At 40.4% G+C, this 68,508-nt stretch overlaps 1 protein-coding gene across 1 annotated transcript; it reads left to right on the forward strand.

Annotated features, from left to right (window-relative positions):
• The first annotated feature begins 6,254 nt into the window (after window positions 1-6,254).
• Window positions 6,255-21,096, forward strand: TMEM47 (transmembrane protein 47). Its single transcript, XM_009708790.1, has 4 exons — window positions 6,255-6,422; window positions 7,715-7,883; window positions 13,088-13,228; window positions 20,466-21,096. Exons 1-4 carry the CDS (start codon window positions 6,255-6,257, stop codon window positions 20,642-20,644), a joined length of 657 nt encoding a protein of 218 aa, XP_009707092.1. The 3' UTR covers window positions 20,645-21,096.
• Window positions 21,097-68,508: the final 47,412 nt, after the last annotated feature.

Below are 68,508 nucleotides of genomic sequence, written 5' to 3' on the forward strand. Positions count from 1 at the left end.
GGTGGTCTGGGGTGCAGGAGAGGTGTGGGGTTGGCTTCTGTGAGCGAAAGGGCTGATTTGATTTCGTATCTGCCTTTGTGTTTTCACAAAAGACACCGAGTTTGGACTAGTTCTGATTATTTTTCCCTGTGGCAGTTGTTCTCAAACAGTGAGAAGCTGTTGGGGATCAAGTATCTTATAGTTCACTCCCCACCCCAAACCCCCGAAGTCACTGGTCTTGGAAAGTTGGGGCTTCCTAAAGCACACCCGATTGTTACTTTGTCCCGGGTGGGGACGCCTGGACTCTGGCTCGCTCTCCATCCCCCGGCTGTGCTTGTGTGTGTCATAGCAGGTACTCATCTTCCCAGCCTCTTTCATACTCCTCTGCCTTCTTGCCACACTCCCTGTTTTGATTTCTTGATGCTCGTTTGTTCTTCAGCTTTCTAGGTCTTTGGTCATAGATTATTTTTTTTTTTAAAATGTCATTTCACTATTGCTTGGAGTACTTGAAAAATGGGTTGTGAATGATATAAACAAGCCGCCTGTTGAATATTTTTCAGTAAATTCTTTTGTAGTACCATAATTGTTTCGAGTTTCATGGATTGTTTTATTTACTTTATGCCTGAATAGCAACTTCTGGAGTCCCAATGGAAACACTGACAAATGAAGTCAGCCCCTTCCCCCTCCGCCCCATTTTCATCCCTGTCCCTGTCCTCCCCACACACACGCCTGCATTGTTAAATCATCCGTTTGGATCGCTGTGCTCTTCGGTTGGGTGAATCGTATGGGGGCAAGATGTTTGTTTTGGGAAAGAAAGGAAGGGGCTGACTGTGTGTTCTAGATGCTTTCCTTTTTCTTCGCTTCCCTGAAATCCTTGTATAGGTTCTGGGAAATAACTGATCTCTGCTTGGGTAGAAATTGCACAGGTTCCTTTGCTGCTGTGCTTTGTTTTTATTTTTTTTTTTTTTGTCCCTTCTGTCATTTTGTGGAGTAATATTTGAGGATTTGAATGTTGTTTGGGGTTTTGTTTTAAATCACGTAATGCCAAAATGAATTGTAAAGAAATGTCGGTTTCAGTCAGTTACCAGGGTATCTACACAAACTTTGGAGAGCTTTCTTTTCTTTCCCCAGTATAAATGGAAATTTATGTAGGAATGCCAGCTTCTACGTGTCGCCTTAGCAACGTGAATCCTTTGCCCCTTCTCCCTGTCTCCTGAAATAGTATCCCCTTGATTGCAGAAGGACTTTTCAGATGGTTTGAATGAGAACCTGCTTCAAATCCCCCCCCCTCCCCACCTCTGCACACAATTTATTGGGCTCCCCCCTCAAACCCATCTCCCTACCACGCATGCGTGTGTACACGCGCGCACACACACACACGCACAAAGTGGGACATGAAGAAAAGCAGGACAGGTTATGGAACAGCATGGAAGGACACCTCTCTCTCTCGCTGCCGTATTGGTCACCTCTCTGTTTATGGGAAGGTGGGAGATGAATGGGTGAGGATGGATAGGAATGAAATGTAGTTTCGTTGGATGCTGTGCGTTGAAAATTTGTCCTCCCCTCGTGCTTTCTTCTCTCCTGTGCAAAAATTCCTGCCTGTCCAGTTTTATTCAAGTTCCTTGAATGAGCTTTACTCATTTTCCTCGGATACTTTCCAGTCTAGTGGAGCCAGGTTTCACAAGCTACTGGGGAAGAAGTGAATGATTGTTTTATTTGAGGTGACTGGAATAAACCCTTCACTTTCCTGATGTTTGGCAGACACAATGCTGCGCTCTGAGGAGAGCTGAAACACAAGAAACTGTACTGTTCTCCCCTTGCGTTCTGCTAGTGCGTTACGGTTCCCATTAAAGTCAGTAGGAAGGCTCCCCGTAAGTTCCCCAAGTTGAATTGGGCTCATATTTGAGACCATTTTGTGTGTTTGCCTTAATATTTTAAATGCACTTTCGTCCTGCATCGAGAATCTAGCAAGCGGCGTATTTTGGAGATAGTGGAGAGCCCCCACAGGGAAAGCTTTCAGCTTGCTGCCGGTGCAAGCAGCTTTGTAGCTAGCTAGCTGTGAAAAGCGGTAGTACACACAGGGAAAAGGCATCTTCGCCCATGGTTTTAAGAGATTTACTTCGTCATCCCTTGAAGGAGAGCACCTCAAGCGGCACCATCAAGGGCAAGCTCATGCTAGAAGCTGTTAAAGCATATTCGAGGTTTAATTAAAAACCTTTGTTGTAATTAGATGTAGGACCCCTGACTGCTATCAAAAGGGCAGCTTAGTGGAGAGCAGAAGGAAATGTACAGAGGATGATTACATTGGCTGTTGTAGCAGGGAATAATCTCTCGGTTTTCCTTGAGCGTTGCCGGTGCTTGGAATACATGTTCTTGCAGTCATTCATTCACAGTTTTGAGGGCGCTTTTTTTTTTTATAGCTTGCAAGCAATCCTTTGCTCTCATACTGCTTTTAAAGTTGCGTAAGTGCTTCACAATATTGATGGTTCAAGTATATAAAATAGTGAGTCAAATTAATTTCCAGAAGACGGAAGGTTATAAAATATCTCATCTTAATTTACTTTTCCTCTTTTTGAGTCTTTAGGGTCTATGTAAATCACCTGTTCAATTTTTCTCCTGTAATTGCAGGAGCTAGAAATGTATTCTTGTATATCCCTTGTCTCCCTCTTCCCTTGATGAAATTCTAAAATTCCCACTGCTAGCAACTTCAGGAGCTGAAAAACTAACCAACTTACCAGTATGGAAAGCTTCCTGATAAAATCTTGAGATCCAGCAATGCTGCTTTACAGTTTCACCAGCTGTCTGGGCATAAGATTATTTTCTGTGATCAAAGCTTAACTTGGCTAATGCACAAGTCTTGAAGTCAGCTGTATTTTAAACTCATGTGCTAAACTAAAAAAAAAAACAAACCCGAACTTACAGGGTTTGGGATGTTCCTTTGGTGTCTTTAAACAAAATTTTTTTAGACCTCATTTGAAGTGGATTATGTCTGATTTGTAATGGTTCATTGACAGATTTATCAAGAGTTAAGTTATGTATGAATATTTATTTCTATCACAGCATCTGCCTAGAATTAAATAAGTTTTACATACAACTGCCTGGTGTGTCTGTACCCATACAGGTAGTTGTCATCTTCCTGCAGAATTAATAACAATAAATTTGAATTTTTGCAATAGGCTGCAGCCATTATAGTTCTTTAAATCAAAGATACACAAATATGATGTGGAAGTCATAAATGGTTCCATAGAATCTGAGCTGCAGGTAAACACTGTGCATTTTTGGCTTCAATACATGTATACACCATTCATAGAAAACAATAGCTCCTTTGCAGCGTCTCAGTTTATTGTGAAATAGCATATATAGAAATACATTTGAATGGTTTCATACTGATTAATTGTATTCATTCTGGTGAATAGGGGTATATGGCTTTGGTACTTAACAACCGGTATATTTGTTTATGCAACATTCAGTTTTCTTTAAGAATAGTATACACTTTAAGAACTGTCCATGAATGTTTGAAAGACAAAACATTCTCAAGAAAACAAGCGCAACAAGGTCTCTCTATGTGTTTAAAGCCTAAAGGTAAGCTTAACTTACAGCATAGTGCAGTAAAACAACTTAAGTCTAGTTTTATGCTTATAATTCTGTTCAAGTTTGTTCTTAAAATAAAAGAAGTGTCAGAGGCTGCTCATTTGGTAGCACTTGAAGGGATTTAACCTTAATTATACATTAGATGCAGATATCTGAATTGACATGGCTCAGTAGTCTTGGATGGTGTCTGCTTGTTTTGAATCTAAGGAGTTGTTCCAAGGGGAAACTGCTAGCTCGAAAGCAGCTTCCTCATTAGAAGATCTGGATCATTGCTCAGAGTTGATGTTGACACATATTTGTAAAAAGCTCAGCAAGGCTGATAGTTTGCTATAAAATAACATAAGAAGCACAAATGTGGTTTTACTAGGTCTGAAGAAAGTAGCTCATACAATGTAAGGAAGAATTAATAAAACATTCCTTCTGGTTTGGAAAACTGTAGTCTGTCATTTTGCATATTACTCTCTTTAATAATCATCCCCAACACTTTATCTGAGAGTAGGTATAAAATCAAAAGCCATAGTACTTCAAACTCAGCATCTAAGACCCTGAGCAAGCTCATCTAACTTTGAAGTTGAATCTGACTTGGAGATTGGCCCTGCTTCCCATGGGGAGCTGGGCTAGATGACCTCCAGAGGTCCTTCGCAACCTAAATTACTCTGTGATTCTATAATGACTGATAATCTGTTTATGCCTGATGTCTACCTGGCTCCTTCCGTGTGTTCAGAATGCCTTGACTTTGTTAGCTATCCCTCAAGTAGCCCCAGATAGAATATTCTAAGTTATGCTCCTTCTTTTACAAGTGGACCGGCTATTTTAGCCTCAGACTTCCCAAGGCCATGCTCTGTGGGAGCAGCAGGTCTAAGACTCCTGTTCAGTAGTCTGGACCTTCTAGTGTGATGGAGGCTACCATTTCAGCCAGCCTTTTCCAACCAGCTAAGAGACGTGGTTACAGCACGTCTGTAATACATGAAGTTTGTGTGAGTTTATCTGATCAGATCAAGAACACTATACACCTTATCACTGATATTACTCTTTAAAAAAAAAAAAAAAAGGAACATTTCTAGCTTTAGTGGGTTATTATTACTGCTGTTGTTCATTGCAATTTTAAAATAAGGAATGTATCCCATTGCTTTAAGTCTTGTTTATTAAATAAAGAGGGCTTGCACCAAGAAGTTAAAAGATGTTCCTTGTGTTAGGGATAATAGAAGTGGTTTAAATATTTGATGAGATTTTATATTTAGGATCACGTAGAGTAACCTTGCCTCTGTTACTGATTTGTGGCCAAAGATGACCACGTGAGATTCAAGGTAACAAGCAGGAGATGGGGTAAAGTCAATACAGCTGTATTGCTTTATGTGTTTTTACTTCGTCCAGTTCTGCGATGCAAAGACCATCGTTTTGATGGGAAGTACTCCTTTGAACTGTTTTAAATGCTCATTGTTTTTCTCAAGGAACAATGGAATGAGTTTTGGAAATTGCAAAAGATTGCCAGTTTGCTTGAAGAACATCGGTAACTGTGGGAAATAATTACGTTCCTGTTCCAGTGTGAAGCGTACTTCTTCCTTTTTTCAGATTGCTAAAATGTAGTAGTATATGTAGAAGAGGTCAGAAAAGGTGAGCTTTTCTTGAAAAGCTTGTATAGCACATCTCCCACACCTCTCCTAATGACATAATTCTAAGATTTCCAGCTTTTTGTGAGGTTCTTGGAGTGGTAGGTGTATGTGTTTTGGTTTTGTTTTTTTTTTTTTATTGAATGAATGAATATCCAATAATTAAAATAGCATAGTAGTGAGCTAATCTCAGAAGAATGCCATGTATCCAATGGAAGAAATGCCTGAGTGCATGCTGTACTATTCTGTGAATGAATTATAGATTACATGATTTTCTGTAATGCTGTGCTTGTCTTGAAGTCCTCTGTTGGCAAAAGTGATGTGCAATGCATGTTGCCTTTAAATAATAAAATAAAGATCTATATAATGGCACCACTTAACTCTTTATTTGAAGATACAATGCATTTAAAGGATTTTACTCCATGATTTTAGAAATAAAGGCAGGTCACAGCTCAGAGAGCAGCTGTACAAACCCCCCACAAAGTGTTTATATTGTGTATAAGTAAGGAATGTAAGCTTCAATCTTCAGGAGAGATGCGCGTCAGTGGGCAGATGAGCAAGCACCTGCTGTGTTTCGAGTTGCTTGTACATCTGAACCCCCCCCCAGGCATTAGACCGACTTGTCTTGCCAAATCTGTCTCCTTTGTACGACAACAGAGTTGCTTACCATATTTTTATTACTTTTGTTGTTCAGTCTGATCTCCTGGAGAGAGGGGAGATAAAGCTTGCCGTGGTGTTGAAGCACCCAGAAAGTTTTTGAGTCCAGCAGTCTTGGGGCCACACGTAGTCTGATGAACACGGCGGCTGAAACGGAGACATCGGACAGATTAATGCAGTCTGATTTTACACAAAGGTGCTGTAAAGACCATCCTGAGGAGCTGAGACCGTTTCTGCTTTGTGTATTGCTCGCTTCTCTGGGAACCAAACTGTCCCCTGCATGCTCGGTGGCACGTTGGGGTGGCAGGCAGGGGAGCTCAGCTTGCCGCTGAGAGGTGAGCGGAGCCTCCACAACGGCTGCCTCCTCATTCCCCCCACCTAGCAGGCCCGTCCTTCCCAGGCTGAGGAGGGCAGGCGATGGAGTTCCCGCTGCCGGGAGTGGGCCGTTACCTTGCCTGGAACGCAGCCGGCCTCTTCCCCTCTGTTCATGGTTTTCTCGCTGTGGAGAAAAGGAAGACTGTAGGGAGGAGCGCACGCGAGAGCGACCCAACTCTGTCGGTGACCGCTGAGGAGGTTTTCCCTCAGGTGAGAGCGCCCTGCGTCTGGGCGGCCTTGCGGTAACGCTCAGCGTTTTTCTGCGTGGGTGGAAGGGTGCATAAACAGCACTGGGAGGTTGGAAGGGACCGGTTCAGTAAGAGACACTCACAGCAAGACTCGGATTTGGATTCCCTCGTACCTGTTTGTTCACAGACCCCGTGGATCTCACACTTACCTTTTTCCAGCTTGGGTCTAGTAGGTGGAAGAGGAGAGCAGCTTCAGTCTACCCTAATGGGTAAGAAATTCTTCTGGGAAAGGGGGGCAGAGGTTCAAGTCTGGAGCCGGAGCTGGGAAGCAAAGACCTTGCGGTTTCTGAGGAGGCCTCTAGCCCCTGGCCGATTGCAGCTGAGGAGGCACCTGCCCTCCCTCCTTCGTTAGCCGTTAGCGTTCTGCGGCTCGGCAAGACGTGGGCGTACCTGGGTTTGCCCCACCGGTTTTTTGGACACGTCTCTGTGCTTGTTCTCTTTTTCTGTGCCTGGCTCTAAACGACTCTCCGCTCGGTATCAGGAGTGCTAAATCACCCTACAAGTGTCTTGTGCAGGACATGGAAGGTGACTGATTCCTTATGTGAAGCCTCTGAATTATCCCTTGGAGGCACTTCGGGATTTTGGCACCCAGCGTAAAATGCTCAAATTTCTGTTTGGGTGTTGTCAAAATCCTGGGGAATTAGAGCTATGAGAAAGCCTTGCTGTTAAGCCCACCTGTGTTGTGCAAGACTTGGGTTAGCGAGGGCTTTGCCCCATGTGCTGCTGTGTGTGGATGAAGACCAATTTCTCAGGGAATGGCTCAGTACCTAAATCGCTTGTTGAAGAAGCAGCGCAAAATAGTTTTGTTTCTTCCAAACAGCTTCTTTCTGACACATCTGTGACCTCGTGAAGTTATTTCATGTGTTCAAATTCATGGCTTTCAGAAGAAAGCCTTGGTGTAGGGTGGTAGAGTTCTGACGTAAGGAAACTATGCATTCAGCCGCGGCTGGCGGGTTCCCACAGCTCGGGTAACACTTTTTAAGTGTCTAAGTGACTTGCGGATCCACACACCCAAGTCATTTTCATACTTTAGAAGAACCTTATTCTCAATCCATAAAATAAAAAGACAATGTAAAAGCCAGAGTATGTCTGTGCAGCAGCTAGCAGTAATAAGCATACTATGCAAACTGACAAGGAGCAGAAAATATTTATTTATTGTGATTTTTGTACAAGGCTCCACTGGGGAAAGCTGTGGCTCAAGCAACTTACTCGAGGTTTGGTATGGATCCTGCTGGAAAGCGCTTCTCTCTGCAGTGTGCAGAAGCGTACGCTACGGAGTCTGAAAAGGTGGCACTTGTGGTGCGGAGGAGCATGGAGCGAGTGACTGACGGACCCCTGGGCTTCCCAGCTTTAGCCAATATCCCCTTCATCGAGAGCAGAATTCATCTGAGCAACTCCTTAAAACCCATCAGTTTTGGCCCAGGTGAGGTTCCAACGGACTGACTTCTCCGTGGAATCATTTTATGTGAGAACTTAATGACCGCTGCAGTACTTACTTTTATCTCAGTATTTCCACTGATTTCAATGGAGCTTGGCCTTCCACAGAAGTCTGTGGATCTGATGGTGCTGAAGAAGGAGGAAATCTCACTGATCATGCGACGAATGTACTTTCAGAAACTAGGTTCTACCTTTGTGTTTCTATGTAATTACACTTTTTAAACTTGTGTTGGCTATTTGATGGCTAAGTTGATGAGTGTTTATAAACTTAGAAATAGTTTTGAATATGAAGCAATTAGGAATATCTCTAGCTATCATATTTATCTTAGTCAATTGTTATGACATTCAGTGGGTTATATTTATTTTCTTATGCGTGGGTGCCTCAACTTTCTATGCTTTACTTGACACGTTCTTTCAAATTTATTGTTCTTGAATGCAAATGCCATATTACAATTTCTAAGAATATTTATTGGCTGAAGGCAGGTATGTGATAAGTGGAAGCTTTGCAATGAATCGGAAAAACTTACCTAAGAGTGTCATTGTGTTTTGTTTCTCACCAAGGTTTTGTTTAGTGCTACAAGAAGGTCAGTCATTACCTTCATCATCTTACAGCTGCATGCATTTTCTTACTTCAGCATCTATGAGGAGAGGACTCTGTGGAGAACCATTGTATGAAAGAAAGGAATGCTTGATTGTTTCTTAAGAGGTGAATTCAGTTCACTTGCATTATCTGACAGAGCCCTGTACACAAATGTTTCACATATTCCACAGTATGTTTTTGTGTCCACTCTTTTACTGTAGAATACCATGTAGATAAAATATTTTAATTTGGGGGGAACTTGCTGAAAGCATGAAATCTATGATGATGCTAGCCTTTTGCATTGCTCTTTCTTGTGTTAAAAAATGACCTACTTATTAAAATAAACATTTCAGAACTTTGAGATGTTTTCTCCTTGTTTTATGGCTTTTCCTGATTTTATCCTAGTACTGCAGTATTATCTGCTCTATTTCTTGGGCAAAATAAAGCTGCTCTTAATTAAAAATGAATATAGAGCTTAAAGCCTTAGGTCATTTCATTTGGGGGCAAGAAGGGAGGACAGTCACACATTTCAGTGTGCAGTTAATGCTGTGCTTCCATATCATTAAGAAGGGCAGAATTTCCAAAGGGCAATGAGACCAAGCTGTCCTTATGAAGAGGCACTGATTTATGTACGAGGAATTAACTGAAAAGAAACATTATCATCATGGTTTGGGGGTTTGTTTTTGTTTTCTTTTTTTTCCCTGAAGATGGTAATTTTAATGAGTTTTATGTCTTCTGTGTTTTGAAAATGTGTTAAGTACCTAGGTTCATATTTATATATATTTCCAAATATTGAAATCCACATCCCTAAACTAATAGGCAGATAATTATAATAAAAATTATGCAAACGCTATCAACACTGTCAGAACTGCAGTATACATTTCCCATGGTTATAGACATTGTGATGCTTCTTGTGCAGTACAAAAACATGTTTGGATTTTCAAACCTTAAACGTCTCACTTAATGTATACTTTTTTTCCTAAGAAATCTGTCTTGAGTTACTTAACGATTGTCAAAAATATGTTCATTCTAGTTGCTTGGAAGGGATAGGTGATATTATCAATATAATTCTTAATATATTGCTAAAATGATAAAACACTGGAAAAAAAAATCTAAAGTCATGCTTTCTGCTGACTCTGCAGTTATAAACCAACAAAGCAACTTAATTTGGGCATGACTGTGAGATGACAGTACTTTTTGAAGTCTGAAACTTTATTAAGATTTGTGGGAGTGTGATTTTACTAGTTCCTAACATTTTTCTTAGGTAGTGGATGGGTAGTGTAAATAAACTGTAGTGATGTACAGTGAAAACTGCTGATGTGCATTCTTAAAGTGTAACCAAATTGTGTTTTGAATCCAAGAAACTAATAATTACTGTCTATAAGGTTCTGTTTTGCTCATGTTTATGCATGTTGCGCTCTCTGTGAGAACAAGCAGTCTCACTGAACTGCTGAGCCTCCTGAACGGAGTGTAGTAACTTGCAAGATTGGTGTATGCCTAGAAATGGTGCAAGCATATTTTGGATGCTCTAAAGTAGGCTTATGATGTTTATGCTCTGTGTACCAGTAACACTATGTACAGAGCAATCTGCTGTTCCCGTTTTGATGCTATGTGGTATAAATCACTCCTGGGTAGTCGAAGGAACACTACAGATTTTTATTGTAGAAAACTGTGTTTGCTGTATGTGGTTACCTCGCTGTAGCTGTCTAACGTACAGAGTGTTCTTCCTTCAGAGGCAGTGATTCAGTTTTCTTTGGGTGTCTCTTTTCTTTTATATAAAGTCCAGTGACCTGGATTTTTTCATAAAAAATAATTGCTGTGAAGTGGAAGGCCCATGCAGAAGATTTTACTCCCTTAATCCAGCATAAGCTTTATTTTGTCACCAGATCAAATGGCTTTCAGAATTGAAAGTTAAGGTTTTTCTAAGATGACAAGGAGATTTAAACGTAGTTTCCATGGTAGGCAATGTAGGAAAATTCAGTCCAGTATTCTTTGTGCACTCATGTCTGACCTTCATGATGTTCTTCAACCAGAATCCCTCTCGGCTGCAGCTCAAGGCAACGGCTGGTAGCATTGGGTGTATGGAGCTAAAATAAAGAGACAATTCCAGACGTTGTGGCCCAGAGCACAACGTTCAATACCTGATCCTCAGCTAGTAGTGAGCAACATTAAGATCCTTGGGTTTTGTCCTACTGTCAACATCACTGAGTAGGTTCCTTTACTCATGAAATTAATTTTGTTTAACTAAGTCAGTTCTTTTTTAGTTGGGAGTGTAGGTGTCTTCCAACACTCATTTGTCCTTTTACCTCCCACATCAGTACTATAGTAAGGTAGTTTGTTTATTTTTAAACCTTTCCAAAATCCATAAATATATCTGTCCTGGCAGTTAAACTATATTCTAACCCCACGCTTATCTTATATTTACTTTAGTTATTTTCACTCATTTGGTGGTCTTGCCAGCGTGGTTTTGGAAAGCAATAGGATACTCAACTTTTTTTTCCATTTAGTTGCTACTCCCGTGTTGCACACCTTTCGTTTGCATTAGACTTTGGCATCTGATCAACGTGAAGATAACATTTAATATTTTATAATTTGTAGCGGCTTTCAAAAATCTTAGTTTCTGAGTTTTCCCATCTGGCACTTTGATTTATTTCATCAATTTTGTATGACTTTTAACTTTGGGGCGATACAGATTTATGTGCCTAGTCTTTGTATCTGTGTAATTTTCTAGTGCAAGGATTCCTTTCATGTTGTTCCAAAGTGGTCCATTCCGTTTATTTATTTCTGTATTTTATATCTGTAATGCACTCTGATATTGGAAGAATACTTTCTAAATCATCAGTACACTAACCACTTCGTTTTTCTGAAGGATCATGTCAACTTTAAAAACCACTCTTCATAACATTCCCATCCATAACTAAAATTGTATTTCCATCCCAATAATAGTAAAGCAGTGGGACACACAGCAAACTGATGTTAGAGATTGCATGCTGACCGTCGGAGAACACAAGATTGTTCCCAGCCTTGGGTTTTGGGCCAGTAAGAAAACAAGGAGTAAAATAGGTTGGAAGGTTGAGTACTTAGTAATTAAAGTATTAGTAAACAACATGCCTGGGTTTCTGAAAAGAATGAAAATAAATGTGTGTTCTTGCACAAACATGCCTTTAAAATAACTTTCTTTTTTAGCAATGCTTTTATAGCTCTTCTATTCACTTCCTTCTTTTAATCTCCTTCATCCATTTTCATAGAATTATATGAAGGCTTTTTGGTGATAATAGCTGCCAGCCTTCCATTCCCAAGCCCCACAGCTGCACTGTTGGTATCTTCAGCAGATTAGATCCCTCACGAAACTGGATGTACTGGTTTTTAAAACACTGACTTTTGCTCTTTTCAAAAAGAGAATGTGGATGTTTGTTGTTCATATTTTAGTAACCTTAAGATCTCTATAAATTTATTTTGGAAATAATTAATCTTATTTTCTTTGAGCTATGTAATGCTTTTGGACATTTTATGCTGAATAGTATTTTCAAAGTAATGAGAGATGCATTGGATCCATAGGTCATTTTCCCACAAGCGGATCTAAGATTGTCTTCCTTGAACTACTAAATAGTAGTGATAAACAGTAAATCGTGATCTGATTCTTTTTCTTGATGCCCGTTATTGGAGAGAGACAAGGTCTTACGTACTCTTTTGACAAGAGACAGCAGAAAGCCTGTGCCTTCCTAAAATCCTACAGAAGCTCTTACCTCAGATTTGGATATTGTATAGACCCATGATGGCCATCAGCTTGCAAATGGATTGTGGTTTATGTGATTTAAGACTGCAAGGATGTTGTTTATAACTGCATCCATTATGTATGAAAATAACTAGAAAATACACTGGGCCAAATCCAAAAGTTGCTTTTGGAGAAAGAAAAGAAAAACTGACACTTTAGGATAACCGGTGTTTTAAAATGGACTTCAGATTTGGCTCAGTCTACATCTAATGATAGCGACTGCCTTTATAAGGGCTTGACTTCCACCTCTTTTTTTTTTTAGCGTTGAAATTATTATTTTTTTTAATTCCTTTAAGCATCTCCTTCCTTTACCTTAATTTTGTTATTCATATTATGTGGGCTTGGTACTTGCCAAGCAAGAGGTGTATATGATGAGCCTCCATGCGTTTCCCTTCCTACGTCATCCCAATCAGCTCAAGCAGAGGTTTGACTTTCACTCTTTTAGGTGAGAAAGTTATGGCAGACTGGGGGTCAGCTAACACACGCTATCTAATCCTGACCCAGCCTCAATTTCTCATTCTAAATTGGACAGAAACCAGGGGACCAAATTATTCAGTCTTACGCGAGCCAAAATCCCAGCGAGGCCAACTAAGCCTTGAAAAAGTGTGGGAGGCTGTGGCACTTTGCTCCTGAGTTGTATCTGTTGTATAAAGGTGTTTCACTAATTAGAAGCAAAGAAATCCAAAGCACAATTGTTTATTTACCCGAGCCTTGATGCAGCCTCTGCGTTCCTCATATTCTGCTGTTTCTGTCAGGGGCTTGTTTTCTGTGGGCTTGTTTTACTGGAATTGTCTTATTTTTTTTCCCTTCTCTTTTTTTTCTTTTTCCTCTCCAGACTGGCAGATAGCTACTCTCGCTTTGCTGTTGGGTGGTGCTGCCATTATTCTCATAGCTTTCCTGGTCGGGTTGATCTCTATCTGCGTGGGATCTCGCCGGCGCTTCTACAGACCAGTTGCGGTCATGCTCTTTGCTGCAGGTAAGCAGATTACTGGCACCAGTACAAAAATTGCATGAGAGCAGCTTCACTTCATTGAAGGAAGACGTGCCTTGTTCTGCATCCTAATTCAGAGACATTTGGTTTACTTCTGTATTAAGTCCAGTGAGGTTTTTCAGGATACTGCTGCTGCACGGCATTAATAATTTTTGCAGTTGCACTATTATTAGTTCATAAACAATCATTTATTGGCATTATATTTATTGTTTTGTGAAGTACATGCAGCGGGGGAAACTACAGAGGATGAATCTCAAAGTACCATTTTTAATCTGTGACTTTGTGCTGCTTGATATCCCCATTTTTACTCTTCGTGCAAAGCCATTTCTGTTATTTCAATGTTCTTCCTTTTACAATTTTAAAACAGGAAAATCAATACCCAAATGTGAACCCTTGAAGCCCTACGCGTGAAATTAAGTAGGATTATGTTGCAAGGTGTTTATATATGCCCTTGTTCCGTAAGGAATTAATTTCATTGTATTCACTGTATTTTGTTGTATTCATTATTTTCATTGCTTTCTTAGTTATTAATATAACAAGGTGTCACAGCGTAGTCCCTGTTTTGGTTTTAGAAATATGGAACAGTTTGTATAAACTATGACAAAACCTTAAGGGAGGCCTATGAATTTGAATTGTCCTTAAGAGTAGTCCAGTGAGGCAGAATTGCAACATCAAATCATCTCCTCTTGTACATTCTGGTGTTCTGGGACTTAGTCCGCACGGATGTTCCCATTTCTCCTGAGATTTACCAAGCATGGTTTGCCTTCATCCTGTCACTCATATCACCTGCATCGGAGCCAGCAGCGTAAGCTCCTTCTGATAGCCCGTAATGAAGAGGATGACAGAACCTCGTCTTCGGGATGTATTTAAAAAAAAAAAGCCACTTACAAGGATATGAAAAGATGAAAGCGCAGAATTTGCGGGGTGCTCAGGATTGAAGCAAGGCTCCAGGGAAGGCCCCTGCTGCCCTCTGCTGTTAACGTTACCTGGGCTGAGCCCCAGCGCTTCCAGATGCACTTTTATTTGCTCAAGAGATACTGGGAGGTTGTATTTCATCTGCTTTTAGGAAATGAATGCAACCTAGGATCAGATTGCCGGAGCGCAAGTCGTATCTTTTTGTTCTGTGTGTCGTGTTGCTTGCTTGGTTGAATGAATGAAGGCACTGGTGCTCTTATTTTAAAATCTAGTGTTAATTCTGAGATGATAAAGCATGCTGGGCAGCTAGCTTCAAAGGAAATGGGGTTATTGAACATCTGTAGTTGTTTCTTATTTGGCTTTTGACTTAATTTCTCATAACATTGTGTAGTAACTTGAGTAATTATTCAGCCATGCACTGCCTATCTTGCCATATTGCTCATGTAGTAGTTAAGTTTGTACTAAAAAAAGGAACAACTTTGCCCATGAAAAAGATTTCCCCCAATCCTGCTCTTTGGCTTAAAGCTTAGTCTGTTCTCCTCTGCATAAAATTTATTTCTAGTCTTTACTACAAAAAGTTGGGGGTAGGGGCATTGAATGTTTACTTGTGTCAAAAAGGGAAATATATTGGTGCCTTAGCTTGTGGGTGGTGTTCACCTCTCTCCTTTGCCTCTGAGTGTGTGTGTGCGCGTACATTTTAAATAGCCATGACCTGAAGCATATCAGGAGAGAGATGCTGAGGCCAAGACAGCCTGCCCCATTCTTCATTATCTGGCAAATCTGAGGATAATCCTTCTGGGATTTGACACTGACATTGTTAGTGTCATTTCCTACAGATTTTATCTTTGATGTCAGCTACTTGTAGAGGTGAATATGGACTGGCATATCTTGAAAGAATTATGGAAAGAGTCCCCTACCGAAGAGGGGAAAGTTAAGATTGCAACCCAGTGGCATTTGTGCCTTATGCAACTATCCATGGATTCAAACCTTCACCTGTGGATTTCACAGAAGATCTTTGAGGATAAACCCTGCCCCGACCTGTGAATCTGCTGACAAGACCAAATACTCTGTAGGACTCTGGTTAGGAGTCTACCGGCTGCTTCTGGAAGAAGGACACAGGATGAATTAATGACAGAGACATTTAATGATCTGTGTGGGTGTCGGGTGGAAAACGTCACTGTGTGGGAGAAAGGACAAAATGGAAAAGTGGTTTCCAGGCACTTTAGAGTCCAAACAGTTGGCTCAGGCATTTTTTTTTTTCTTCTAATTTTGATTTTATTGTTTTTCTTTTTTCTCAGCTTCAGATTCCAGTTAGCAACTCTATAGGTGAGGAAGAAGATTGATTGACTAGGCCTGGAAGAGATGAGGAAAGCGAAGGGACAAAAAACTAATTCAACCTAGGTACTGAGAATAAGTCAGCAAGTGATCAACAGCTGTGAATGTGTTTAAAATACATACTGTCACCTCTGTGTAATGGGGAGAGGAACAGGAATACCTCAGGTAATGGAAAAACGTGGAGCATACAGAGAGGCAGTTGCCGGACACTCTTGCGTGGAGCCACCTTGGCTCGTAGAGCTCTTCCCAGCATTTTTGATCTAGAAGCGGTCACTAGCTTATGTACTTGCTGGGGTGTTGTGAACCAAACTGGCCCTGAAAGCTGCGTCCTCAAAGTACAAGCTCACAAACTTGTCAGCGTAGGAATCTTAGGATATGGTTACCAGATAACTGAGTGCTAACTCAGTCTTAATTTAGGGGTAGAAATAGAAAGAGTAATTGTTGAAAGTCCATAAAAGCAACCAAAAAAGGTAATTTAAAAGATGTTTGCCTTCTGGGGCTATGTTTTAACAATTTTTAGAAAAATAACCTGTTATGGTTAGTAAGCTTTTAACACATTTTGCAAGATACTTTCACATGTAAGCTAGGGAAACAGTGGCTAAGTGAAAGTATTATAGGTGAGAGAGTCAGAAAAAAAGACAGCAGATAATATTTGGAGAATATTTAGAGGATGTATCTTTCTGCTTTGACAGAGTCAAAGCACAATCTGGCTAGATTGCGCCCTGAGTTCTGTGCTATTACCTATTTTCATAATGATGTGGAAGACAGAATAAAAGTCTACTTGTCAAATTTTACAGTGAAGCTGGGAAAAATTGCAGATACGTTGGAGAACAGAATTTGATTTTGAGAAATTGATGGAATGGTCTGAAAAAGTAGGACTGACTTCAGTAGGACGTAGTGCAAGTTGCTACAGGGCGGCAAGAAGAGTCACATCATCAAAGAAATATTTATAGGAAAGATACTCTGTAGGTCATGTAGTCCAGCTTTCTTGTTGAGGCAGGACAATGGACAATGTAGTCCATAGTGTTCCAGGGATTGAGTTGAGGCTGACCAGCCTATAATCCTGTGGATTTTTCACTTCTGACCTTTTTAAAGATGGACACAACATTAACCTTTTCCCAGTCATCTGAATATCTCCCGATCACTGCGATTTTTCGTAGATGGTAGAGGGTTCATGATCACATTGGCCAGCTCTTTCATCACCCTTGGGTCAATCCCATCTGTCCCCATAGACATAGATGCAACTCTGAATCATCCCTAACTTGTCCCTGCACTGCTGATGCCCTCCCAAACCATGTCACTTAGAGGTCTTGGAGAAGGCATCATGGTGCATCATCTGTTGTTAGACTGGCTTTCCTGTCCATCATTGTATATTTTCTGAACTTCATTTTGCAACTAATGCACCTGTGGAAATTGTTCTTTATTACCCTTTTTGCCATTTCCTAGCTTAACATTGGGCCCCAGCTGGGCTTCAGCCTTCCTGATTTTATATCTAACTATGAAAACAGTGCTTTTATACTCCTGTCATTGTCTAGCCTGGTTTCCTGCTCACGTGTACCCCTTTCTTGCACGTTCTTCAAGAAACTCCCTGTTTGGCCAAAGGGGCCTCCTGAAAAAAAATCCTAGTCTTCCTGTGTAGCAGGGTGGCCTGTTCTTTAGCTAGCAATATTTTAAAATTCAGCATGAACCCCCTCTTTCTTCATGCTGCTTCCCAGTTAATTGCACAGGTTGTGTTAAGTACAAATGACTTCCTAGAGAGCAGTTGCATGTGTGTTAATCTTTGAAACTGCAACACCCATGGGTTATTAATGAAGTGCTTTACTCATGTGAATGAGCAGGAGGAACGGTGTAGAGAAGAGAAATACAGAATTTACTGGTCAGCACTACCATTTTCATAAATATAGACCAATTAGAAAGCTACACCATAATTTTTTTTGACAACAAAACTGTTACAGTCAAACATTTCCATGAGGAAAAAAAAAGTTGAATGAAATTGTATTTTCCTAGTTTTAAAGCATTTGTTGTGATTTCTGCGTGTTTAATATGGTGAGTACAAATAATTGCATGTATTTCATGTAAATGAAATAAAATTAGTATTCCTGTTCTGTGCAATTGTCTTGCAAGCGTCATGGCGCTAGTCATAAAATGGGTCTATGCTTGAAGTGAATAGTGTAGTTTGAGATGACTAGTCTGTTTTGGGTAGCAATTTGAAGTGTTTTTTTTTCTTTTTTTCTTTTTTTAAGGTTTCTTTTGCAGCCTGTTTTTTCTACAGGAAAAGTCTAGTGCTTCTGAAGAGAAGTAGTACACGCACTTCCCATAAGCAGGTCAACATAGCATGGAGTTGCTTTAAATTCATCGGAAGCAGATCAGCAGTTACAAGCATTGGTTTTAACATCTTTTTTGGATCATGCTGGTCATTTTTCATAACTTCAGTGTTGTTTCTAGCCCACACAGGTCCCTTCCCACTCTGCAGGGAGAAACAAAGATGAATGGAAAAAATAGTGCCAAGTGATGACAGTGGTACACGGTGTGGCTGTTTCCACGGGCCAGTTGCTGCCAGGACTTAACCTTTGAGTTTTACAATAGTGTAGCCACACCAGGAGTAGCAAAAGCAGGAACCCTCACTATAAAAATGTCTAAAATACCTGTTGTGGATGTTGCTGCTTTAGCAACGTGTTCGTCTTCCAAAAGAATCATTTTTTTGGTTTTGTTTTGACAAGTCCAATCTGTAGACTAAAATTCAGTGTCCTTCATATGTTAGATTGAGGGCAGGTGGAGAGCTTCCTTGGTTGGCACTTGACACAGACACACAGAGCAGTTTCTGTATTGACTCAGCAGAGATGCTGCATCCTCAGTCCAGGAAGCCACTAAAAAACTTGCTTATTTCCATTCATCTTAGGAAATCCTTTATGACTTTGAATGGTCTTAAAGATGTGTCTGAAAGCTGAACATGTGTTCAGGTGTTTTGGGGTGTAATGATGCTCTCATAAAGAATTGGAACCCGTAATCTTTTCATAAGAGTAGGTGTACCCTGTCAAAATTTCTCCTGCATTGCACAGTGTTTTGGGAGCTGGCAGACAAAAATTATATTAAAATGGAATAACACAAAGTAACACTTCAATAACTTTAGGATTAAAAAAATCCTGTGGATTTTGGTATCCACATCAGAAAATCCACTATCCAAACATTATTCAGATTGTCAGTCTCAAGTAAGAGTCCAAAGACTAGTCTGTAGGCTAAGCGGAGGGGGGATGCGGGGAAGAAATTTCCAAGGAGTGTTTTATAAAGTGTTATCACTGAGCGTGTAATGAACATTGGAAATCATCTCCCCATACCAGTCCTATCCAGAGGACAGGTGAGCATTAGTCTCCAGGGGTAATAAAGGGTGCCAGTTTGACAGCACTAAAGAGTGCGTGGAGGAATGAAAAGGCACGTGACAGATTTTGAGCGTACAAAGTGTTAAAGCAGTGGGAGAATATAATTACTGTTATTTTATTTTCGTGTAATTTCAGAAGGGCTTCTGTAGTCCAAAGTACTCTTCCTCTCTGTTACCCACTGGCAATTTACATTGGTGTGGGCTTTGTAACGATTCTCTAAATCATGTTTGTTCTTACAATACCTAATAAACTGTACAAAATGCCCCAGTCAGTGTTAAGGAAAGTAGTTGTTATGGCATGGCATTGCATACCATTGAACTCCCATCAGAGCATGTCTCTGCAAATACTTAAGCACGTACTTAACGGTGTGGATGTGCCCACCCTGCCTGCAGTCGGGGGGCTGGGGGGGTCTGCAGAGGCCGTCTCGTGCTGAAGTCATTAAAAATTGCTAGTGCTAAATGCTGGAAGGGAGCGTTGCGATAAGGCCTTATCATATTTGAGGGGCAAAAGATGTTTTGTACATTCCTGTGATGTTTAGTCTTTTGTGGGTGGCAGGACTAGAGGCCTGAAGAATCACTACATCATACAGCTTGTTCTTTTCAGACCAAGTGTGATTTTCACCTACTTGCCTTGGAAACGGTTATCCCAATTTTTGTTAACAGTGTGCCTGAATTTGAAAGAGAACGGATGCCGGTGAAACTGAAGTCTTCTTGTGAAAATTGGGGTTCTTCATCTGTGTATTTTTCTTTTCAGGTTGCTGTATGTGGGGGTTTTTGACGTAGCACAATAATTAGGTTTGCTGAATTCCACTGCAGACGTGTGGATCGGGCTGCAGGAGATCTGGCACTCTCAGACAGTGCTGTAGAAAGTAATGATTTTTTAAGCTTTTTACTGCCTTGGATTTGATCTGATTTATTAGCTTTTTTCATCATGAAGCATTTTTGACCCACCTCCTAAATTTGTAATACAAGGCAATGTTTTGCCAGTTGGAATTTTAGTGACTGATCAAACTTTATAGATTCCTTGGTATTCTGTGTAACAATACCATTAATTCTGATTACAGTACACAGTAATGCATATGAAATACGTAATTCAGTGAGTCTCCACTGAACATAAATATGTATCACCTACTACAATGAATTATGTCTAGGCTAAGTAAATGATTTGATTCTGAGCTATATTTCTTAATATTCGTTTATTCTTGCTTCTCATTTTGACTTATTTATAATAGCTATAGAACAAGCGATCTTAGTTTTGTTATTATGGAAGAAGTAATGACTGCAAGCTAAAATACAAGGGAGAGAGAGAAAGGAATTGGAAAAAGATTGCTTTCACTGTTTACTTCGTGGACATCTGAAGGATCATCGTTACACCATGGCAATAACATTTGTTCATCAACGAGGGACTATGGAGGAGCTGCTCTGTTCTCTGTGAATGAAATGAAGGTGGTATTTTTTCCAAAAGAGCAGTACTTGAAACCTAAAAATGCACCAAGAACATTTTAAATGTGAATTTCGCTTATGTGATGTTTTCCTTGTTTTATGGAAATTAATTAAGGCTTCTTCTGATACTGGTTGTTTTTTTTTCTCTTTCAGTCGTTCTTCAGGTGTGCAGCTTAGTCCTTTACCCAATCAAGTTCATCGAAACGGTCAGCTTGAAAATATACCATGAGTTCAACTGGGGCTATGGCCTGGCTTGGGGTGCAACTATATTTTCGTTTGGGGGTGCCATTCTTTATTGCCTGAACCCTAAGAACTATGAAGACTATTACTAGAATCATTTAATGAAAAGAAAAATAACAAAAGGATTACCCCATCTTTTCTAACTCACAGTTTTTTTAGAACACTTGTGGAGCACCAAACAGTCTGCTCTGTTGATAAAATAGCCTTTGCCTTTTGGGTGTGAACACTATAACCAGCTTTTACAACCATTTAAAAGAACTGCAAACACTAAGATTGCTGATCTTACATAGGCAGATGCTGCAAGCTGCTGATACATAAGCTTCATTTTTCCTGACAACAAGCAAAAGGATCTACGTGACAGCGATCATTGTGAGAAAACTAGTTGGAATGAGAATGCAATTCCAGCATCTGCTATTGCCTTCAGGGGGGCAGCTGGTAGAGGCTCCATTTAGAAGTTTCCCTGTATCATAGAGGATTCAGATGTCTGATAAGCAGGCAATGGCATTTTTTACAATAGGCTGTGTTGGCCCCTTGTTACTTGCTCAAAAAAAGCTCTTAAGGAATTAGTTGCAAGTGACTGTGTTGAGGCAGTGAATGTAACTGGTTAATGACTTGTCTAATATCTGCATTCAACAGTATTCTGGGAGAACAATAAAAAATAAAAAAGCCACCAACCACACAGGATTTCATGAATCAGTAATCGACATCACCGTGCCAGCTGTAGCAGATTGTTGAAGGAAGTCCAAAGGCAGAGACATGTGCTTCTGACTGTGTAGCTGGAAGCTGTCTCAGCTCTTGAGTATTTTGCTGGGAGGGTGGAGATAAGGGGGAGTAGGAAAAGACCTCATCCGTCCCTGAGGCATCTAAAATGTATGAATGAATTGCAGTTGCCCTAAGTACCCATTTAACTTCTGAACGTTGTCATGAAAAGAATGCATATGGAACAAGTTCAGTTATATTTTTGAAAGGTATTTGTTAGTATAAATGCATATATATAATACAAATATAAATGCAGAGGGAGACAATTTGTCTTAAAATTGTAATATGAGCTGTGATGCAGTGGTTAAAATACTAACTTTGTACACATTCTTGAAAGTCTTGGATTGGTACCCCCAATTTTGGTTGGTGTTACAAAATAAACATAAAGTGGTTTGTCTTCTGTATATGCCCTTGTACAGACTCTGTGTTATGGGAAGTGCTTAAAAGTTCACATCACATTACGGTAGAACTGGGCAAAATAACTACTTGCTATTCCATGTATAATCTAGTACTTAACTAAAAATTGTTTTCTAAGGCTGTTGCAAAGAAAAAATTGCCATTTTTTTAAAAATCTAGTTAGGTTGTGAGTGTCTCTGATCATCAAGAATAGAGCTGAGACCCCATCATGTCCATATTAAAACATGAGCACTTCAGGAGGTAATCTCTTGTTTTTAAAAGCTGAGTTTATAATGGACTGGCTGATTATGTACATCTAATTACTCCTTGCTTAGTGTGTTTCCCACTTAAAACATCCAGAGACTGTACTCATGAAATGAAACCCAAGATAAAATAGAACTTTGACATGAATTTAATCCGCATCACTTTTATTTTTGTTTAAGATTTGCTTATTTGGATATTTTCAATTAATTATGAACATATTTTTATATAATTCTACTCTTTAGAAATAACTATTTTTTTTAACGGAGAAATTTAAAATATATTCTGTGTGGACCTCTGCAAAAGCAGATATGCTGGGGTTGCACATCCATCTCTACACAAATGGTTTTGCTGGTTCCACGGAAAAGGCTGCTGAATGACTCGATGTTAAGACCGCATCTACAGTGTTAATGCCTGTGCCACCATTTGCTGGGCGCAGAGGTTCTGCGATGAGCGTGGGACCACAGGGCTGCCTTTAGGAGGTTGTTGTGAAAGTATTGCTGACGTACGGAGATGGTTTATAAAACTCTGGGGCTCTCTGAAGTTAAATCTTTACTGCCATGGCAGAATATTCTTTATCAGCAGTCTTTCCAGGACCAGTGGCTATTAATTAGATTAGATGGAGCAAAATGATAGCTTGACTTGGAAGGGATTATATGGCAATGCCTGGAGAAGAAAAAGGATGGGAGGAAAAATTACGTCCACTTGTTTCGCAGGCACCAGAGAGCATTTGCAACTCTGCTTTTTTTCCTGAGACTGACTTGAGGCGGATATTCAGTATATACTTAACTCTGTATCTTTCTGAACAGCTGTGTAGTTCTGCTTTTATTTAGCAGCATGGAGAACATTGTAGTTTGGCATGGGAATTAAGTTAACGTAGAGAAGCCCACTGTGAGATGTCTGTACCTTCCTAGGAGGACGGTGCTTTGGTGCTGACATTGTGTGGCACTTCGCAGTGCTGAACCCCTATCATATCCACTAATTTATCAAATTGTTTTCCTTTATGTAGAGTTTGAGTGAAAACAACTGTCAGGCGTAAGGCATATGCAAATTAATGGCATGCGCTCTGAAAGTCACCCGGCTGTTAATATGAAACGTGCTCGGGCAAAAAATTTACAAACGTGAATGCCTAAGGACAAGGTTCTTCATTCATATTTGAGTCAGAGATCTGATTTTCAGTCTCAACACCTGGTTTTCCTCTTGAAAATAATGCAATCTGTTAGGACCCACCTCTCAAACTCCTCAGGTCCTTTGCGTTTGGGCATCTAGTGTACAGGTTTAGGTACCTACCTTTAGCTTAGGTTGCTACTGCCCTTTCTTTTTTTCCCCCTTACCATTGCCAGTTTTGGCAAGCATTCTGTTTCTCAGCACTGAACTAAGTACAACATTATGCTGAGTTATTTTTTTTCTGGCCACAAAAAGGATACATATCTGTGTCTTGAGTGTACGTATGACAAATTAATCATTTTGTATGTTGTGCTTCTGTCATGCCACCATTATTTCAGTCGTTTGGCTTTATCTCACTTGGCAGGATGATTCTCTCACGCAACAGATCCATTGTTTTTCTTCCAAATATATATGAGTAAATATATATATAGCAAACTTGCAAGCAGGGCTAGTTATTTGTATTTTTTAAGCTTAAAGTATACCATCCGGTGCTGACAAGTACCTAGCACCTCTTCTGGATTTCTTGCACAACTTTGTTTAGCTTTTGTAAATTTTAAAAACAAATATAGAGAGACCTATGTGTTTGAAATATAAATGATATATATGGATTAGCATGTAACTGTATATTATTAAACATGCAATGAATTGACTGGTAAGTGAAGTCTAATCTTATGGCTAGCAATGTAATTTATTCAGACTGTATTTTTGTACAGAGCAGTGCACACTAACCTATTGCCTCTGTGTCCTCTATAATGCCTAAAACTGTGCCTAGAAATTTCATTTCTGTCTTTAAAGGAAAAAAAAAAAAAAAAGACAACTAAATGCTTCATGTTGTTGATGGTATTGGTTTTTCTGATGTTGTTCTTTATTTATTTTTGAGAAGTGTATGGTATGTTTATTAAATGAATCCATCAAAATATCGTTCGTTTTAAATGGTCATTGTTAGCAGGGAAAGACACCTTTTTTTTTTTTTTATCAAAACTTTTAAGTTTGCAGTTTTAATACCATTTCTGCATTTCACAATTTTTGTAGCTTACATAAAGTTCTATGTGAAAAAGTAACTGAAATAAAAAAAATTGTTACACTAACCAAACGTGCCTGGTTTGCTCTGAGTAGAACATGGACGCAGCTGAAATGGCGTGGTTTCCCCTTGTGCAGGCTGAGCAGGAGCAGTCTCCTTAGGCTCATGAATATGGCTGGTATTCGGTCACCGTGCTAAAGGAGTCGTACCAAAATACATGGGGGGAAGAGGGAGAGATGCAGGATCTTGTCGCCGTAACCCCTTCATCCCACCTGGCCGTAGAACAAGCAGCACAGGGAAGGTGTCTGGGTGTCACAGAACCCATACTGCGTTTATAAAAATACAAGTATTGTAACATCGGAAAATCAAATTGCTTTTAATGTAGTAAATAACAAGGCTGTGTGTTGAAATGGGAATCTATACTGAGCACCTTGTTCCAGTGGGGGAATTTATTCATGATATACAGGTTTCTTTTTCACATTTCCAATAACCAATACTTTTTTGCATTTTGGGTCTGAAAGTTGGTTTACTTTTCACCCTAAAAAACCCACAGATACTGTTTTTGAACCTGGAACGTGGTATTGCAAAAATGGAAAAGCATGTTTAAACACTGAAGAGGTGATACTGTGGTGTTTCTACTGTTTGGGAATGTACTGTCATCCTGTGCATCGCTGGGTACCTCTTGTGCGAGCATCTCCTGTGGGCAGCGGCGTGAAGAAGAGGCTGCCAGCAGAAAGCGATGGCAGAACGGAGGGCAGAAGCCTTGGCTTCAGTGGGCTATTGCAAGGAGGGGGTACAGGCGTGAGGGGGGGTGCACCGAGTGGGAATCAAGTCATTGAAAAGGAATTGAGAGCAGGGAGCGAGTAAGATATCATACTACTGAACTATAAGATTTGATACATAAACAAATGCCTATGTTAGGCCTGCCACTGCAAGGGAATCTCTAGATGCACACAGCTAGACAGCAGGTGTTCATGGCGGACAGGAGCCAGGCGCATGTCATTGCTGACAATGCGTTCACCTTGGTGGAAGCAGCATACCCTAGGACAGATGAATGATGACTTCTGTGTTTCTGAGTTGGGTTCGGTTCCTGGCTGCATTTCAGATCCTCTGCCTTGCAGCCTCCGACCCCTCAGAGGAAGGTCGTAATTCGGCACCTGTCTGTCAAAGATGCTGAAGAGTGATATTCCTGAAACACCTGAAGTGTGAGTGTTGGGACAGGCAGCGGAAGAGTTTTGTGTATCTGATCGTGGTTACTGTAGTGGTCGCATGTCTCTTGTGTCACCCTGAAGAGGTTGTACAACAGGGCAGCAGGGAGAGGAGATGTCTCTTTACCTGTTGCACACCAGATGGGATCTAATCCTGTTCTGAAAGGAGACTGCCCTTCCCTGGGGTCAACCAGGCATGCTTGACATGGGTAAGGTTTTGGAGTTCAGGGTAAAATGAACAAAGAGAGAGCAAGAGCACAAATTAGCGGTAAACAGGGAGCCCGTTGTCCCACGTCAAGGTGAGAGACACCTGGGAGAAGTACGTGACCTTCCCGCCTGCAGAAGGAACAGATCCGGAGCCAAGCTTCAAGGGTGACAAATACAAGAAGACTCCCAAAAGATCTGTAGAATTAGTTTCAATTCCCTGAGAGGTGCTGGGCTGCAAAGCAGGTTTGGAGGCTTTTGTCAGCTCAAACCCTGAATGCATGCCCACAGAATGTAAACTTCTTGCCATGCTTTTGCCCTTGTAGGTCCCTTTGGTCACCACGTACCTCTGAGCATCTCTGTGCACCATAACTAAAACCCTGACCTGAAGGGAGATGTGGTCCACTGTGCCATGAAACTTAAGCTGGGCAGGACATGGTGGGATTTGGGCTGGTCCTCAGTCCTGCCACTGTTCAAGATTAGTTGCAGACGGCTACGTCTCTCAGTGAATATGAAAGTAGCTGTAACTGAGATAAATCATAACGGTACAGTGGGGTACAAAAGAATTTCTGCAGTAGCAGACAAGCCTTGGTATATAACAATGACAAATGGATTCATAAATGCCTTCCTAAATAAGAGGAATATTTTCTGACTCAGAGCTGTTGTAGGCCTAAATACTTTGTCTCCATGTTGCTCTTCTAAGAGCTATCACAGGAGGCAGAATCAGAGCCATTATCTTAAATTCTTTTCACTGAGAACAAGTCATGTTTTTTCTCAGAGAATTTTATAATATTAGAATTATTTAAAATACTTAAATGTATTCAGGTAGTGAAGCTTCAACTCTTTCAAAATAATTTTTAGCTGCAATGTCTGTTTTAGGTTTTGGTTGCTTTTTTTCCCCTTTAAACTGCTTATCCATTTTTCTCATCGATAGGAAAAATAAAGCTGAAACTTTTGAGTCACTTGAAAGTTAAGAGGATAGGAAAGCAAGGCTGAACGTTGTACTTATCGTGGAATAACAGGGCTGGGGGGGACTAATTTCAGCTGTATCAGTAATGAAAATGAGAAAAAGTGAAATGAATAGCAGCTGAGAAATATGGCCCCTCTTTCCTACACAACACAAACTTTATTTCTATCTGTTCCCATTTCTTCCCTTGATGCTACAAGACAAGAAACATTTATTTCAGGATTTGTCCTGGTTATCATCTTTTGAAGTAAGCATGCCTGCTGTAAAGCTGTATAACAAAGTACTTGTTAAACTAATATCAAGAACTTCTAATGGAAATGTTTAGAATACCTAATTTCCAAGGCCTAATTGGAAGCAACTTAAATTATTACATCAATAAAATTTGCTTGAGGGAAAGCCAAAAGGGATTCATGTAATCAAATAGGAAGTCCTAATGGGAGAAAGTGATTTTCGCTGTGGAACATATGAAAAGCTTTGCAGCTGCTGGATTAAAAGAAAAACTACTGAATTTTTCTGAATTCTTTTAACACTGGACATTTTAACATAAAAGATCATGCAATTTGCAAAAGAAGCAGGCAAAGATATTCTGAGAAGAGTTAAGTGTGAACAGATTGCACTCCATTTGTTTGAAAACAACCCTTACCTGACTGAAGTGCAATGCAATTATACTCCCTACCAAACATCTTGTCATTCTAACATGCTTATTTTTATGGCTGTTTTTAAAGCTGTAAGAGTGTGACAACATGGTGGTTTAGGCCTCAGGTTTTAAAATGCCAGTTCTCTTGGGAACCGAAGGTGCAAATCCAAGCTACGCTCAACTCATGCCTTTATGTTGGCAAAGTCCATTTGATGCTATTTGCAGCTTGCAGTTCTTGAGTCTGGTTAACAAAAGCCAAACCCCCTAAGATTTTGACTGTTCTGTGTCTATACAAAAGAGATCTTTGCAGCAGATGTGAGAAGCAGGGCTGGGAGGGAATCATTTCAATTTTCTTACAAATTCTCCCTCTCTTCCTGCAGTTTTACTCAGACCTGTGCATGTCTGTGGGCAACGACCCTCCAAATCGGAGAGGTGGATGGTCCAGCACCGCTGCTACTGAAGGGCTTCAGCCGGTTGCTCTGATACTGTCAAAGCTACCATGAACTAAGGAGTATCTGACTTTTCCCTGCTTGAGTCAGTGCAGATCTGTGCGCATAAAATGTCAGTAAAGGTATAACCAGTTATCCTAGTGGTGGCTGACCAAGTCCCAGCCTCTTTAAAAAAATGTTGAAATTTTGTCACTAAGTGGGCAGTGCTCTTGTGCATTTATGTGTCTTTAATAAATGACCTACATTCACACACTGAAGACGATGAAGCTTTTTGCACAGGCAAAATCTTCTCAGGAAATAAAATACATTATAATATTGGCAGGGAGGGATATGTAACTCTCATATCCTAGACTTATTCGATATGCAGAGAAATGGAATACCATCAAACACACATACATGCTTTCAATGTATAAACATAAAAAAATCAGAATATGTATCAATGGAGATTATAGGGGCACCATTCTAGGATGATGTTCACTCTATTACTTTTTAGCAGAGCTTAACAGAAGACAAAGTAGGTGGCCGTGTTGGTAAGAAATTAAGAACAGGGAGAAAAAAAATGAAAAGCTCACAAAAAACTAGCAAGCTTGAAATTTTCATTATTCATGGACTACACATCTTTCCCACAAAGACTGGCAATTGGAGAAGACTGTTTTCTCAAATTTGTATTTTAATGGCAAAGCTTTCTTGCTCATCGGGTAAAGTTTAAAGCTAACGCTGCTTTGCAAACCTTATTTTCTGAGAGACCTGAATAGATACAGGTTGTTTGCTTACAGTGAAGACCTTCACACCTCTGATTCAATTTTGTGGGTCTCCTGTAGCTGAAGCTCCTGAGCATAGCTACACTAGTACTTTTAAAGATCCCATTTTTAGTATTGCAGCAAAAGTTTACAAAAAAGTCAGATCAGCAGCCTCTGCCTCCCAATGCAGTCAGATATCTGCGGAATTCAAAGCAGGGTTCTCTAGAAGCTGCTAATTGCCTGTCAATCATCCGGCACACTACCAGTTCACACATTTTTGCTATCGACCTAGCAGATTAATAGTATAACGCAAACAAAGGAACAAAGGCTAAACTGTTCAATTGGGAAGGGTAATGTGTGGTCTTTTCAGGCCAAGATTAACAGAGAAACAGAAAAATGGTGTTCTTTGTAAAACTAAAGCTGCGGTGACCTTAACTCTGGCAAACAGACTGAATGAGTTCAGCAGTATTTGCCAGCGAAACCTGAAACAGCAGTGCTTTTAAAAAAAGGAAAAAAAAAAAACAAAAAACAAAAAACCAAACCTTATATTGAAAAGTCTTTCCAAGCAAAATGAAGTAAAATTAAAATTAATTTAGTTTTACTTTCAGGAATCAGCAGCATAGCTAAAATGGTTCACAAAGCAATGCGAGAAACTGTTGACCATTATGCCACAGCCTTATGCTGAATATATTTTTAGTATCATCTGTGTGAGTCTATTTTCAGGACAAAACAGCACTGTTTAAAAAAGCGTCTTTAAATTTCCCTCTGGTATCTTTGGGACTTGTATTCTTGGATTGCGGTCAATCAGAATAAGGGTGCTATTATTACTGAAATTAATATTTTTATAGTCACTTGTATATTCAACATAACCAAGACTAGGACTCCAGTGTGCTAGCGTGGAGCCAACGCCAAAGGCGAACCCCTGAAAATTTCCAGTCCCTCCCTACTGTGGAGTTTCCAGTCAAACCTCCGTAATCAAGGCTGCAGTGAGATTTGCTGTCTAAGCAGAGCAGTGCTGGATGAAGAGAAAAGGGTGACTTGTGTCTGGATTGGCTGCTCCAAAAAGCATTTTAGCTACCTTTATTGACATTTACTTGGTATTAATTAGTTACCATCTGGAGAGAAAGATTTCTTTCAGGCTAACAGAGAAAATACACAAAATGGGCCTCTGGTCTTCCTTGATTTCTTGAGGCAGATTTTGTTTCCAAGGGTGTAATGACATATAGTTCTCCCCTTACCTTTGGCTTCCGATTCCTGCTCACCATACCCATGGCCACAACCACCGTTGTTCTAATACCATCTTTTTCCAGGTCTGAACGACAGATTTGAGTCATCGAAGCGATCTGCCACACAACGAAGCGGTTGGGAAGTGAGTGTTCTCAGCCCAGACCAGCAGGACCAAGCACCAGCAAGCGGGCAGGGGAGAGCTGGTACCAGCTGCTTCGCTGTAGCCAATGCACCCCAGTCTCTGTGTGGTGACCCCTCACTTCTGAGAACAGATATTCTCTTCATTGCTGCTGTTGCTAGTCCCAAATAATATCTGCTTTCCAGGTCAGATGAATCAGAAGACCTGGAAAATGTTAAAAAGCAAAAATCAGAGAGTCTGAAGCAAGAATCAGCTATTCTGATATAGTCTTCCTAACAGGCCCAAGAGGCTCCCCCAATAATTTCTGCAGCAATTGCTTAAATTCTTTTTGAGCAGTACCTCCAGCCTCTGCATTGCTCCCAGTGGCTTTGGCTCAACCTTGTAACGTCTTCCTCGCTTGTAGTCTCACGATCAGCTTAAATCTTCATTTGCTGCCAAAGGATCAGTTCCCATCAAGCAGCGGCCACGTCTCCAGTCGCCTTCTCGTGTGCCCACATTTTCGCACCCCTGCCGCTGCGCACTTGGGAGGCTGCAGCAGCTCAACCCAGAGAGGATGAAACCCACAGGCTGCCGGGAGGGGAAGGGATGGAGAAAAGGGAGAGAGACTGACGGGTTGGAAATTAAAACTTCTTTAATAAAACAATAATAATGGAAAACAGTATAATGATATTAATACTAATACTACTAATAATGGAAATAAGAGGAAAAGTATACAAAACTGATACTGAGTTTCCCGATGACGGTCGGGGAATCGCAGGCCCGGACGTCCTGGACCAGACTCCGCAGCTGACAGGAACCAGATTCAGGAATGCATGGATCGGGGTCGGAGGCAGGAGAACAAGCAGGGTCCTACAGGGATGTTGGCCATGAAAGAAGAGAGCGAGACCCTCGTGATCCCTTAGCTTTATACTGAGGATGACGTGGATGGGATGGAATACCTCGTTGGCCAGTTTTTGGTCACCTGTCCCATCCGCACTCTTCCGCAGGTGCGACCCTTTTACGACATTTTACCCGCTTTGCAAAAGGGGGGCCAGCAGTGGCCTTGGTTCTCATGGGGATAAGTATAAACACGGGCCATTCTGCGTACCAATCCCACCGATACTGCAGTAGCAACTATAAACATCGAGCGTTAGCAAGTCTGAAAAGCAGACAGTGTCTGAAAAACATGTAGCTGCACTTTCAGAAAGTGCAGTTACTTAGAAGAACTTAACTGAAAGGAAAACGTCTGAAAAGAGAAAATAGCCCTGTTTTAACTAAACCAGGACGCAGACGAAAGGAGGACCAGGAGCAGCAGCGTACAGCTGGGCGAAGAGCCCGGTGTTTTGTAGGTGGTTCCCGCAGGTGAGCTCTCTGTACCCCGGGAGGATGACAGGCTGAAACACAATCCTCGGCAAGCAGCATCATTGGGAGTTTGTAAGATGCCTGCAGATATTTCAGCTTGTGGCAGGACCGGCTGTGTGATCTGCATGTTTGGAGACCTGTCGAGAGCGTCTTACTGTCTGCAGGCCACCTCATGCTCTCTCGAAAGGTTCACATACTTCATATGGAAACCTGTCATTTTCCTTACTGATAGCCGATCGCATCAGTGGCCTCCACAAACTGTACAGTGGATGAAAATGAGGAAACTAGCTTATCTTTCAAAAAAAGTAATTAACAATTCTTGCAACTAAATGTTGGTCTGAAAAGCACAAGTCAGATAGCCATCCTGAATGTTTGGCTTTGAAATTTCAAGATAATTTAAATTACCTGTGTGACTCGTAGTGCTGCCATTTTCATTCCCTGATTCAGTGCACATAATTCATAGAAAGGGATTTCTAAAATCCAGGCCTAAGGTTGGATTCAAGTTTTCTTTTCTGTGAATATTCCGCAATATTAATTTGAAATTTGTTGTTGCGAGAGATATTCAATTCAGTAAACTCATTCATTGGCCTATAAATTCCTGATGAGTTATAAGGTATCCACCCTTGTTTAGTGAAGGATGCAATTAGCACTATTTCATCTTATAGTCATAAAAAACAGGGAACTTTCAGCCTGGAATCAGAGCCCGGAGACTTTTGCTTGCAGTCAAAGAAACTAAAGTAAGGGCATATATTAAATGCAGGTAGAAGAATATTTCAGACCTTAGAAAATCAATTGAGAAGTAATGAACATTGATGAACATATAAAACTTGCAGAAAGTCTCATTTATTCATTGTGAGCTTCAATAAAGGGCATCTCATTTATCTGCTACAGAGCCGGAGCAGGATGGATTACACTACACAGTGAATATTTTGTTTTGCGTTTTATTGATCGGAGGGGGAAATACAGATTGTACTGTAGAGTACGAACTGGATTTGAAGCCACTAAAGTCAATGGAAAGATTTCTTTTGACTTCAGGGGTTTTGGAGCAGCTTACATCTGTGAAGTATGAGTTGCACAACAAATGTGAATTGGTTACCCAGTGCTGGCCCAAAGTGAAGAATATTCTCTGTCTGGCCCAAATGAACCATAACTGCTTCCTAGCCTTTTCTTCTATGAACCTAATCACATAGAACAAAAGTATAATCGTTAATTTATCAGATCATCTCAGATATGAGAGGTTACATCCAGTATGTGCGTGCCCATGGAGGCACGTGTAGGCATGTATACTCCCACCTTGACTTTCAGGGCTGCCTATAGAATAGGGGCTTAAAAAACTAAATTTTGGGCAGAAATGGGTAGATGCTAGATGGGAAGTTTGTCCACCATCTTAGAATGACACTTCACAGATATGGGTGTAACCCTAAAATCACTGTATCCTCAAATGCTAATCCGAATTGCGCCCAATGGGTTGTACCTTGGAGCAGCAGCACTCAGAGGTACAGTTGAAGAGAAAAAGAGCCTTTTTGGGAGACCGTGCATCGGATGCTGGGGAAGAGCTAAGGGGCATCCTTTGTCCCTGTGGCTGAGTTTGGTTAGAACATCTCCAACAGGCAGAAATTTCTTCTTCTCGGCCTCCTTCATCAGTGTTTGAAGAATCTAAAGGTAACTCTAAAACCAAAGGAAAATAGAGACCTCACATGTCAAAGTATAGACAATGGGGAATCAATACTGACTCTGTGGAGGCGCTGATTTTAAATATGTGTGCTCTATATCTTTTTGTTGCATTGATATTTTAAGGTGGGGGTTTTTTAAGAGGAAATGCAGAGCAGGTAAAGTTTGGAAGAGCTACCGAACGTCACTTCCAGTCCCATCCGATTCTGACAGGCACCAACACCAATCAACATTGCAGATTCTTCTTTGCACTACATGCACAAAGACCACGAGATAGCTCCTTTCCTCTTTCCCCTTTTTTTCATTTTTATTTCAAGGTACCGGAAAATTCTTTGTACCCCAGAGCAGCAGGACAGATTTCTCCTGATATTTGAAGGGACACAGAGAATGACAGTGGAGTTCAGATCCTATATGGTATAATTTGGCCTGAAATAACAGTAAGATAAGATAGATATAATATGCTATGTGCTAGTGACAAATTTATCACAAAGCTTTAATATATCACAAAGATGTTCTTTGTTCTCTGATTTCGACAACTGCATTTGCCTTTAGTTACTCAAGATGAAATATGCTAGTTAAAGGTGTCTGTATGCATATTTTAAAAAAAACTTTAAACAGGCATTAGAAATCTCTCACTGTGCTATTTAGTCTTTGCTGAGAACTGATGAGTCCTGCTGAGCTTTGCTTCAATTTTGATATGTCAGAACTGATGTGTAATTTGTTTTAGAAACTGATGAGGTTTCGGATATGTGCTATTTTTGGAGGGAGTGTAAATTAAGATGGTTGATGAACATGTGGCTACTTGCACTTCTTCTGCTGTTTAACTCAGTAGCAGAAATGCGCTTCTGGGAACAACAGAAAGTGCTGAATGGGCTTGTAATGTTCGCTTAATGACAAGGAGAGAGAGAAGGAAGGTTTGGACTACTGCAGAGAAAAGGATGCTTTTGGCAAGGCGAATGATTGCGTTTCAGAGCTGGTTTTCAGCGGGACTGTGGGTGGCACTGGCAAAGCTTTCCACAGGAAGACTGGGCAATATCCTCTGTTCAGATTCTGATGCTGCTCCCCTTGCCAGGGCTGCTAAGAAATTAGAAATATGGTCAGATTTATACAACCTGTTACAGAACTGCATTTTATCACTTTTCTCCGCGCAGAAGCCCTTTGTCTCTGCTAGCTTGTACCTTACTTCCAGCAGACGGCCATCAGTCATGGAGGCAGAAAGCTGGGCACTTGGTGCCCTGGATGCTGGACAGCCTCATCAGACAAGAAAAGAGTCAATGAAAGCCACTACACCTTGTTAGTGTAGGCTACAGCATGGCCCTAAACTTGCTTTCTTTTTAGTGTCTCTTCAACAATGACAAAGAATAGACCAAACATTTAATTCCCTTTTACGCTATGTATCAGCAAAGTCAGCCTTAGCTACTTCTTGAGTATTTCATTGTGTCATAGGCTACATCTTTGGATCTATACCTACTTCTAAAATTTCCCACTACTACAGCACACAATGGATTTCTTGCACTTCAAATCTTGAAATAAGCCAAATCGTACTTCTGCTTAGCACGTTCTATAAGTGCCAGATGAGAAGAAAGCTACTATGGCTTAATGACTTTTTAGTTACAGACCCAACAGTTACATTCAAGGGAAGTGGGAAAGATTACATCTGACCCCAGATATTGTGAATATCTGTAGCAAGCTCAAATACCACGATGTCAGCAGCTGCTCAGAATATCTATTCCTGGTGTAGCCAGCACATTACTTTTCTGGGAATGGGAAAGGAAATTGTCTTATCCATAGGTTTTCATGGTGCTAGAGTGATTTATCCACTTTTCTTGCAAAAGGTTAGAAGACTGTGAGATCTTGAACCACCCTCAAAAGAATGCTAAAGAACAGTGTGTACAATGGAGCAATAAAAGCAAGGAAGGCAGAGAAAGCTTTTATTATTATCTTTTCTAACTATGATGGTGACTGCCAGAGCTAGTTACTGGTCTTTAGTACAGAACCTCTCCACACCCTTCCCACAATTTTCTCATATCCTAAAAATGGAGAATCATTATGTCTGCATCTTTTCTCAGCATATAGGAACAGTATCTTTCAGACAACAGGGGTACCACAGGGATACTTGATTCCATCCCATACAGTCACATTCTGGAAATGAGATTAAATGGACTAGGTAAAACATTAATTTCCATGAGTTCGCTACTTAATTACCATCCCAAAATGCTGCAAGATCATCAGGCATGACGAAGGATAAGAAGAAAAAAGTTGTCTTCTGTATTTTACATTCAGCAGCAGCCACACTGTATTTATCTACAGTAAAAATGCTTGTGCATCTGCTTTCTTCCCAAGGCTTCAATGCATACTAATTATTTTCTCATGTATATTAACTAGGATTTTATAGCTTTTGCTGCTTTGTGCACTGTTTCAAATCTTTATCCCATAGCTTTTCTGTTACCTTGCTTGCTTAGAGCTGAAAATATTTTTTCATAAAAGTCTGGTGCAAATTCCTTTTTGTATGTGGGCAGAGTCTTGTAGGTTTACTAATACTGCATAGGACAAAGACCATACTCTTTAGAGGAGCCTTATGCTCCCTGGGTGAAGTGAAGCACTGAAGTATACTAAGGTGAATTGCCTTGGTTTATGATGTTTCATTTGCCTCCAACCACGAGCTGGACAGGCCAGGTCCCTCTATAAATGCCAAGGGACTCATTACAAGCCCCTACACTGATGAATAACCTTAACATCACACATACTTGGTACATATGGTTTACAGATGCTATAGGTATTTAAATGAGAATACAGCTCTAAGCTTTGTCTTTATTGTCCTGGTTCCATTTCCCACCATTCCTTCTCTCTGTCTTGCTTTACTTGAATTCCTAGTAAAACATCATCTTATTCAAAATAATTCACCAGTCTTTGATGTATCACCCTGATACTTATTGAGATCTTGGTCTGCCTTTTTCATATCAATAAGTTTAAGTAAGAAATGTATAATTTTTCCTCATGTTCATAGGAAGAGAAATATTCCTTCAGCATACCAAGTCATGATTAAAGTCAGCAATTTCCTCCTCTCGCTCCTCATTTAGCCAGCACTGGAAATATCCTTTTCTATATTACTGCTTGGCCTAAATAACACGTAATTCACAATTGGTATTAATACCGCATCTGGCCATTACACCTTGCTCTGCTTCAGTAGCTCTTTCCATGGTCCAGGGGTTGCCTTTATTAGCAGGTCAGCCCGAGAAGTGAGCCTGCTGGAGAAGAACTGCAAATAGGATTCCCAATCCCCTCCTAACTGTTCTGACATATTATCTAATCTTTGCAAGCCCATAAAACTTTTAGATGAGCACTACCTACACATTTAACTTTACAATACAGTCACACTTTGCTGATTTTGAGCTTTCTCCCCACACACATATAATTCAAACAGATCCAGTTTTTAATTTATTGTGGGAATCAGAGGGTGAGGATAATATATTCCAGGTAACGCACTCAAAACATTTATCATTGCTAGTTAACAGCTAGAAGCTTATTGGGTTATATGTTAAAAAACTTTCACATTACCTTGTGTAGAGAAAGGGATGTGGCCTTGTGCATGAGGCTATGTGTGCATTTGGCTAGGCAAGCTCATCCAAAGTTGCGGTCAACGGCTTGATATCCAAGTGGAGACCGGTGGCAAGTGGCGTTCCTTAGGGGTCCATATTGGGACTGGCGCTGTTTAACATCTTTGTGGGCAACGTCGACAGTGGGACTGAGTGCACCCTCGGCAAGTTTGCCAATGACACCAGGTGTGTGGTGCGGTCGACATGCTGGAGGGAAGGGATGCCATCCAGAGGGACCTTAACAGGCTTGAGAGGTGGGCCCATGTGAACCTCATGAACTTCAACAAGGCAGAGTGCCAGGTCCTACATATGGGTCGGGGTGATCCCAAGCACAAATACAGGCTGGGTGGAGAATGGATTTAGAGCAGCCCTGAGAAGAAGGACTTGGGGGTGTTCATTGACAAAAAGCTCAACAAGACCTGGCAATGTGCGCTGGCAGCCCAGAAAGCCAACCGAATGCTGGGCTGCATCCAAAGCAGGGTGACCAGCAGGTCGAGGGAGGGGATTCTGCCCCTCTGCTCTGCTCTGGTGAGACCCCCCTGCAGTACTGCCTTCAGCTCTGGGGTCCTCAGCACAAGAAGGACATGGACCTGTTGGAGCGAGTCCAGAGGAGGCCACGAAGATGATCCGAGGGCTGGAGCACCTCTGCTGTGAGGACAGGCTGAGAGAGTTGGGGTTGTTCAGCCTGGGGAACAGAAGGCTCCAGGGAGACCTTAGAGCAGCCTTCCAGTACCTAAAGGGGCCGACAAAAAAGCTGGGGAGGGGCTTTTTACAAGGGCAGGGAGCGATAGGACAAGGGGCAATGGCTTTAAACCAGAAGAGGGAATATTTAGATAAGATATAAGAAAGAAATTCTTCCCGGTGAGGGTGGTGAGGCCGTGGCACAGTTTACCCAGAGAATTTGTGGGTGCCCCATCCCTGGAAGTGTTCAAGGCCAGGCTGGATGGGGCTTTGGGCAACCTGGTCTGGTGGGAGGTGTCCCCGCCCGTGGCAGGGGGGGTGGAATGAGGGGAGCTTTAAGGTCCCTTCCAAACCATTCTATGATTCTGTGATTGTATGATTCTATGAAAGAGCAGTGAGACTGTTTACTGCTATTTCCTATGCAACAATTGCATAAACAGAAATAAATCCTGCCGAATTCTTGTGAATTAGCCTTAAAAAATAGATTAATATGAATATAATCCATAGCATAAGTTATGCAGGAGTAAAACTGGAGTGCCAAAACTGAAGGAATTAATAAGGTGTTCTTAGTACTTGATAAGGTGCAGCTGACAGCAGCCTGTACCACCTTAGCAACTTAAAAGGAACAGAAAGGTTTTTCCTTCTACTCAGTCTCCTTCAAATATACTCGCTGCAGAAAGTGGGACTTGTTAACCTTATAACACTGACATTTAAAAAGTAGAGATAATTATAAACAAGGTGAGCAAACCCTACCAAGCAAATGGGTTTAAGTGGATTACTTATAAGGTCTTTTTCTTTTCTTTTTTTTAAAAGAGCTAAATATGTGCTAGGCAACTTTAATGAGGCAGTGCAAAGAGGAATTATCTCAAAAGACATTCACCTAGAGATAACACTATCCAATTTCTGTTTGGTTCAGAATTTCACTCACAGTAGCAAGCACTTATCCTGTTTAATTAAAAGAAACACTTATATAAGGAACATGAGGTTCTTGAATATGAATTTAAATATAACAGCCTAAGAAAGCAGTTAAGATTAAGAATGGATTGTAATGCTAAATGAAATTATCTGCAATTCCTACATTTCAGAAAGTTCAATAGCTGTACAGATATAATAAGGTTTGAATTCAAGTTATCATATCTCAGCTAACGTAATCTGTTCAGATCAATTGATAGGATGTCAGAACTGTGTGTGTATAAGGAGGCTAAACTTATGCATACCGGAGTTGTTGCCAAAGCCTTCAGATACATCTGTGGTTATATGACTCCTTCCACCGCAAGACAGCATGCAGTGTTGTTTGGGGTTTTTTACACTAGCTGGATAAGCCTGGGCAATGCTAAAAGCAAAATATGGTTCTACTTTGAAATAGCTCAGTAGATTTGCTCCATCAATATTCGGCCAGATTTTGTCACTTTGATAACAGTTTCTCAGAATTCACTAAAATTAAGGTGTAAAGCTTTAATTTCTTGTTTCCTTCCAAGCACATCAAGATCAAGAAGGTGACTGGGAACCACCAAATGGAGTTATCAAGAATGAATCATGCTTGACCAACCTGATTGCCTTCTACCGGTCATCTACCAGTTGTGATGACTGGTATCATGGATGATGGGAGAGAACTCCAAATTTGTCAGGCACGATTTGCCCTCAGTGAAGCCATGTTAGCTGTGACCAAGCACTTCTTTATTTTCTATGTGCCTAGTTTCCATAGCGTAGTTTCCAGGAGGATCTGCTCCATCATATTGCCGGGCACAAAGGTGAGACTGACTTTCAGAAGAAAGGCATGTGTAGTTAGGGAGCAATTGTTTCCTTTCATTGTTGGAAAATGATTTTTTTTTTAGATTGTGGTTTCTTTTTTCTTAATGTATTTTTAGAATTTCTCTTAAGTAAAAATAACTCTGCTACTATCTCTCTAAGCATCTCCAGGTAGAAAATCTTTAATCTTCTGTGACATCTTTGTTATCACAAATAAATGCTACTGTGAATGCAAATACTCACAGTAAGGAATTACCACTTAGTAAAAGGAAATGCAGGCGTGAAGTGTCTATATGCTTCCAAGTTTGTTAATGTAAAGCAGAGTCATTCAGTTCCAGGCCATCTCTCTATACCACACCCATCAGAAGTGGTAAAATATCTTTACATTCAGATGGCTGTGCACTGGCCTCAGCAAAACAAATACATCTACTGGCTATTTTCCAGCGAACAACGCTTAAATTATTGCCACAACTGCAGATCCTATCTCCTTGTTTTCCCCTCCCCTTCTTTAGCTGCAACAAGAGACATTTCAGCAAAGAGAGTAATCCAGGAGTGTGGACCACACGCACCCTCTTCTCAGAGGTGCAGCTGGTGTTTGTTGGTCACTGTCAAGCTATGTTGGCTTGTGAGATGGTCTGCTCCTGTAGGAGAGTGAATTTTCTTTGTGTCCAAGGAATTGACAACAAAGATCCTAGATTTGCTCATCTAGGTCTGTTAACATCGGTAGGCCCTTTCTGTAGGCACCCATTCTTGAAAATTTGGGATGACAATTTTTCGTAAGTGACTCCAGGTGTGAAAGCTTAGAAGCCCAACTGAAGAGATCTGAAGAAACCCCATTCTTTAGAAAGTGATAGATGGTTTTCTCTGAAACTCTCTGACCGATCTCAAGCTGAGTATCAAAAATAGCATAGGCGTATTAGGACTAGTCACCATGAAAACTCTTCATTTTGATATAAAGTATTTTATAGAAGCAGTGATATATAGAAGGGCTACTGTTGATGTAATATCCAAGAATAACACTCCAGCTTGACAAACCATTAGCAAAGCTCTAGTGTGGAAACAGAAAGCTCCTCTAATGAGCCAAAAATGGAAACACCTGGCCATTATTCATTAAGAGCTTCTTTAAACATCAAACAAAGTTTTACACAGCTGCCCCAATGACTACAAGGTTTTATTCTCATTTTTATGACTGCTGGCAGAGGACTTCTGGTCATTCTGCCATCCTTTAACTTGGTGAATTCTGGGACCTTTTTGAAAGGTCAGAACTATGTGAGGCATACTTATATGTATTGCTAGCAGGATGTGGGTTGGCTGGAATACCAGATTACAACCACAAAGAAAACTGTGTAGCGGCTTATGAGACAACTTCATGATCTTCCAGTCATCCTGTAAAACCTATCTACTTAATGGGATTTAGGAGAGAATGTGGAAATGTATTCCAGAATTATGGTGTAGGGTTTTTTGTGGCTTGTCAGATGAAGCGAGTTATTTGTCCCTGGTGAATGTTTGTTCCTTATTGATGCTAGAATTATGATTTGTTGTAAATTAATGTCTCATAGTGAATGATCTTGAAAAGACTATCTTTACTATTCAAGTCTTCTGACTTATGGGTGATTTGTGATGACTTCGCAGAAGTTTTCTATGCACTACAGTTCACTTAATTGGGAGTCTTACAAAACTCACATAGGGCAATATGTCTGGTACAGTGCAGTCTGGTGCCCTTAGTAGCTAAAAGTGGCATGTCAGCATGTAAAAATCAATTGATACCTAATACTGGCATTGCCTGCAAGTCAGAGTACTCTACAGGTACAAAATGGTACAAAATGGTATTGTAAAATGTAATTCTGGTTGTGTGGTCCTCCATTTGTTGACTCATTCTTTATTCCTGCTCTGCTGTGGCCATTAAACAAATCGATACTAATTCAGTGTAGATCCTAAAGCATTTTGTGCAAAGCTTCTTTTAAACTGGCTCATAAAACAAACAGTAATATACAGCATATCAACACAATGTTGTCCTCCAAGGCAGTGATACTTGTCGTGATCACTTAATAGGCTTTTTTTTTTTTTTTCCCCACTGATTTGTGTTGGTTATCCTACACTTAAAAAATAACAACAATGAAAAAAGCAGCCCAAAAACCTATTTTCCCTGGGAATCCCCTTTTCACCATTGATTATCTTAATTTGATTTTTTTCCAGCAATTCTTGTAAAATTCACTATGTTGGATTATCCGTCTTGTATTTCTGCTAGCAAGGCTTAACGGGCTTTTAGTTACAGAGCTGGCCTCATTATGGACACCTGCTTCACCAGCTCTATCCCCAAGTATTACTTAAAAGTAAATATAGTGATTTCTTCCCATTGTTCTCATTTTTCTTTAGGTTGTACAAAGTAACAGATAAAGTTATTGATTCATTGGTTTAATCCTTGCATTTACTGTACTATGTCATAGTTTCTGTCTGGATGCTTCAACTCTTCTGTTGCTGTTAGTTTATTGTTGTCACACTTGACAATTTTGGGATTTGGTACTGTTGTGCTTTAAACAAATTCCACAAAATCCACTAGCAATTTCCCTGTATACTTCTCTTGCTTATTGGGGTCCTAACTTGGGGTTTTTTTGCAATACTCCAGGTTTTTGAGAGCTGATTTGGAGATCCTGAAAGGTCTCCAATTTTCACAGTAGTTTGCTGAACACCTTTTGCAGTCAAGCCTGTCTCAAGTTACCTCTCTGAAGCAATGACGACAGTACCAGGGGATATAGCCACGCTAGCTTTAAACTAGTTTCCATGCTGCTGATAGCTCTGTGCTGCTAGATCCAGGAGCACAGTCAGCCGTAAAACCCACCCAAGAAGCCAGGTAAATGCTGAGGAGATTAGCTCACGCTGAGCTCTGCGCTGCTGTGGTTACGATGCCAACAAGTGCCCAGATTGTCTCGTTTAGAGCGTGCCTACACAACCTCCATCACTGCAGTAGCTGTGGGACCACCTAGCACTACAACAGGGAGAGAAAGCCCAGGCTGAAATCAGATGTAATCGCTGCCTGCTCCGAGCATGTCGTACAACTTGTTTGTTTCTCACATGAGAGCTTAGCTCTGCCTTCTCTTACATCCACAGTTGAATTCATCTATTTTGTGTAGCTTTATGCATATAATTCACTACCATTCAGATACTAACACTTGTAAACAGCCCCCACTTCTACAACCAGACTCTCCTGAACAGTTAGAAAAAGAGGTCCAAGTCCCAGGATAAATTAATCCCCCAGTAGTATCTGTCATGGGTCTTAAAAGACACATGATTAATGTGGGAAGCTATGGATACCGTGTTAAGAGCGTAAGCCAAAAAAGTTTCTGATCCTGCCTGATCTTACCGGATTGTTTTAGCAAATTGGTTAGGGAAAATTTTGTATGGAAAATTCTGCATATATGTACACAAATAGATTGTATTAAACCAGAAAAGGGGCAAACTATGGGGATACAAGTGTTTCCTCAGGTCTAAAACAAAACTAGCAAGCTTAAAATATGTTGGGAAGAACACTTACTACTACCTTGTATAAATCACTTCACCTCTCTCTGCGTCTTTTTATTCTCCCTGTCTTTGTCTTGGCTTTTTAGGTCATCAGCTTTTCAGGAAAAAGACGTGTTCTTTTCCTACGTGTTTGTATAACCCATCACAAGGAAGTGCCATTCTTGAATGGTGACAGAGGATGTGGGCACCTCCCTACACTACATTTTTCTCCTTGTCGTTCCTGTTCCCTGTGAACAGGAGCTTGCTTTGCATGTCTGCAGCTAGTGTGAGAGGCTAGGTGGAAATGTAAAATATCTGAGTCTTGCACAGAAAATCAACCCTCATCTGGCTCTTCTGGGTGAATTTTCCATCTCTCTGTGCTGGTCAAATGGTCAGTTTGAGATCACGGTATGTGGTCAGAAGCACTACCGGAATTTTCTTGCTCCTGACTGCGTAATTTCTGCTCTTGGATTGCTAAGCATGGTGAAAACACAAAGGCATGTGTACATTACAATCCCAACAGTTGATATGCCCAAGGTAAATATAAATGAGTTGGTTGGATATAGTAATAGCCCTCACCCTGACAACATGAGGTTTACTGCTGCCCGATTTAACACTTTTTTCCAAGCAGATTTTGCAGCAGGTGCTGAGCTCCGTGTTACTGGGGCTCTCGGGAGACCAGCAGCGGTGTTCGTTAGCTACAGCCATGGCTGGGATGGCAGTACCAGGTACATCCACTGTCCCCATCAGGGGAGTGAAGTTGGCCCTTCAGCCTTTAAGCACAGGGCAGCATATTTGTTAATCAGTATTTCAAACAACTTTGGGATCCCTTCAGCAAACATTCCTGAATATGGCCCAGTTCTTTTTGTACCACTGTGTGAATTCGTCTGAACACCATCTGAGGTAAGACAGCAGAAACTGGCTCACATACTTAGCCACCCCTAGTTATTGCTTGACTACCTGACCCATGGAAAAAACTACCCAAGTGCCAAGTGGTCTGAGAGTAGGCAAGTTCCTTACCTGCCATTCTGTAGCACGAAAGGCTCTTGGAGTTCTCATTTAACTGTCCTGCACCTGCATCATACAGTTAAAAAAATGCAAGGCCAATGCCTTAAGCTTTTTTGTTCTGGTTTTGAAGCAAGTGATGTAATAGAAGAAGCTTTGCCCATTTTAAACGAAACCTCATATAAATTCTAGGTCTGGAAGGCCAAGTACTGTATCTGAGTATCTAGGGAATGATTTTATTTGGTCATAGAAGATAAAAGCATGTATGATCCACAGTTAAAGGGCCCCGTAATTCTTAACAGTAAGACCTTCCACTTGAACATAGAAAAGGAACGACTTGTCTTGGAGTATCTATATCCTTCTATGCTGCCCTGTGTTCAAACAGCCTTGGGGAGAAAGCAAAGCAAAATTCAAAGTAACTTTTATTTTGGGATTATCCATGCTATGGCTACAAATACTAAACATTACATGGGATATATCTACCCTGTCCTACCCTACCCCAGAAATACAAATAGGACATAAGGAAACTTAAGGGAAGCTAATGCTATTAACCCTTTTGTATTCTTGACTGCAGTATAATACATTTCAGATTAAATGGGATAGTATAAGGCATCTGAAAATATCATCAAGGAACATTGCCAGTACATGTTCATTTGCAGACATTATTTATAACTTTGGAGGTAAGTGGTAACTTTGTTTCTTACTTGTTTATCTTAATCAGACATTTTTTCCTGGATGCAAAAACAAGCCAGTACCTATTGTAATTGCTGCACCATTCCTTCTCACAGAAGAGATGTGCTGAGTCACTGATAAATAAATCACTTGGGCCTGAAACGAGCTGACAAACCAACTTTTATCTGCTGCAGATAACTTCACTCTCTTGTTCACCTGCCCTGCTTAGGCGATTTGGGGCACAAGCAAGACTGGCAATCCAGTCTAGTGGGGATGAAGGAAAAGAGAAAACTTTTCCCCCTCTTTACGTTAGACTTCTGTCAGAGCATTGAGTTGTTCAAATCATAACATGTCAAGTTACATTATTTAGTATCAAGAGAAATTTCAGTTTTACTCTCCCCAAACCACTGCATCTGTTTTTTCAAACAATTACTGTTGTCTGGTTTTGGTAAAGAGCTTGGGAATATTATAAAACTTGAACAATCACTAGTTAATTTTGGAAGTTGGGCTATCATGATTTAGATGTTGACATGGACCTGAAGTGAGCCACACATTGCACAGAACTTATTCCTAAGCAAGGAGTCTCTTTCGTGAGTTTGGTATCTGACTTGAACTCAGCACAAGATTTGTTCTCACCTGCTAAGCACACACCCTTTATCCATGCCCACATAACAGTAGTAGTAATGTTGACTAGACCTGGTATGACCTGATATTGTGAAGAAAAATGAAAGAAACAGTAGGTGACACTGTGCGACTGACCTGAAACTGCCAACTTCTCCAGGACACCAACAACCACTACTGTGAAGTGCTGACATCTGGGACCTGCTGTTGCTGTGTCCCGGGATGTTTCCTCTCTAATTCACTGTGCTTCTTGCCTTCCTGAGGTTATCTGCAGGCAAAAATGTCAAACTTGGTGCCCTTTATCTCCTTCTGCTCTGGCACATCACCTGTTTCCTGTGGGAGTGTGGCCATTTTGAGTGCCCCCGCCCCCTTTCCATGGTCTTTGTTTTAATATGAAAATTGCTTCACATCTGCCATATCTCCAGTTCTAGCAAAGTGTTTTGGGGAATCAGTGTGGTCCAGTCTTTTCCAGCAGGAAATCATCAGACCTTAGACATGGAAGGAAGTTGCATCATCAAAAGACACTTCCTTTCGAAATTTTGAGGCTTTGATACAAATCAGCTGTCTTTTTGTAACTAGAAATATATGTGGAGTTCCTGTTCGATAAATAAAATTAGCTTTGACAATGACTTATTAACTAATTTTCTCCAGAATTATGTTCTCCTCTTAGTATGATTTTTTTCCATGTTTATTGAAAATATCCCTTTGTTAGAAAACTAAAATATAATCTACCATTGTATTAACAAAGGTGTAAGGACTTAATTGTCAACTTGTTCATTTCAGTGCAAGTAGTTGTGCTTTTGAAGCAGTCATATTTTACTAAATTAATTGAGCTTTTAATGAACAAAAGTTCTCCTGAGCTTCATTTAAATGTGATGTAAATGTTTCTCAAGTGGTCCATTCTCAGGCAATACCTACTATGGTTGAATTCGAAATGCCATATGAAGATTTTTAGCTCCAGAATCTTTTCATAAAGAAATCTCAGGGAACAAAAAAATGCTATATGGGAATATTTACTCAGATTAACTGACTAAAATCCATTGTCTTTACTCCAGGGTATCCATTTTTCAATATTACAAACAAGATCTTATTCTCTCAACTTGGCCTATAATTTGGCATAGGTGGAAAGCTTTAATTGCTCCATCAATTTTACTGTTTGCTTTAGGTATTTCTTGCCTTTCTCTTAGGTTTTGTAATTTTTTTTAACTTCTCATTCTTTTAATGATTTAGGAATCTCTGTCCTGATGACTTTTATGTAAAACTTGTTTCAAAACAATGCAGCTGAAAAATACTTATTTTGACTCTACACAACTAGGCTCATTTAGTGCATCTGTATATTGCTGAAAGTTTCCCTGATTTCTATGGACATTTTTCTTTTTTTTTTTTTCCCCCCACAACTGCAAAGTTCTGGGTGTTTCTTACAAAAGTATCATCATACCAGTCACCTACAACAGTTTCTGCAGAAGTTTCTTTTTTATCTTTATGGCCAGTGAGTCAATGATAAGTATGTTTTCACCCATCTACATAAGGTCTTTTTGTAGCTCTGAAATCAGAGGTTGTGTGAGGCAGTGGGAGCAGGAGGTGTATTAACCAAAGCTGGTTAAATGAAGACTTAAGAGTATGTTCTAAGCTATGAAATTCTCACAACTATTTCTCAACAAACAAGAACTTCAATATAATTGCTGTGAGTTCCGTAGAAAATAAAGATTTAGGAACATTTTTGCTTACCTTCAAAGGAAATGGCTACCTTAAAGTGTCTATGCTAAATTTAACAGAAGATTAAGAAAAGACCTTGTTAAGAAGATTTAACAGAAGATCTGTTCCACTACTGATAACAGGAAGAATGCAGTGAAGCCAAAGGAAAAAGTCTATAAATCCGGTCCATCAGAAGAAAGAAAAGCCATTTAAGCATTTTGAAAATACAAAGTTCATATGCCATGGTGTTGATTATGTTTTCTTGAGTATTGGACTCATCCGAGAAACCAGCTTCCAAGCTTTAGGGAGGCCTCTGAGTCAGAAGGTGTTTTGTTTTATTGATATACAGTCTAAATAAAGAGCAGCTCCACAAACAAACCCCATCATGTGAGCTACACCATGCTCGTGGGTCTTCATTTAACCAGCACTGCTGAACAGATCTTTTTCCCCTCCCTCAGGTCAGCCAGTCTCTAATTTCAGAGCTACCAAAAACTCTCAAGTAGACTGGTGGAAAGGTACTTGACCATTGCCTCTCTGGCCACAGATTAAAAAGAAATTCCTGCAAATACATGAGCGAGTCTTTATATTTTGCTACATTACGTTAATTTAGCAGGAGTGAATCCTGGGCAGAAATCTAATTCTAGCAACACTCCTCATTTTTATATATTTTACCCTGCTGTGAACTCCCTCCTGCTCTTAGTACAGGTATGCTGTTATTCTGCTTGAATTGTTATGGGCCAAATTTGTTTTCTCCTTGTGCCAGCGCTATGCTGTGAAATTTGTACATTCCCTTTGGGTAAAGGATTACCTCATACAAAAGATTTGACTACACAATACAACATTAGCCTAGAAATGAGGGCCAGGCCCACTGCTGAGGGCAAAAACCAGGAGCGGATTGCAGTAGGTACTGCCCATTTATCCCAGCTGAGAATTTCATCAAAAGACTGCTGTAGTCACCTAGTTGTCTAGGTTAACTTCAGAAGAAATCTTTTTATTGTGGTATTTCTGGGTTAGAGTCTGACACTTGCCCACTTCTGATGAGAAAGACAACCTCTGCTTGTGTGCTGAATTACTGTATACCAATAGTTTCTCAAACTCTTTCGCAATTCAAGTTAACCCTATACCACTATATTAAGGAATATCTAGAAGTCCCTTCCCTCTAAGCACACACCCACCATGATACCAGAGGGGTTAGAAATTGTATTCCTTCCATAATGTTGTTGAGGGCAGGTACTGAAGCTGTGAAATAACTGTGGTAATTCATAAGTGCCTGTGAAATGAAAAATCACAGAGCAGAGAGAGAACACCTCAAGTACTCTGCAATTGCTGTAGAGCTTTTTATTATCCTCAAAGGCAGGCAGAAGATCATTTCAACGCTATCATGATTTTCACACACAAAACATTAATAAAAATTTGTTCCTTGTTTAGTGTTTTACTAAAAGCAGCTACTTCTTCCCCTCACTGCTTTCAGGTATCTGTATAAAGAGTTTATATTTGACTCTGGCAGTAACTAGAAGGATTTAAAATGGCTTCAAGACCACATTTATGAAACTCTTAGTTGACTGAGAGATTCTGAAGTAGCCACTGAATCTACTGACCTAAACAATATGTTTGTACCTTGAGTTTTCAAACCACTTGGACTCCTTACCTCTGCTGGAGGGCAAGGTTAACGAAGATACTCTATCTCCAGTACTCAAACAAAGGTATCCAGAGGCAGCTAAGCATCTTACTCAGGTCACCTGCAAGTGTAAAGACAAATGTGAAATGATAAAAAGATAGGAACTTCCAAAAAGAAACATATCCATCCTACAATCCATCAGGATTCATCTTACTTATTTTAGAAGTTTGCAAAGTAGATTCTCTTTCTAGTCAAAGGAAAGACGTAACACTTTTGGAGGCCAATTGCCGTCACTTACTTCAGGCATTTACTTGAGGACTCATCCCTTAAAGCACAGCTGTAAAGCTCTACATTTAATCTGACGCATCCCACCTGTGACACCTAAGTGCTGAGTGAGTCACCCATCACTGCATAACTTCTAAGGCAGCTCATCAATGCTAAGAAGAGGGGGAGCCCTACTTGCATCTGCCCAAAGTGTTGCTGCTCCAAATCCAGTAAACAACTGTGAGGACATAGACAACTTTCACATACACCCAATATGTTTCCTTGAAACCCATAAACAAAGCTTTATCTTAGTAAATACCACTCAGTGATGCTTTCTGTTACCTGTTTGTGAGCGTGCAGGCAATCACTCTACAACACTTAGCGTGTAACTGTCACTGGGCAGAAGCTTTTGGGAAGATGACAGCACCAAAAAGGCCTTGTATGTATGCAAATATATTGAAATAAGTTCTCCTCTCTCTAGACAGCAGGAAGAAAACATTTGGCCTGCAACTGGGCTAAACTGTTTTGTGAGGTGCTCTGCACGATGTGGGGAATTGCTCCGTGACTCATCAGTGCCCACACAGATGTGAATGGATAGATGGAATGGGGGAGGTGAGCTTTTCTCTGTAGAATCCCAGATAATTTTTCTTTAAATTATATAAATGAGTGAACATTTACTTAACTCTCCAGGGCTATCTGAGTCAGGAGTCTGCAACACAGACTACTCTCTCTGTTTCTTGAGTCCCTACTCGTGTTCAGAAGAAGCCATTCAGAGTTGTTCCCTTCGAAAAAGCAACTGTATTCAGTTTGCATGCCCGATCTTTTTCTTTAAGGCAGTCATAAAACCACACAAGAAGCATTACAGGACGTCTCTACCAGAGAGTCCTTTCAGCTGTAAGGAAGGACATAAGTAGGTTCATACTATTGAGCTCTGTATATGAAATGGTGCAAAGTACTATACTTCACATCCAGATCATCTTGGATTAGGGACTTGGCAATTTTTCCTAAAGAGAAAAGCATAATTGCCCTATCATAAATATTTTTTTTTCAAGGAGAACTGTAAAAGGTGACTGTTTACTATTCCCCTAAACAGAAAACACCATTTAATAAGGTAGTATATGTATGCTTGCATTGCATTTACACATCGGCAATTGCAGTAGTAATTGTGGGTGAAAATTGTGCGTCATCAGAAAGCTCTGGTCTTGCATCCTAGCTCATTTATTTTTTATGTGTATTGCAACTTCCTCACTGACTTTTGGTGAAAACGAAAGCTTACTGCCTGAGATCAGTGATCTTAAAGCTGGGCTTTGCTTTGTTGACACTTTGATTTATTTACCCTTCTCTAACAGTATACTTCATCTTGTTTTAATACACGAAAATTGAGTTATCTCTGCCATGAACAAGAAATGCAGGGAATCACAACAATAGCAAGGAATCGTATTTTTGTATTTTGCCTTTATTTTCCCACTTCACCATTGTAAATTTATTCACCGCCACTACAAGAAGAGATACATTTTGGCATAGGATAACTTTCCTTTACAATTTTTCTGGTAATCTTCCGGCAGATTTCCCTTAATAAAAAAAAAAGAAAAAAGTAAACATTAAGAGGCTGCATTAATATCAGCTATGCTGCACCATGTGGCCATTTCCCTTCTGGTTTTGACACACATGAGAATTATGCTCAAGAATATGAATGCAACATACTCAGGATTACCTCAACGAGAAAAATGGCTTTGGAACCATACTGGTTGCATAAAAATTGAGCTGATGGGTCACGCCTGAGCTAAAGATTTTTGTTGCCTTTTTTTTTTTCTTTTGTTTGCATTGACGTGAGAGTGTGTGTCAGGCTGGATCCATTGAACAGAGCTGAAACCTGTGGGGTTTGCTGTTTCCCGAAACTATTTTTACACATGAGCTTTCTTGGAAGGCTCTTTCTATTTATCTGTAGAGTTTTCTTTTCTTCCCTTGACATTTCTTCTATCATCTGATAAAACGTTCTTACCAGGAAAAAGGAAAGTGTTTTTCCTCTCACAATACAGATCAGATATCTGAATTAATAGACTGTGGTGATAATATTTCCATTGAACAGGTCAAAATGGGATGCAGCAGTACTTTTAAGTTGCAAGCACTAAGCTGTTAGCCACAAAGCTTATTTTTTCAGTTTTCAAGGTGTTTTTAATTGAAGCTGAAATGAAATGTGGCAATACCCTGATTGCAGTTATTCTTTCAAGGTCATACTCTAATCCTTTAACTTCATTTTCTTTCAGGTCTTAGGGAGCTTCTCTCCCTTGGGAAATACAGAGTTATTCACTTGCTGAGGGAAACAGGGAGGATGTTGTTTAATATTTTGCTTTGTTTATACAATGCCATTTGAAACATTTCAGGGCTCTGATTAAACTAGAGGAAATGACTTTATAACTGGAGTTTCTAAAGGCAATATATTCTGGGACATGTACTCCAGACTTTCTCTCCCTCCAACAGTTTTGTAAATAACTTTAATATGCCTGTGAATGCCATAGCTGTGTATCAGCAATGTCTAGAGCATTGTTCAGGGGAAGGAAACGGAAGAGTGAGAACATTGTGAACAAGCTCCTGACAAAAAATGTGAATATATCCTTTTAATGGATAGCTTCTGTTTTTTTCAAGGTAAATAAACAATAAAACAGCAACTTACTATTGTGAAATCTAATATTGTAAAATTCCTTTTTAGGCAGAAAACTATGTTGATGCATGAATCTTGGATAACTCACTTAATCTTGTTTAAATGAAAACCATATCTGAAGTTCCTGAATTAATTCCTCTCACACTGAAATGTTAGCACAGCTTAGATTAAGACATATTAAAAAACTCTCACTTCATTAAGAAGTTATTAATAGATTTGCTGTAACCAGTCATCTTGAAGAAACACAGTGTAATATTTTTATCAGCAGAATGTGAGCATTTTAAAAATAACATTCAATCTGAAATAAAAGGCACTTGGAATGAGTATGATTAATAATTTAATACAAAGATTGGCAAATTAATTAGGTGGGGTGGGATTATTTTTCCTAATGTTCCTCTCCTTGACAAAGAATTAATGACGTTAACGTTGCTCAGGGGGACACAGTAAAGATTGTCATTGGCATCCCCTCTTCCCAGGTCTTAACAACAGGGGTACCGGCAGAGAGGTCTGAGGAGCTCACACGTGGAGCTGGGTGGGCGCTTGGGGTGTTGCAGGCACGGCCTCTGTGCTCTTAGATAGGTGAGAAACCTTGGCATCAGCTTGTTGGCCCTGCGAACACTCCCGGTAGCCGCAGCAGCCTGCAGCACCCGCCGTGATGGTTGGGGCTTCCCAGCCTGCGCCGGCCGTGACCTCCCGGCAGCCCGCGAACTGAGCTATTCAGCAGATTTCTGTAGGAGAGGGAGGGAAGAAGAAGAGGAAAGGAAAGAGAGAGTGGAAACAGCTACATGTACGCGGGGCTAGCTATAACCAAATCCTGCTGGTATGCCGGGGACCGCCTGTGCCAGCCTTTACTTGGAAGGTCTGGGGGAGTTGCTGCAATTTTCATCATCAACATTTCGCTAGTTTTAAATGCCACTAAACTCTACTAAATGTCGCATTTCCCGCTTAGCCACCCTAGACAAACGGCTTGACTTAGCAGCTGGAAACTGAAGAAAGTTGTTTGCTTTTAACTGATTCGGGAGGGAAAGGAGAACCATTAATGGTGCAAGTGCCAATAATACAAAGAGATTTTCAAGCAGCAAAAGCACTGAAATGGGATGCAGAGTTAATCAGCAAGGTTTGAAGTCCCAGCAGTGACTACCCATTTGACTTTGTCAGAGGCCTCTGAAACAGCCAGGACATTACAGTCAGAAGAAAAATTGGGTCAGAACTGTTCGGTTTTGTTTCTTTTTCAAAGTTTTTCAAGCTTTCTGCTTGAACTGAGATATATAAAAGAAGCTGAGCTTAAATTTTGGACTCTACATGAAACACTGTACCAAAATGTATAATACAAATGAGGTTGGTATGCACAGGCCAGCGGTATATTGCACTGTGTTCAAAACAACGCATAGAATTCAGAGATGCTTGGATGGATGCTATGTAAACTACCAAAATTAAATCAGGCTTCTGGGCATATTCCAAACATTGGGCCTGATGAAATGGTTACTGGCTACAACCAGAAAATGAAAAGGGAGGCTATAATGAAACTAGCATTTCAGTTTTAAAGCATAGCTGTTGCCACAGCAACCCCTGTAATGGACACATTGAATTCTAAAATTCAGCGCTGCCTCTGAACTGACTTGAACAGTAAACAGTATGTCAGTGCTTGCAAACCATTTGACTAAGAGAACAGTTTAGCCTTCCCACTTGGGATGAAAGGGGTACATGTACATAAACTGATGATGAAGGATATTGATTACCTTGATGCTCTATATATTTTCTTTTAAGCTATTTATTGGGTTTCATAAGCCTAACAAAAATAAGCGTAGCATAAATTATATTCTGATAAAGATATTAGGCTGAGATAGAAATTTTTGGAGGCTGACAGTTTTTGCAAGCCCAAAGTTCATGCACTATACAGTGGTTTAACATGCCTCTATTTACTAGCCTTTCCAGCATGGTGTCACAAGATAACTGATCTGTCTCTGGTTTGAGCCCTGAGTCATATCTGGTTTACTTAAGATTGTTTTTCTCCTTGTTTTAATCCTCTGTCTGCTTGTACCAGAATGGAAAAATGAGATGACACCCTGCCAGTTTTTAGGACAAGTAAGAATCTTACTATTTCTAGGCATGGTGTGTCTCACCATAGGTTCATTATTCTTTCTAGACTCTGACTTAAAGCATAAATCTGATAAGTTTTATACGCCATTAAACAGGCCATGAATTTCATTTTACAGAGTCTGAAACTTGTTTCTTTTTTGGATCCCGCTATGATTTGGAAGGAGCAGAGAAGTTTTAAGATGGGCAATGTTATGACTGAATTATTTTATTTGTGGTAGGTATGTCAGATTTCCTTTCTTTTAGATGATATTGTTTATGCTTCAGATAATGCAGAGGCAAGATGGGTTAACCCTTAACTTTCCTGCAAAATATCTGTTGTCAGAGAGAGATCCACAAAAAGCCATAGTTTAAGACCCTCCCTTTGTAGCTCCCAGAATGTGAAAGGAGTTGATATAATACAGGCACTGATTTACACTGTAACCATTTGCTTGATAAATTAATCTCTTTTCTATTACGTGGACTGAGGCTGTAAACATACCACAGGCCAGTAGGGTTCATCGAGGGAGGGCACAAACACTTCATCTTGCTACTTGACCACAATGTAAAACAAGAGCTACCCCGAAAAGCTGCACTACCCTGCCGGCTGGATCCCAGCTCAGCTCCCTGCTTTAGCCCTGGAATCCGGAGCAGCCTGTCTAGTCTCAGTGCTTAGCCTCCATTGCAGAGAGACCTGGAGAGGCTGGAAGGGCGGGCTAGCAATCACAGGGTGAAGTTTAATAAAGACAAGTGCAAGGTCCCCCAGCTGGGACAACATAAGCCAAGAGCCCAGCCCGGGCTGGGAGCTGATGTGGCTGGGGAGCACCTTGCTGAATGGGACTTGGGGGTGTTGGTGGACAAGCAGCTGAACGGGGCTCAGCAGCGCGCTGCTGCAGCAACAAAGGCAAATTGGGTCATGCGTTGCATCCCCAGGGGCACTGCTGGCAGAGAGAGAGGCGTGAGCATCCCCCTCTGCTCAGCACTCGTCAGGCCTTGCTTGGAGAGTCCAGGTCTGGTCCCCACAATTCAAGAAAGACGTGGACAGACTGGAGAGGGTCCGAAGGAGGTCCATGAAGATGATCGAAGGGATGGAGAACCTGCCCTATGAGGAAAGCCTGAAGGAGTTAGGACTTTTCTCCCTGGACAAAAGAAGGCTGGAGGGGACCTCATCACAGTATTCCAGTACTTAAAGGGTAGCTACAAAGAGGACAGAGGCTCTCTCTTCACAAGGAGCCACACGGAGAGGACAAGGGGCGATGGGGACAAGTTGCACTGGGAGAGGTTCCATCTCAATATAAGAAAGAAATTTTTTACAGTGAGAACAATCATTCACTGGAACAACCCCCATAGGGACATGGTGAAGGTTTTCAAGATGCGACTGGACAAGATGCTAGATAATCTCATCTGGGCTCCATTTTGCATAAAAGGTTGGATCAGATATCTTTTGAGGTCACTTTCAATTTGGGTTGTTCTATGATTCTTTAATTCAATCCCTTAAACACACATTTTCAGGAGCTACCATCCTGACTGCAGTAATCATATTTGATTGCAGTGAACCTCTTGTTACGCCTCAGTGTGCTAGGAAATACATGCAAAGCGAAGTTATGTTAAATAAAGAATCAATGAGGTAAGAAATAAACAGATCTAAGCTAAGATTGAGATGTGAGGAAGCTAAAGGAAGCATCCAAAACTGTGCTAAGCAATGAACTAACGACTCATGTGGACCTTGAGAGGTACAGTTCCTATTTACTTCCTATTTTTATTTAGTTGAGTAGAACTCACCCTTTTGGTGAATTAAATTACCTGTGAAAGCAGAGTGCATGTGGTGCTTGTGGTTCAGATTGGGCTGGTAGGCACGAGGGAGCTCCGGGTGGCACCCGGGATGGCTCGGTAAGGAAACCCTTTCAGTTCACTGTCAGTGTTGGAGCAGCTGTGGGCAGCTGTGCCTGAATCACGCCAGGAAGCCTTGCACCCACGTTAGCCCCAGTATTTAGCTTTTGTCAGGAGCCTTCACCCATGGTGCTGGGCTGTGCTTGCCTGTTTGGTGACGCTGCTGCAGAGCAGTTCGGGAGCTGCTGTAGGTCACGGTGCCGGCAATGTGCCGGGGGCAGGCGGTGCGGCATGCCAAAACCAGCCGTTGCGACCCCTGCCCACAGATCCCAGCTGAGCGGAGCTGGCTTGGCTGGAGACAGCGCGGAGGGGTGAGGTGTGTTGAGAGGTTGCCTTCAGGTCTGTGGGAGGGAAGAGCATGCCGACCGGAGAGCGGGTCTGGGCTGGAGAGGCACCGAGGAAAGTGCTCCCTGGGAAATAAATGAAGATGTGATCCTTGCTGAAAATAAACGTACTGGGGTTTTCCTTTTGATTATACAATGTTCGATATCCCAGTATGAACCCTTGTCCCCCTTTTCCCACAAGTGGTTTCCTCTTGGTATTCTTATGTATCTCTCCCTTGCAGTGTCCCTTCCCTTGCGAATAGCCTTTCAGAAGAAAATGGTTAAGATGAGAAGTTAGAATCAATATTTTCCTTTTAACCTAAATATTTAGGTTATAGTTCCATCTTTTCCTCTCCAGTTCTTTTTCTAAATGCTGCTGAACTCATGCATGACTTTCTTTTGTTTTTCTGGTAAAATTTCTCATAAACACTTTTGGGTTGAATTCTGTCTTCTGTGTGCTGGAACTGATGCCATTGCTTAGGCTGCTTCAAAACTGATATTTACCAATTTTAGGACATGCTAGATAAATTGAAGTTCAAGTTTTTACATCAATGTGCTTGCAGAGAAGCTGTGGAGGGTGGGACTGAATTACCACGCCTTGAAAGAAGCAGCAGCAATAAAAAATGATTGCCAGGTACTGAGAATGTTCATATTACGTGCTTTGGAAGGTTGTCTTTCAGGTGCATCTCAGTTATTGCAAACTTGCTGAATAATAAAAGGAAACAGACAGCAGTGGAATTTGTCAGTTATAATCAGGATAGCTGATCCATGACATATAAAAAAAATAATATAAAAGTGAGACATAAAATATATGTAAAAAGATAACCATAAAAATGCCTTTACTCTTAATAGTCTGAACATCAGATGTTCCCATAAAGGCATGCCACTAGATACAGTCTTGTCCAGTCTTCTTTTTTCAACAAAAATAACTATAAAATTAAATCTTTACCAGTAACAACTTCTATCATGGCTATATATTGAACTTAAAAGAGACAATATTTTATCTAAGTAGCACTATTGTATATCAAAACAATGTCTTAGAGTCAAGTCTGGGAATCCCAGGTATCATATTTTATTATTTGTATTGTTTTGAATATTCTTTGTCAAGTGAATTTACTATATGCTCACTATCCCTGGAGCACACTGAAGTCACCTAATAACATGAAATTACTTTTACATTACTTACTTCCTATTCATTAAGCACTGTAAAAATAATCAAGAGACTGCTTTTGAACTTGAAAGCTGTTTAAATAGCAAATATGTAGGACAACATCTTTTCCACTGAATCGGTTCCATTACTTTGCTTAGGCAGCGTAAAACAGTCAGTCTCTGGCAGCATCTGTCCAGCTGGGAATATCCGTGATGAAAGGGAAATTTCAGCTGGCATGAGGCTTGTTTACTCACCTTCTTCACCAATCAGTCACACCAAAGCAGACATACGAAGCGTGGAGGGACAGAAGAGTGCAGCTGCACGGTGCTCAGTGCTCGTTTGCATTTGGTGCAGAGAACCGGGGGGGGAGCTTGACCAACAGGAGGAGGGAAAACTGATGATCATCAGGTCTTAAAAATATCCCCACAATTTTTTTTTTTGTTTTTTAATTTTGAAAAGGTACCTTCCAAGGGTACAAGTCCTACCTGGGCTAGTCTGCAGCCCTCCGACTCCAGCCCTGCCCCTGACTGGAGAGCACTCGGGGCTGGGATCCTGCCCAGGGAGAGCGTGGCGAAGGGGGTGTCCCCGGGCATGAGCCCACACCATAGCCCCCACAGACCATCGCAGCCCAGCCTGAACTGCTACCGGGGGGCTGGTAGCCCGTGCTTCTGGCCTGCCTTCCAGGATTCAGTGGGGAGTCGAAGGCAGGACCGGTCGGGGCCTTCCTACTGCCAGTCAGGGGGGTGGAAAAAAAAAAAAAGGAAAAAAAACCTTTTTTGAGGGAAAAGCTCCTTGTGAACAAGTGGTGCTGGCTACTCAAGAGGAGCAGCCAGCCTTTTCCAGCTTTGCAGGATGCTCCAGCGAGGATGGCAACCTGCAGCTTCACCACCGACGCTGCTCCCTCTTGTCCACGGCTGCCAGCATACCAGGCTGTTACCCCCACCTTCGATACGATCTAGGTGCCGTCCAGCACCAGGCACCATCTGGTACTGCATATGATCCATCAGATTCACAGCCACCTATTCACATTAGCAGGTGGTGTTATCATTTGGAAGTCATAAAGTTGTGGCCACCTCGTACAGGGTAGATGATTGCTTCTCACTGTTTCCAGTGCCATAAGCTTCCAGCAGGAGCATTTGTGACATGGAATTACACTGCGGAGTATTAAAATAACTTATTTATTTTTGTCCCAGAAACTGCAGTCTTAAGTCTTAATCAGAAAGATATCCAAAGCTCTTTTCTGCATCCATAGGAGCCAAGAATAGTAGTAGCAACAAGAAAATCTTCCTGTTCTGTTGAACTCTTAAAGTTTTTAACATGTTTCTCCTTTTACAGCACACACCACAAAAGGAAGAGTTGCCAGTGTCCGCTCCTTGCCCCAAACCCTAGCACTGGGGTAGGCCCTCGGCAGGAGCTGTTTCTGAGGATATCTGAACCCGTATTTGCCCCATATCAGCTAAACATGCTGGCTTCTGCCTGCGCAGTCACGTCTTCTTCCAGATGTCAAGCCACGGTAGGACAGAAAGTCCATGTGTGGTTAGTGGAATTACGTGCGAAGTCAAAAACCACTGCCATCCTTCTAGCACACCTGGAGGTGAACATCTGGAGATCCAATGAAGAATCACTCGACATCTTTTGAATGCTGTTTTATTTTAAGATCCAGCTTTGGTTGCTCCCAAGGGACTTGGACACCGGTTGTTGGACCTGCAGTTCTTTCAGCAATTACTGCTGGCAATATTTGTTCTTAAGCGGTGATTCATTGTTTACTTCAATATTTCATGTTGTAAGAATAGTGAAGGTAAGTTGTTTATATGATCACATGGATGCTGTAGGTCTTCTCACAGCAAGTTCATTGCCTTCTACCCCAGCATGTTTACTATATATCATAAGTATTAGAAATTGCTTTCAAGGAAACCAAAATCCAGGGAGAAAAAAAAACACTATAAAATGTATTGATGGAAAACAAATATAATGATATCCTACAGTGACTGCTAGCACCTGAATTTAGAAGTTATAAAATAATATTCGTGGTTGTTCTACCATTGTTTTCTCCTCAAATTTGTTGGTAAAGTGTTGGTTTTTATAATTTTGCTCAAGTAACTTTTTGCCTGATGTCTGCACCTCCGTCTGTGAAATTTCAGTGATGTTATCTGAGGAAAATAGGAGCAGATGGAAAACATTTTAGCTCCATACTCACTGAGCACAAGATTAGAAGAAAGGCCATGGTGCCTTTTTAGTAAAGTAGGTGATTACACATAAAGCATTCCTTTTCTGTCTGGGAAGCCATGTAATTTACAGAGCAATCTGGACTTCCTTGGTCAGCTGGTTTCAAAAATAAATTTTCAGTTCTGTTGCCACTTATTCTTCTTCTAGGCAACTCAGAGAGTCCTTGATAATCAAAATCAACTCTCTGTTCTATTACATATTAACACTGCAAATTGTTGCACCTGGAATTGATGAACCCTTGGTTTATTACGCTAGAGGAGTCATATGCAGCTGTTCTTCCTCCAAGTGATTCATTGCCACATGTGAGGAATGCATCCTACATTACACAGTAGCTGAATGAGTTTCCCGTTTGCCATTAAACTTTCTAACAATTAAAAAAAAAATTAAAAAATTGTTCTGCATCAAAATTAGGCCAAAGTGCCAATAAACCCAAGGTTATCACCAGAGCGCTTTCAGTAAGCAGCCTGTTGAAGATGTGCCATTGGAGTTCCCCAGCTGTATTATTACAAATACCTTTGCTGATAGATGAACTATTCTAAAAAAAAATTACCAAAATGCCCTCAGACACTGAAATAGGGGGTGATCCATGTTTTACATAAGGCACAAGAAGTTTAAGCCATCTGCAGAGTTTGTCTCAAGCATTAAAGTGCAAAAGGTTACTGTTCTGTTTGTAGCTCTTCCACAGGCATCCTACGGGACCTTGGACAAGGTTTTTTATTTCTCTGGAGGAAAAGTCAAAGTGTATCCATTAGACTTGTCAACTGCTATATTCAGAAGGATGAGAGTTGGATAATCCAAACATCTTGTGCTGTTGAAATAGCGTTGCTGTTCTATGATAGTTTAAGATCACTTAAGATTCTATGGCTTCTGAAAAAGGCAACCTCCCCTCCCACTATCCCTACCTGTTCACCCCCATCGCTACCTTCCTACTGCCACGACGTGGTCCAGGTGGAAGCTGACCCTGAGGACAAACAAAATGAATACTTCTAAGCCAGACCTATGAAATGAGCTCGGTCACCCAAGGTCTGGGATGACTCAATGCAACACAAAGGAGGTGATGGGAATATGTACACAAAGCATATGGGGAAGGGTGGGCTTGTGATTTATAAGACAGGCACAGCCTAGATTGGCACCAGGTGACTGTGAAATGACATATTCACATTGCTTGGGATTTCTGTATTTTTTCAGCTATTGTTTTTATATCAGCACAGTGATGCCAAAACGAGTAAAGGCTGCATTTGCAACAGGAGTTCTTGCAGATATCGCTTTACCAGCAACCTTTGTTTCCAGCATCAAGAAAGCTAACACTTCAAGCAGTTGGAGGTTTGAGACATTGTGGTAATGACAGCTATATAGCATTCAGTTTCACTTTGCCCTTAAACCCATCTAACTTCAGGCTGAGCCGGATAGTGGTGATTCCTCTGGTCGGTCTCTTCCCCACGTGTCCCTTCCACACTTTTTGGGCACCACTGTGGGGTTCCCACCAGTGCCCTGCCTGCCCCGTCAGCAACAGCTACTCCACAACCTCTGCTGAAGCCACTTCCATCTCTCCGGTTGCCCCAGGGCTTTTGCAGGTGTCTCTCTGACCTGCCTGTAATTATTCTTCCTTTTTATTCATGTGCCTCCTTCCAAATCTTAGCAGTGTTAGTGTGTCTCTCTAACTGATTGTGTGGAAATTTTCTTACTCGGGGATTATGGAAAAACTTGTCCAAATGTCTATAATGGCTTTAAAATATGTTGGCTAATAATGTGTTACCTTGTTCGTCTGGCCTAAAAAGGGCTCAATAATTAATGCTGCCTGTAGAAAGCTATCTGTAATGAAATTTTCCAAACTTAAGTACTCTGTCTTGTATGAAAGGGCTTTCCAAATTTCACTTACAATATCTTGGTTAATTTTAACTGATGTAATAGCTTTTAGGTAGATCTTAATAAAAATACGTACCTGTAGTATACCAGCATGATTTATACACACTAAGTACATACAGTTGCATAAAATGTAAGATGTTAATGCATACTTAAACTGAAACTCCCCCCTACTTTTAGTACCATTAACATACATTGTATGTTAATATATTGTTTGAGTGACTGGATTTCAAACTCAGGGTCTTCAGGAGTTTTAGTAGTTTTTCTGTTCGCACACTTGGGAGCATCAGGGGACAAGCAGATTTCTTTTTGTAGCCTGGACAGTGAGGTAAGGGAAATTACACTTCTTATGGTTGCATATCAGTTCTGCTGCTGAGAGAACAGGCATCCTGCCCTACTTGGAGCCTACTTGCTTATCTAGCTTTCTAAAAACTGCCTACCCATCTTTTGTTAACAGAAGGTACAGAATTAATGTATGCCAATTCTGATAGTCAGGAATATTAATATACCTGTATGACTGTGATATACAGCAGTATATAGAGTTACGTAATGGTAAACTTAAAAAATATATGCATGTATAGTCTCACTATAAAGAGTTTCTGGAAAGCACTACCTATTTTGAACTTACTTTGCAGCAGGCCTTGACCAGTTTCATAACTTTTTTCCCTTTCTTCTTTCATTTCTATTCAGAAAATTAATAAAAGTCAAAAATGCATTTACAAATGTAAGAGAAGCCTCTGTTATTTGCTTTGGCTTCACTGTGAAAAACCCATCACTTGTTTCCTGGCAAAAAATGAATAAGCCATAGGAATCTACTTCTGTAGCTCTTGCTGAAGCTTGTTCAAAGAATATCCAAGGACAGAGCTGAGAGGAGAGGCATATATAGGTTCTTCAGCTCTCATCATCCTTCATATTTCTGAGCACGCAAGAATTTACTCATAGCTTTGAACTCTTATAAAAATATGATAATATAGGTAGCATAAACACATTGTCATAATTCAAATCAGTCGTTCTATAGTATACAAATAATCTCTCTTTAGTATCCCATTTTCTATTAGGAACAGTAGGAAGTACTAGGAATTTCTACCCACACATTCACTCGGAAGAAAAATACCTTGCCCTTCCTCCTATGGCATTGTTCCCTCTTCAACACAACTGGGTCCTTCACAATCCTCAAGGTACTGTTCTGTGCAGAAAAAAATAGAACTCGTCATGGACTTCTGCTTTTTGTTACATTATATTAATGTAGAATAGCTAGTATGATAAAAGAAAGACAGCCAGTTCTAACCTGAGCAACAAAAGAGGCATAAGACAGCTGAGCAGTCCTCAAATTTAAATACTCATGTTGATAAAACAGCATCAAATGCTTTCACAGAAAAAGCTACTGCACTGAAATTGAAATTATATGACCTGTGCTTTTTCTTACTGCACTGTCACTGCTATTAATACCCATTGCTTCCCAGAAAAAAAAAAAAACAACGTATTCACTTCTACTGAACCTCATCTGGAGGGAAAAAAAAAGGGATTCTTGTTATAATTTCTCATTCTCCTTTCCACTAGTATTTTCCTCTCTCTCCTTTTTCTGTCTTCTGACAGATACTCAGCAATGATGCGAAAATATCAATCAGCTTTCATGTACCACACACTCCATAAGACTTGGTCTACTTTTCGAGTAAGAGTAAGAAGTAAATGCATACATGTAAACATTGACATGGATAAGTTTCACAGTACCGTCACTTCCTGGCCATGCTCACCATGTATTGTTTAGTATGCAAACTTTTAAGAATGATTAACATTTTTGTAGTAGTTCTTTCAAGAATGAATGTGTAGAAACATAATGTTACATTCACGTCATGCAGACAATTTTCTCTTGAAGAATCTTAAGAAAGCTCAATAGAAGATCCTGACATTTTCTTAAAAAAAAAAAAACTTGCACATTTAATCAGGAAAATTGCACAATTTTTACCAGAAAAAGCTTTTCACATAAAACCAAGAGAACTAAAATGGAATTTTTTTTTTTTAGCACAAGCAAACCACAAGAGAAGGGTGAATCTAGAAAAACACCGTCCAAGTGGAAAACATCATGTGATATCTATACACCTCTTCACTCTCTTTCTTACCATTATTTAGGACTAAATAACTCTAGAGTAGATTATGAGCTTTTTTGTCAGTTTCACACCATGCATCAAAATAATATAAATAATAAGAAAAATAACCTGATTGCAGAAAGCAATGAAAACCAAACTGTTTTGCATAAGTTAAGAATACAATGTTCATGTAAGATTTTCTAAATTATGTAGTGTGTTCTTAGAAAAGAAGCTAAGGTTTACAAAAATAGCCTTAATCATTCCCGTATTCCACTTTCTCTGGGTATACAGAAAAGATGAAAGATATTATTTTATGCTCACTGGTTCAAAAGTAAATGGAAGGAACAACACTCACAAGGTAATAAAAATTGTGACAGTAATAGTAGCATGTTAACTTCTTCTGAAATATTGTGTACGAGGTCAAACAAATGCAAACTTTAAGAGTTAAGATGACAGGCGAATAGGTTAACAACAACAAAAACTCCTTCTGTTTCCTTATTCTTCAAAATTTTTTCTGTGATTTAAAATCAATAGAACTTTTCCACTGACTACATTAATGCCAAAACTTTGTATTTTGTTTTAAATGTGAGAGTGCAATTAAGTAAACTACCTTTTACAGCGAACACAATCATTTTTCATAGGGACCTTAGAAAGAGGTATTCAACATGAATTCCAACTGAAGAGTTATCTGTTTAGTGTAGCCACAGGGCCAACAATGACATTTCCTTAATGGGTGAATCTCAGCAGAAAACTTTAGCAACTGATCTTCCTAGTGACTTTAGTAAAAAGACTTGGGTTTGTAGCATCTGAAAAATCAATTACTTAAATTCTTGGCTTGGGACAATCAAACTGGAAAAAAAATGTCTGCATCCCTCCTTCATTTCAGTTTGTTCAAGCTTTGAAAATTACAGAATAGAAACTTTTGGATTATTGTACTGATTTCACTTTGTAACTTTTCCTTAAATTGTTTTGGAAACTGTGAATAGCCTAAGTGTGGGACCACATCAGTCGCCATGTCATTTGTTTACAAATCTTCCAGATACTAGCGGATCTTAAACATAGCTCCATTTTGCTTCCACTTTTTTGAGGAACAACATGGCATATTAGGTTTCCAAAAGGAACAAGTTCAAACTTTTTTTTCAAAACTCGTAAATGAAAGCTGACCATTCTTGTAGAAAAAATAAATTGCCATTTTCAATTGTTTAAAAGATAATTTCTGTCCCATAACTTACCTTCTTTCCTTCTTGGACGAATCAAAAGTTTTTTTCAGTCTCCTTAGATCCTCATTTTCTCCTTGGAGTGTCACAAACTTCAGCATGATTCATTTGATCAATTCACAGAAGTAGTTTCTAAATTGCTGACTAATTTCAAATAGTAAACAATTTCCTAGAAAATTAAAATCTTTTGGTGATACTTCTGCAACTTACCCCCTCAGGTCCAATACTTACATTGTGCTTCTGCTGATTTCTTAACATTTATTAGCATCTATTAACACTTTTCTGGTCATTTATCTGTGGTTTATCATAGCATTTCCTAATAATGTAAGCTCATGGAGCCATTTTCTATCCGGCAATTGCAGCACTTGGATTTCCTGCAAAATTGCTTGTAAGTATAACCAAAATAAGTATAGGTAAACTATACTTTCCAGGTTGTATAAATTAGTATCACTATTAGTATTTTGAATTAGTAAACACATTATGTAAGCACTAAGACAAAATTTGCTGCACTTACTAAAGGGAATTTGGATTATTCAGCATGCTAAAAATTTGCCTGCTGCATGGTACTCTGAGGTAAAAACAAGTGGTTAAATGGAAATTAACATTTCAAGAGTAGCCAGGTGATAAAGAATGTGGGATATGCAGGAAATTATGTGGGATATTTCATTTCAGACCCTCAAGTTACATTATTTCAGAAGATACACACCATACAATTGATAGAGTTCACTTCTATTTGTTTCCTAGTGAAGCGATGCAGCACTGGGAGGACGGAACGGCCAGCTGGTGATCTGCGTTTGGAAAGCCTCTTGTTATCTCCAATCCTGGGTTTGGTTTATGTAAGCTTATGTAGTGTATCATCAGCAGTGAAGAGCTTCTCAGAATATTAGACATTCCTTCATTTTCTTCCTGAAAACAACAAATACTGTTCTGCAGTCAGCATTTTAACTTAATCCGATATGGCCATTAGATTCTAAGACAACTGCAACTGCAGACAAAAACTAGGCAAAAAGAGTAAACTTTTATCTAATGCTAAACTTAAATGCTGAACTTAATGTTAAACTTTAAAACTCATAAAATAATTTTGCAAAACTTGCAAGTATTTTAGGTCCAAATTCTGCTTCATTTTTATAGCTATTAGTCATTCATTCAAAATGTGAGTTTTCTGAAGGAGGGGAATGCTACTCAAAAGCACAAAGGATATGTATAGTCTTCAGTTTCTGCACGTGTGGGGAAATCTAAATTCAAATTGCCCAAATCTCTTCCAAGAAATATTGAGTTGTAGCATCATTTCATAGGTTGTTCACACCTTCCAGGCATGGTGAAAACAATATGTTCTGGTCTTTGTGGCCATAAAAGTATGGTGTATTAAGACATTTTCTGAGATGCTGTTTTGCCTATGGCCAGCTATTCCTGCAAGAGGAACAGAAAAAAAAGGAATAGCTTCCATTGCTGTTGGAGGAGGACTTGTGGAATTAACACACAACTTTTCTTCCTCTCTCCCTCTACGTCTGCAGATGCTGAGCTCAACCTGGAAGAGTGCAGAATGAACACACTGTTACAGAGGGGCCATGGCTAAATCAAGTAGCTCTCCATTAACTCTGCGTACCTCTGGCAGTGTACTCCATCCCTCTGGTCTTTTTGCTACCCTAATACTCTGGTGCTGGGGCATTGCTTTTGTGCCAGTCAGTCTGGTTAACACACAAAATAGAGACCAACTGCCCTGCAGCACTCTTGGGACTGACTGTCATTCTGGTGATGAGGTGCCTCAGGGCAAGACAGAGAGGAAGGAAACACCCACTTTCTCTTCCTCCGTGGGGATACCTGTCCCACGAGATGGGATTAGGGTGTAATGAGGCGATGGGCCTGAAGTAATCGTTACAGTTTGCATCGCAGTGCTCACATGACTAAACTGAATAAAAACATTCCTCTCCCTGTTGCCGTCTCACCCACAAAATATTGGAGGTAGTGCAAAAGAAAAGGTACTATTAGATTAGGAAAAAATCAGGTAACCCAGTTAGGCAGGGTGCTCCGTTACCTTATTGGAACCATATTATACAGAAGTTTCTTAGTACCATTTTGACAAGATAAAAAGCTTTTAGAGTGTAGGAAGTGTAATTCATACTCACTTGAAAGCTTTTGCACTGTCACTTCAATGAACAGCAGCTTTACTGCAAGTAAGATTCATACCTCAAATTCTTATTTTTTATTTGAGGTTGGAAAGAAAATAACTTTAGTCTGAAAGTTGATTTTCTGATAACAGTGCTAGCACATGTACCTATCCCTCTGATGGTAAGCTATCCTGTGAATTAATCTTCTGAATGGTGTGTCAGCATCCAGGGCACTGGCTTTTATCTGGTCATAGTATCAGACTGCAATCCCATGTGAAGCTGGCTCTCTACTCCACAGGATGAGTTATGGCTTAACAAAAGTCAAGAACTGGTCCTGTAAAAGAACTGCAGCTGTCGTAGTTGTAGTTGTTTATTATTAGTACTAGACTCATACCACAACTAATCCTCATTAGAACCAGACCAATTTACTTTCGCTATTTTTGGAAAAAAATGCTGATTTGAAAGCTTGACCGCATGTGGGGTAAAATTTAGCCTCATACCACAGTGAGTAGTTTCTCTTTGTTCTATAAGTAAAGTTCAATGGCTAATTCATCATAAATGTGATCATTGTACATTGTACCCTATAAAAAATGCTATCTGCTTTTTGAACTGCTTAAGGGAATCAAGACTGGCTTTCTGAAGTTTCTTTCAGGGTGCACAGTATTTTGTGAAATGCCCCTTGAAATATGTATTGACAATAATTTTCAGTCCAGTATAAGAGAAAAGATGGCTGGTGGCATATTCTAGGAAAGCTGAAATCACCCTGCTTGTTTTGTCATGTATTTTTTTTTCCAGCCATTGTCTTCCACATTGCTTAGTAGGCATTGTTCTGGTGGCATGGTGAAACCCGAGTAAAAGTGAATCTGCGTAAAACACTGAGCAATGTTTTTTACATTTTAATTGTTTTGGTTGACAACAGAGTACAGATAACTGCTTTACATGTTTAAGTGCTTTGTGTAAACAGGAATACTAAGTTTAAATGGTTTATACTGTTGCACTTGTTTAAAAAACTAAACTGATGTAAACACTCATTTGGAAATTCTTGCAGTAACTTTAATAGGATTTATTTGGGTTTAGTTTGCGCCAATGTAAACAGCAGCTAACATAGATGATTATGAGTGGTATATATAGGTTTCCTGAGTTAATTTGAAGCTAAACTGCCAAAACTGCACTGCCACATAAATCACACTCTATTCCAAGGTTAAGAAATCATTCCAGTTGGAGAGATTTAACTAGCAAAAGAAAACTAACTTTCCAGTTGGAGAGATTTAACTAGCAAAAGAAAACTAACTTATTTGTCTTTTGAATGTGCTGCTTGCTCCAGTGAAAATGCATCTCTGGCTGGGGAATTTATGAACAAGCAGAGCCAGGAAAATTGTGCCTGTGGGATGGGGCAGTGAGCGCCGGGCTCCTGCTGACAGAAGGAGCCGTGCAAAGTGGCTGGTAATGAGGGAGAGTATAAGGATGGGATGTGGTTTGTTCGTTCATCCTTCGCTAAATGCAATGTCAATCCAGCCACTAAGAGAGTTGTTTACCTTAAAAGGGAGAACTTTAGCAACAATTTGGACTGTTCTGGCAAGTCTGTGACCAAGCAAGTCTTTGCACAGCAGAGCAAGCTGCGGTCCTAGCAGTACTGAGAGAGGATTGAAAGGTTCTTCTGGATGATAGGTGACCCTCACTTTTCACTGCTTCAACATCTTGGAGAACACTCCAGTTTAAAGAAAGTTGTCTGATGGACAAGTATGTCATAATGTACATAGAGTGAAAAGCACCATTTAGCAGGAGATGAGAAAGTGAGACAATGCCAAGGAACGGATTTTTTTTTACGCCTTATGCATTAGAGCTCTTTGAGATCTTCGTAGCAGAGTGACTCTTATTCTTCTTGCTCTGCTCCATGACATTGCTGCCACTGAAGAGGAGGGGTAGACAGGATAAATAAAATCATGTCTCTGGTGCAGATTTCTTTTTTTTTTTCCCCCTTTAAATAAACAGCATTGTATTTCATTGAGATCTGCCTTAGCATCAGAACTACCTGTACAACTTTCCTCTGGAAATTTCCAGCACTCTAAGTAGAATTTCTGGTTTGATAAAATTTTGAAGATTAAGAAAGTACAAAATAATAGAAAAAAATATTTAGAGATTCACATTAAACTTCAAAAATGCATTATCCAAATAACTTTCACTTACTCAGTGATTAAATATTCTGTATTTAAATAGCCCTTAAATTTCCCTTTAACATTAGTAATGTGTATGAACTCAAGGCAAGTCACTACCGTTCTTGCATGAGCCTGAATGTGAAGTGAAGTCTGTCAGTCAGGCAGCACACACTTCAGGAGAGACAGACCGAGGTACAGCAGCTACTCTGGTGGTCTTCGCTTGCCTCCACCACCAGCCACCCCAGCCAGTACCTGCCTGGCTCCTCCGAGTCACCCTGCTTAGGAGCATCCCCTGTGCCTCTGCGTTCAGGGCCCTCACGTATGGGGCTATGCCAGTCACCGCTGCAGCCTCCACAAGCGCCTCGTTGCACCCAGGGCACCCAGACAGCTGCAGTGAGGAAGTTTAACCAAGCCCACAGTCAGGCTTGGTAAACGGAGGGGGAGAGAGAGAGACTCGGAGCTCATGAGACAAAAAATTTCTCACCCCTTACTCTACCCTTGAGCCTTGGGCAAATGTGGTTACTCTGCCTGAGGCTGAATTCTCCTTCCTTGAAGGCTACCTTCATTCACCCGCTCTTAGACAGGTAAAAAACTGGCTGCATGACCAGGCCC

Source organism: Cariama cristata, unplaced genomic scaffold, assembly GCF_000690535.1.
Source record: "Cariama cristata isolate BGI_N322 unplaced genomic scaffold, ASM69053v1 scaffold741, whole genome shotgun sequence".
Classification (NCBI taxonomy): Eukaryota; Metazoa; Chordata; class Aves; order Cariamiformes; family Cariamidae; genus Cariama; species Cariama cristata.

Excerpts from the sequence above, each read along its gene's own strand:
- TMEM47 (XM_009708790.1), top strand. The coding sequence starts at position 6,255 with ATGGAGTTCCCGCTGCCGGGAGTGGGCCGTTACCTTGCCTGGAACGCA. Across the intron at positions 7,884-13,087 it reads ACCCATCAGTTTTGGCCCAG|ACTGGCAGATAGCTACTCTC; the intron begins GTGAGGTTCCAA and ends TTTCCTCTCCAG. Across the intron at positions 13,229-20,465 it reads GGTCATGCTCTTTGCTGCAG|TCGTTCTTCAGGTGTGCAGC; the intron begins GTAAGCAGATTA and ends TTTCTCTTTCAG.